This window comes from Cherax quadricarinatus, chromosome 89, assembly GCF_038502225.1.
Source record: "Cherax quadricarinatus isolate ZL_2023a chromosome 89, ASM3850222v1, whole genome shotgun sequence".
Classification (NCBI taxonomy): domain Eukaryota; kingdom Metazoa; phylum Arthropoda; class Malacostraca; order Decapoda; family Parastacidae; genus Cherax; species Cherax quadricarinatus.
Window position 1 is genome coordinate 518,204 of NC_091380.1, and position 64,558 is coordinate 582,761.

At 42.4% G+C, this 64,558-nt stretch overlaps 1 protein-coding gene across 2 annotated transcripts; it reads left to right on the plus strand.

Annotated features, from left to right (window-relative positions):
* Positions 1-26,841: 26,841 nt before the first annotated feature.
* AlkB (alpha-ketoglutarate-dependent dioxygenase AlkB) lies at positions 26,842-60,447 on the plus strand. Of its 2 annotated transcripts, none has more exons than XM_070104041.1 (7): positions 26,842-26,977; positions 37,080-37,538; positions 44,039-44,153; positions 45,052-45,205; positions 50,169-50,241; positions 51,489-51,682; positions 54,919-60,447. In XM_070104041.1, the coding sequence occupies exons 2-7, from the start codon at positions 37,422-37,424 to the stop codon at positions 55,400-55,402; spliced, it is 1,137 nt and encodes a 378-aa protein (XP_069960142.1). In that variant the 5' UTR covers positions 26,842-26,977; positions 37,080-37,421; the 3' UTR covers positions 55,403-60,447. The 2 variants fall into 2 exon arrangements, with proteins under 2 accessions (XP_069960142.1, XP_069960141.1); XM_070104040.1 differs by lacking the exon at positions 26,842-26,977 and adding an exon at positions 34,364-35,282.
* The last annotated feature ends 4,111 nt before the right edge of the window (positions 60,448-64,558 follow it).

Sequence of the window (64,558 nt, forward strand, 5' to 3'; positions counted from 1 at the left end):
TTGAAAATAGGTATCACATTTGCCATTTTCCACTTATCTGGCACCATGCCAGTTTGTAGTGATATGTTGAAAAGATTAGCCAAAGGTGTGCTAAGCTCCTCTTTACATTCCTTTAGAACCCTTGCATACAGTTCATCAGGGCCTGGGGATTTGTTAGGTTTTAATTTATCTATTTGCCTAAGGACCATGTCACTTGTGACCCTAATAGTGCACAGTTTATTATCGTCCTGTTCTACATAATTTATCATTACTGGAATATCACTGGTATCCTCCTGTGTAAAAACTGAGAGGAAGTATGTGTTAAAAATTCTACACATTTCCTTATCACTGTCAGTGAGCTGACCCGAGGAACTTTTGAGTGGGCCTATCTTGTCCCTGATCTTACTTCTGTATACCTGAAAGAATCCTTTTGGGTTAGTCTTCGATTCTCTTGCAACTTTAACCTCATAATCTCTTTTTGCTTTTCTAATTCCCTTTTTTATTTCTCTCTTTAACTGAATATATCGATTTCTTAATTGCCCCTCTCCTCTTTTGATTTGCCTATATATGCCTCTCTTTTGACCAATCAGATATTTTAATCTATTGTTCATCCATTTAGGATCATTTTTGTTTGATCTGATTTCCCTATTTGGAACATAATTTGACTGAGCAGCTAGAACTATGCCCTGGAAAGCATCATATCGGCAACCATCACCACCTACCTGACCCTTAGTCAGGTCATTCCAGTTCAGCCCACCTAAGTAATTTTTCAGTCCTATGAAATCAGCCAAGCGAAAGTCAGGGACGGAGACTTGATTGCCATTATTAGGGGAATTCCATAATATGTTAAAACTGAGTGATTTGTGATCACTCTCCCCAAGCTCATCATTAACCTCAAGATTATTAATTAGTGTTTCCCTACTGGCAAGAACCAAGTCAAGGAGGTTATTTCCCCTAGTTGGCTCTGTCACAAACTGTTTTAAAAAACAATCCTGGATCGAATCAAGAAAGTCACCCGACTCTAAATTTCCTGTCAAATTGCTCCAGTCAATCTGTCTATAGTTGAAATCTCCCATTAGCACAACATTTTCGTATGTAGATGCCTTACGAATTTCGTCCCATAGAAGTTTACTGCACTCCCTATCAAGATTTGGGGCCCTGTAAATCACACCCAAAATTAGTTTTTCTCGGCCCTCGAGAAGCTGTAACCAAACAGATTCAGTGGCTGACGCTTCTAATTTAATATCTTGTCTAACACAACAATTTAAATTGTCTCTGACATACATCGCTACTCCACCACCTTTCCTGTTGACCCTGTCAGTGTGGAATAATTTATAGCCTTGTATGTGACATTCAGAGGGCATCTCTCTATCTTTCAGATTGAGCCAGGTCTCTGTTATAGCAATAATATCTATGTTTCCTGCACTTGCAATTAATCTTAGCTCATCTATCTTATTTCTAACACTCCTGCTATTAGTATAGTAAACCTTAAGGGAGCTAGTCCCTTGCTGCCCTCTGCTGTCCCCCTTTGTTTGCTGACCTGTTCTATTGTCTTTATTTATAACTTCATGCTGAATGCCTTTTATACATTTACTGTTTCCAACCCTAGTGTTGCAACCTGCTTGTTTCCCACACACACCCATACCTCTATCTTCCATCAGTTTAAAATCATAGGCATTTCACCAATGGCCTTCTCAATCGAGTCTGCAAGTGCTACCACCCCTGCCCCAGAGAGATGTACCCCATCCCTTGCATACATATCATGTTTGCCATAAAAGTTGTTCCAGTTGTCAATGAATGGGATTGCAAGTTCCTTGCAGTATCTGTCTAGCCAGCAATTTACACCAATTGCCCTAGACAACCATTCATTTCCTACTCCCCTTCTAGGCAAGATGCTACATATGATTGGGATCCCTCCCTTAGACTTAATGAAATCTATAGCTGACCTGTACTTATCTAGGTTAGGTTAGGTCAGGTTAGGTTAGGTTAGGTCAGGTTAGGTTAGGTTAGGTCAGGTTAGGTTGGGTTAGGTTAGGTCAGGTTAGGTTAGGTTAGGTTAGGTTAGGTTAGGTTAGGTTAGGTCAGGTTAGGTTAGGTTAGGTTAGGTCAGGTTAGGTCAGGTTAGGTTAGGTTAGGTCAGGTTAGGTTAGGTTAGGTCAGGTTAGGTTAGGTTAGGTTAGGTTAGGTTAGGTTAGGTCAGGTTAGGTCAGGTTAGGTTAGGTTAGGTCAGGTTAGGTTAGGTTAGGTCAGGTTAGGTTAGGTTAGGTTAGGTTAGGTTAGGTTAGGTTAGGTCAGGTTAGGTTAGGTTAGGTCAGGTTAGGTTAGGTTAGGTCAGGTTAGGTTAGGTTAGGTTAGGTTAGGTCAGGTTAGGTTAGGTTAGGTCAGGTTAGGTTAGGTTAGGTCAGGTTAGGTTAGGTTAGGTTAGGTTAGGTTAATTTAGGTTAGGTCAGGTGAGGTTGTTAGGTTAGGTTAGGTCAGGTCAAGCCAGGTGAGGTGAGGTTAGGTTATTTTAGGTCAGGTTAGGTTAGGTTAGGCTAGATTAGGTTAGGTTAGGTTAGGTCAGGTTAGGTTAGGTTAGGTCAGGTTAGGTTAGGTTAGGTCAGGTTAGGTTAGGTTAGGTTAGGTCAGGTTAGGTCAGGTTAGGTTAGGTTAGGTCAGGTTAGGTCAGGTTAGGTTAGGTCAGGTTAGGTTATGTTAGGTTAGGTTAGGTCAGGTTAGGTTAGGTTAGGTCAGGTTAGGTTAGGTCAGGTTAGGTTAGGTTAGGTTAGGTCAGGTTAGGTTAGGTTAAGTCAGGTTTGGTTAGGTTAGGTTAGGTTAGGTTAGGTTAGGTTAGGTCAGGTTAGGTTAGGTTAAGTCAGGTTAGGTTAGGTTAGGTTAGGTTAGGTTAGGTTAGGTTAGGTTAGGTCAGGTTAGGTTAGGTTAGGTCAGGTTAGGTCAGGTTAGGTCAGGTCGGGTTAGGTCAGGTTAGGTCAGGTTAGGTCAGGTTAGGTCAGGCTAAGTCAGGTTAGGTCAGGTTAGGTCAGGTCGGGTTAGGTCAGGTTAGGTCAGGTTAGGTCAGGGTAAGTCAGGTTAGGTCAGGTTAGGTCAGGTTAGGTCAGGGTAAGTCAGGTTAGGTCAGGTTAGGTCAGGTCAGGTTAGGTCAGGTCGGGTTAAGTCAGGTTAGGTCAGGGTAAGTCAGGTTAGGTCAGGTTAGGTCAGGTTAGGTTAGGTTAGGTTAGGTCAGGTTAGGTCAGGTTAGGTCAGGGTAAGTCAGGTTAGGTCAGGTTAGGTCAGGTTAGGTCAGGGTGTCAGGTTAGGTCAGGTTAGGTTAGGTCAGGTTAGGTCAGGTTAGGTTAGGTCAGGTTAGGTCAGGTTAGCCTACGTCAGGTCAGGTTAGGTTTGGTTAGGTCAGGTTAGGTTAGGTTAGGTTAGGTTAGGTCAGGTCAGGTCAGGTCAGGTCAGGTTAGGTTAGGATAGGTTAGGTTAGGATGTTAGGTTAGGTTAGGATAGGTTAGGATAGGATAGGTTAGGTTAGGATAGGTTAGGTTAGGTTAGGTTATGTCAGGTTAGGTTAGGTGATGTTAGGTTAGATTATGTCAGGTTAGGTTAGGTTAGGTTAGGTTAGGTTCGGTTAGGTTAAGTCAGGTTAGGTTAAGTTAGGTTATGTCAGGTTAGGTGAGGTTAGGTTAGGTTAGGTTAGGTTAGGTTAGGTTAGGTTAGGTTATTTTAGGTTAGGTTAAGTAAGGTTAGGTTAGGTCAGGTTAGGTTAGGTTAGGTCAGGCTTGTCAGGTTAGGTTAGGTTAGGTCAGGTTTGTCAGGTTAGGTTAGGTTAGATTAGGTTAGTTAAGGTTTGTCAGGTTAGGTTTGTTAGATTAGGTTAGGTTAGGTAAGGTTTGTTAGGTTAGGTTAGGTAAGGTTTGTCATGTTAGCTTAGGTAAGGTTTGTTACGTTAGGTTTGGTTAGGTTAGGTAAGGTTTGTTAGGTTATGTTAGGTTAGGTAAGGTTTGTCATGTTAGCTTAGGTTAGGTTTGATCAGGTTAGATTAGGTTAGGTAAAGTTTGTTAGGAAACAGATCGTGTTTCCTGACGCGGATGTTAGTTACATGAGGACCCACAGCTGGAGCTTTTAAATATAGACAATAATAAGGATACGTGTCTCAGTGAATCCACACACTGATAGCTCATCCTAGACCCTAATTTAGGAAACATTTTTGACCGGTGGTAAACAGGGTACATGCAGCCTTAATGATCCCTCATGCAGTAGATAGGCTTTAAACCTCCTTTACCAACCCACGAAATGGAAGACATATGTGAAACAGTTGTGCAGGTGTGGTAGCTACTACACCTGCTGTCTCTGTATCAGACTGAAAAAGCCTGTGTAGGCCACACGTACATGATACAACTTATACAGGCCATAGCTGACATCAAACATGATACAACTTATACAGGCCATAGCTGACGTCAAACATGATACAACTTATACAGGCCATAGCTGACGTCAAACATGATACAACTTATACAGCCCATAGCTGACGTCAAACATGATACAACTTATACAGACCATAGCTGACATCAAACATGATACAACTTATACAGGCCATAGCTGACATCACACATGATACAACTTATACAGGCCATAGCTGACATCAAACATGATACAACTTATACAGGCCATAGCTGACATCAAACATGATACAACTTATACAGACCATAGCTGACATCAAACATGATACAACTTACACAGACCATAGCTGACATCAAACATGATACAACTTATACAGACCATAGCTGACATCAAACATGATACAACTTATACAAACCATAGCTGACATCAAACATGATACAACTTATACAGACCATAGCTGACATCAAACATGATACAACTTATACAAACCATAGCTGACATCAGTGACATACTATATAGAAAGTCCCTGGTTATGCAGAGCATTTCCCGCAAGTTATGTTAATTGCGTCCCCCCAGGATGCAACCCATACCCGTTGACTAGGTATCTACTTACAATTAAGTGAACATAGACAACAGGTGTCTTAAGGAAAGTCCCAATGTTTTTAACCATACCGGGGATCGAACCAAGGACACTGAATGTGTGAGCTAAGTGCGTTACCAACCCAACTACGGGACACGAAAAGGAAACTTAAAAAAAATGATAAAGCAGTTGGAATAAACGAGAAATGGCGATGAATAAGGAGGGAAAGAATGAAGGAAGACGAGGAACGAGGTGAAATGGTAGGAAGGAACTGATAACAAATAAATCGAGCGCACATTTCTGCCAGCGACCGACATCATCACCGGTGTACCTTGAGGCGGGGGGAGAAAAACCGCGGTAAACTTTTTCGAAACATCTTCTACCTAACTACTAGTTAGTGAATAAGTTCACTTTGGTGCAGGTACATAGCAAGTTACATAAATTATGATGGTATAAAGCTTGGTAATAAATATTTATCGTGTACTCGTACTCAACGAATATATCATTCTTCAGGTAACTCAAGCGTTACTTAACGGAATATGTCATTCTTTAGGTAACTGAAGCGTCACTTAACGGAATATGTCATTCTTTAGGTAACTCAAGCGTCACTTAACGGAATATGTCATTCTTTAGGTAACTCAAGCGTCACTTAACGGAATATGTCATTCTTTAGGTAACTCAAGCGTCACTTACACCTCATATGTTACAAGTAATCACGGTCCCAGCACTGCAACTTTTCCATTTTCTACTGTTTACTTACGTCCTTTTCTAAACCATAAATTATCATACAGATCGTGGTCAGGATCGAGTCCTGGCCAGCCGAAGTTCTGTTAATGATTCAAAAATCATTAGTTTCGTGATTCCATACATAATAGCATCGTAGGATGGCCAAAATTATCGTTTACTACATAGAATTACGGAGTACCAGACCATACCACGGGCGGGGCTTGAACCAGCGGCTAGAGTCGTAAAACTGGCAGTGGCTAACTCGACGGTCTGGAGTTTTACGACCCTAACCGCGGGTTCAAGCCCCGCCCGTGGTATCTTAGCAAACATCTTCATAGATTTTGTTATGCTGGAATATTTTATATAATGTTGTAAATCAACCTTAGTAATCACCTCAGACTTTTTTGCATAAATAAAACTCTGATTTACTGTACGGTGTCACATGGCTCGGTTGGTAGCGCACTCAGCTCACACAATGAGGTCTGTGGTTCGATCCCCGGTACGGGTAGAAACGTTAATTAAGCGGGTTTTCTTAAGGCACCTGCTGTCCATGTTCACCTAGCAGTAACTACGTAGGCACCTGACTGGTAGTAGGTAGGAATCCTTAACCTGGCCTTGTAAAACCCTGTGTGTGAGAGAGATGTAGGTAACAGTTCTCAGCTTGTCAATAAAGTTAGGAATCCTTAACCTGTAAATAGCTTGTCAATAAAGTTAGGAATCCTTAACCTGTAAATAGCTTGTTAATAAAGTTAGGAATCCTTAACCTAACCTTGTCAAACCCTGTTTAAGAGAGAGAGAGAGAGAGATGTAGGTAACAGTTCTCAGCTTGTCAATAAAGTTAGGAATCCTTAACCTGTAAATAGCTTGTCAATAAAGTTAGGAATCCTTAACCTGTAAATAGCTTGTCAATAAAGTTAGGAATCCTTAACCTGTAAATAGCTTTTCAATAAAGTTAGGGATCCTTAACCTGTAAATAGCTTGTCAATAAAGTTAGGGATCCTTAACCTAACCTTGTCAAACCCTGTTTAAGAGAGAGAGAGAGAGAGAGAGAGAGAGATGTAGGTAACAGTTCTCAGCTTGTCAATAAAGTTAGGAATCCTTAACCTGTAAATAGCATGTCAATAAACCTAGGGATCCTTAACCTAACCTTGTCAAACCTTGTTTAAGAGAGAGAGAGAGAGAGTGAGAGAGATGTAGGTAACAGTTTTCAGCTTGTCAATAAAGTTAGGAATCCTTAACCTGTAAATAGCTTGTCAATAAAGTTAGGAATCCTTAACCTGTAAATAGCATGTCAATAAACCTAGGGATCCTTAACCTAACCTTGTCAAACCTTGTTTAAGAGAGAGAGAAAGAGAGAGAGAGAGAGAGAGAGAGAGAGAGAGAGAGAGAGAGAGAGAGAGAGAGAGAGCAATAACATTAAAGATAAGACACTGAGGTTGGCATAATGTTGCCAGGAAGGAGTGGACGACATAGTTCGCCTTCCGTATAAAATACTGTTTTACAGATCACGGAAGTAGCAGGTGGAGAAACATATATGATAAAGATAACTGAAGAGGAACGTAAATAACGGAGAGAAATAGTGAGGCGAATAGAAATTAAAAGGAATAACGATGGTGATTAGATTTATGTAAATGTGTGTATTAATAGCAGTTGCTAGTTGTCAAAGATACTTGTCGATAGGCACTTGGTCTGTTTTGTGTGTGTACTCGCCTGTGGTTGCAGGGGTTGATACATAGCTCCTGGCCCCGCCTCCTCGTTGGTCGTTACTAGGTCTATTCTCTCCCTGCTCTTACAACTTTATCTTATCTCTTCTTTTATGTGTGTACTCACCTTTATGTACTCAACTATATGTGGTTGCAGAGGTCGAGGCACAGCTCCTGGTCCCGCCTCCTCGTTGTGCGTTTCAGCATAAGTTATTAAGCTCCGGGAGGCGTCTCGAAGCTCATCCTTAAGGAATAATCTATTTTCCGAATACCTGTGATATACCTGTGGGAGGTTTCACGAGTCTTCCTGCTCCCCCAGCCAGGCTTCTCTGGTGTTGCCTGGTCAACCAGGCAACACCTGCCAGGTAGGCAACGCTCTCGCTTCACGCACTCAATGTCCGTGGTTCGATCCCCGGTACGGGTGGAAACATTGGGCGTTTCCTTACACCTGCTGTCTATGTTCACCTAGCAAGTACATAGGTGCCTGGGTGTTAGTCACCTTACATCTGCTGTTCACGTTCACCTAGCAAGTAAGTAGGTAACTGGGTGTTAGTCACCTTATATCTGCTGTCCATGTTACCTAGCAAGTAAGTAGGTAACTGGGTGTTAGTCACCTTATATCTGCTGTCCATGTTACCTAGCAAGTAAGTAGGTAACTGGGTGTTAGTCACCTTATATCTGCTGTCCATGTTACCTAGCAAGTAAGTAGGTAACTGGGTGTTAGTCACCTTATATCTGCTGTCCATATTACCTAGCAAGTAAGTAGGTAACTGGGTGTTAGTCACCTTATATCTGCTGTCCATGTTACCTAGCAAGTAAGTAGGTAACTGGGTGTTAGTCACCTTATATCTGCTGTCCATGTTACCTAGCAAGTAAGTAGGTAACTGGGTGTTAGTCACCTTATATCTGCTGTCCATGTTATCTAGCAAGTAAGTAGGTAACTGGGTGTTAGTCACCTTATATCTGCTGTCCATGTTACCTAGCAAGTAAGTAGGTAACTGGGTGTTAGTCACCTTATATCTGCTGTCCATGTTACCTAGCAAGTAAGTAGGTAACTGGGTGTTAGTCACCTTATATCTGCTGTCCATGTTACCTAGCAAGTAAGTAGGTAATTGGGTGTTAGTCACCTTATATCTGCTGTCCATGTTACCTAGCAAGTAAGTAGGTAACTGGGTGTTAGTCAACTTACACCTGCTGTCACTGCTCACCTAGTAGTAAATCCCTAGGTGTTATTGGACTGGTGTGGGTGGCATCCTGGGGGACAAGACCGAAGAGCCAACAATAGAAATAAGACAACAGTCCTACGATGAGGCACTGGCAGTCTTCAAGCTGGCACTGGACAAGCACCTAAAGTCGGTTCCTGATCAGCCGGGCTGTGGCTCGTACGTTTGCGTGCACCCAGCAGTAACAGCCTGGTTGATCAGGCTCTGATCCACCAGGAGGCCTGGTCACAGACCGAGCCGCGGGGGCGTTGACCCCCGGAACTATCTCCAGGTAAACTCCAGGGTATCCTGAGTGGCTAACCCACCGGGGTTAAAAAAATCACAATACCCTACGGTGCAGCCCAGTGGTGAGAGTCACTCCCCTCACCACTGGGTCCAGGGTTCGAGACCCGGAAGAACTACAAAAAATTTTTATTCCTCTTGGCGGTCTGCTTGCCCACACATTCATCATTCTGGTTATCTAGGTAGAGGCAGTGATCTAGCTTCCTCTTATTCCAACAATACTTCTAATACAATAAGTGTCAGGGGCCCGAGACTGTTCAACTGCCTCCCAGCATACATAAGTGGGATTACCAATAGGCCCCTGGCTGTCTTCAAGCTGGCACTGGACAAGCACCTAAAGTCGGTTCCTGATCAGCCGGGCTGTGGCTCGTACGTTGGTTTGCGTGCAGCCAGCAGTAACAGCCTGGTTGATCAGGCTCTAATCCACCAGGAGGCCTGGTCACGGACCGAGCCGCGGGGGCGTTGACCCCCGGAACTATCTCCAGGTAAACTCCAGGGTATCCTGAGTGGCTAACCCACCGGGGTTAAAAAAATCACAATACCCTACGGTGCAGCCCAGTGGTGAGAGTCACGCCCCTCACCACTGGGGTCCAGGGTTCGAGACCCGGAAGAACTACAAAAAAAAATTTATTCCTCTTGGCGGTCTGCTTGCCCACACATTCATCATTCTGGTTATCTAGGTAGAGGCAGTGATCTAGCTTCCTCTTATTCCAACAATACTTCTAATACAATAAGTGTCAGGGGCCCGAGACTGTTCAACTGCCTCCCAGCATACATAAGGGGGATTACCAATAGGCCCCTGGCTGTCTTCAAGCTGGCACTTGAAAAGCACCTAAAGTCGGTACCTGACCAGCCGGACTGTGGCTCGTACGTTGGTTTGCGTGCAGCCAACAGTAACAGCCTGGTTGATCAGGCTCTGATCCACCAGGAGGCCTGGTCACAGACCGGGCCGCGGGGGCGTTGATCCCCGGAACTCTCTCCAGGTAAACTCCAGGTAATATCTGCTGGTAGCAGGCTGAAGAGCCGCTGCTAACCACGAATGTTGATACAGTGTTCACTTAAGGGTGTCAACGCGGCCTTTGCTTTTTCTCTTATTTTATATCACATGTCATCTCGTATGCCTCACTCCAGTACGTTGTTACAACAGTGTTTTTGTGGCCGCACTGAGACTACACTCCCGCTGGTGCTCTGCTCCACTGAGATTAAAGATTATGGCCTAGTGCCAAAAGCTATCACTTCACACGGTGAGGAGTCCGGGTTCGATTCCCGGCGAAGGGGTGGAAACATCGGACGTGTTTCCTTACACCGGTTGTCTATTTTCGCCCATCAGTAAAATAGGTACCTGGGTGTTAGTGGACTGGTGTGGGTCGCATCCTGGGTGTTAGTGGACTGGTGTGGGTGGCATCCTGGGTGTTAGTGGACTGGTGTGGGTCGCATCCTGGGTGTTAGTGGACTGGTGTGGGTCACATCCTGGGTGTTAGTGGACTGGTGTGGGTCACATCCTGGGTGTTAGTGGACTGGTGTGGGTCACATCCTGGGTGTTAGTGGACTGGTGTGGGTCACATCCTGGGTGTTAGTGGACTGGTGTGGGTCACATCCTGGGTGTTAGTGGACTGGTGTGGGTCACATCCTGGGTGTTAGTGGACTGGTGTGGGTGGCATCCTGGGTGTTAGTGGACTGGTGTGGGTCGCATCCTGGGTGTTAGTGGACTGGTGTGGGTCACATCCTGGGTGTTAGTGGACTGGTGTGGGTCGCATCCTGGGTGTTAGTGGACTGGTGTGGGTCACATCCTGGGTGTTAGTGGACTGGTGTGGGTCACATCCTGGGTGTTAGTGGACTGGTGATGGTCACATCATGGGTGTTATCTGGGTGTTAGTGGACTGGTGTGCGTCACATCCTGGGTGTTAGTGGACTGGTGTGGGTCACATCCTGGGTGTTAGTGGACTGGTGTGGGTCACATCCTGGGTGTTAGTGGACTGGTGTGGGTCACATCCTGGGTGTTAGTGGACTGGTGTGGGTCACATCCTGGGTGTTAGTGGACTGGTGTGGGTCACATCCTGGGTGTTAGTGGACTGGTGTGGGTCACATCCTGGGTCTTAGTGGACTGGTGTGGGTCACATCCTGGGTGTTAGTGGACTGGTGTGGGTCACATCCTGGGTGTTAGTGGACTGGTGTGGGTCACATCCTGGGTGTTAGTGGACTGGTGTGGGTCACATCCTGGGTGTTAGTGGACTGGTGTGAGTCACATCCTGGGTGTTAGTGGACTGGTTTGGGTCGCATCCTGGGTGTTAGTGGACTGGTGTGGGTCGCATCCTGGGTGTTAGTGGACTGGTGTGGGTCACATCCTGGGTGTTCCTGGGTGTTAGTGGACTGGTGTGGGTCGCATCCTGGGTGTTAGTGGACTGGTGAGGGTCGCATCCTGGGTGTTAGTGGACTGGTGTGGGTCGCATCCTGGGTGTTAGTGGACTGGTGTGGGTCACATCCTGGGTGTTATCCTGGGTGTTAGTGGACTGGTGTGGGTCACATCCTGGGTGTTATCTTGGGTGTTAGTGGACTGGTGTGGGTCACATCCTGGGTGTTAGTGGACTGGTGTGGGTCACATCCTGGGTGTTAGTGGACTGGTGTGGGTCACATCCTGGGTGTTAGTGGACTGGTTTGGGTCGCATCCTGGGTGTTAGTGGACTGGTGTGGGTCGCATCCTGGGTGTTAGTGGACTGGTGTGGGTCACATCCTGGGTGTTAGTGGACTGGTGTGGGTCACATCCTGGGTGTTAGTGGACTTTTGTGGGTCGCATCCTGGGTGTTAGTGGACTGGTGTGGGTCACATCCTGAGTGTTAGTGGACTGGTGTGGGTCACATCCTGGGTGTTAGTGGACTGGTGTGGGTCACATCATGGGTGTTAGTGGACTGGGGTGGGTCACATCCAGGGTATTAGTGGACTGGTGTGGGTCACATCCTGGGTGTTAGTGGACTGGTGTGGGTCACATCCTGGGTGTTAGTGGACTGGTGTGGGTCACATCCTGGGTGTTAGTGGACTGGTGTGGGTCACATCCTGGGTGCTAGTGGACTGGTGTGGGTCACATCCTGGGTGTTAGTGGACTGATGTGGGTCACATCCTGGGTGTTAGTGGACTGGTGTGGGTCACATCCTGGGTGTTAGTGGACTGGTGTGGGTCACATCCTGGGTGTTCCTGGGTGTTAGTGGACTGGTGTGGGTCGCATCCTGGGTGTTAGTGGACTGGTGAGGGTCGCATCCTGGGTGTTAGTGGACTGGTGTGGGTCGCATCCTGGGTGTTAGTGGACTGGTGTGGGTCACATCCTTTGTGTTATTCTGGGTGTTAGTGGACTGGTGTGGGTCACATCCTGGGTGTTATCTTGGGTGTTAGTGGACTGGTGTGGGTCACATCCTGGGGGTTAGTGGACTGATGTGGGTCACATCCTGGGTGTTAGTGGACTGGTGTGGGTCACATCCTGGGTGTTAGTGGACTGGTGTGGGTCACATCCTGGGTGTTAGTGGACTGGTGTGGGTCACATCCAGGGTGTTAGTGGACTGGTGTGGGTCACATCCAGGGTGTTAGTGGACTGGTGTGGGTCACATCCTGGGTGTTATCTTGGGTGTTAGTGGACTGGTGTGGGTCACATCCTGGGGGTTAGTGGACTGATGTGGGTCACATCCTGGGTGTTAGTGGACTGGTGTGGGTCACATCCTGGGTGTTAGTGGACTGGTGTGGGTCACATCCAGGGTGTTAGTGGACTGGTGTGGGTCGCATCCTGGGTGTTAGTGGACTGGTGTGGGTCACATCCAGGGTGTTAGTGGACTGGTGTGGGTCACATCCTGGGTGTTAGTGGACTGGTGTGGGTCACATCCTGGGACAAACCTGACATAATTTACGGGAAATACTCAACATAACAAGTGACTTTCTATATAGTAGTATGTCACTGATGTCAGCTATGGTCTGTATACCTTGTACATGTACTTGTTATAAATAAAGGTATTATTATTATTATTATTATTAGTTATTAAGTAGTCAATGATCATTAAGACAACAGGACACCGCTAAACCACCAGTCAGAGATACTGGAATTCGTAATAAAACAGTTGGGTACCGTTTCCGTCAGTGTTTAAGGTTATATGTTTTCTGATATAAGAATGAGTGTTGTGGAAGGGACTAGGAAGGCATAATGAATAATAAGAGAGGTGGGGATGCATAGGGGAAAGAATAGTTTATGAGACAGAGAAGGGATGATGATAATGCTATACGACATAACGAAATGTGACGATATTGTATTACTGGAGAGAGAGAGAGAGAGAGAGAGAGGGTGGGACACATACAATAATAATAATAAATGGAATATACTGAGAATGGTGGAATATTGAAAGCAATAGCGACCTTGAGTAACGACCACCATCCCTCTTTATGAAATAGATGCCAGCGAACGAGGGGCAAGAGAAAACAGAGGGAGAGAGAAGCAGGAGAGATGCTGGAGGAATGAAACAAGAGAAAACAGAGGGAGAGAGAAGCAGGAGAGATGCTGGAGGAATGAAACAAGATAAAACAGAGGGAGAGAGAAGCAGGAGAGATGCTGAAGGGATAAGGCATTAGGACAAAATGAATAATAAACAGGAGGTAGGGAAGAGACGAAGCAGGGAAGAAGGACAAGGAGATTATGAATAGAGGAAATGGGAAAGATGATGAGATGAAAATCAAGGAGACAATGAATAGAGGAAATAGGAAAGAAGGAAAATCAAAGCGATAATAGACAGGAAAAACGGTGAAGAGTAGAAAATCAAAGAGAGGATAAACAGAGGAAACAAGAAGGATAGAGAGGGAAGAAAAACAAGATAAGAAATGAGAGAGAGAGAGAGAGAGAGAGAGAGAGAGAGAGAGAGAGAGAGAGAGAGAACGTAGGTACGAGGGACAAAGAAACAATTAAGAGCGGAGATAAGAGAGATAGAGCGTGAAGGAAAGAGGAACAAGTAAACTCTGGATAAAGAGGAGACAAAGCGTGCACAGGGAGTGATGAAGGTTCCGTCCTTAGAGAGAGAGAGAGAGAGAGAGAGAGAGAGAGAGAGAGAGAGAGAGAGAGAGAGAGAGAACGAAAGACTGATAATATATATATATATATATACTATATATATATATAGAGAGAGAGAGAGAGAGAGAGAGAGAGAGAGAGAGAGAGAGAGAGAGAGAGAGAGAGAGAGAGAGAGAATTACTCTGAAAACATCCCATAACAATTACATTTGTAAAAGTAATCCCTGTTGTATTTATTTCAACTATAACAATGTTTTCTTTTTTGTTTTTTTGGTGGTTAAAGCAATTGTTTAAGTTAGGTTGGTGCCTCTCTCTCTCTCTCTCTCTCTCTATTTCCCTGCTTCATTGGTAATTGCTTCTGGTTTTGCATCGTTTAAGACCTTTTTTTTTTTTGTACCTCCATTTCCCTTTCGTTCAATTATTAATTTTGTTTAATATGTTGGCTAATTGGTTATTTCAGATCCGCCTATTTCTCTATTCCCTTTATTCCTGTTTTATCAGCACTTGCTGCCTCCTTCCTTGCGTTATCTCTCTCTCTCTCTGCCGAGTAACAATATTTTATGTCTGACGTTTATTTATGTATATTTATATATTATATATGTATATTTATAGATTTATATATTTATGTATATTTATGTATATTTATTTATGTATAAAAACCCAGCTGATCAATTAATGGTATATGATAACTTGATAAATAAGACATCTGGCTACTTTTATTATGAATAACTATGACTAACTAAAGTATAATAAACACCTGTTAATAATCAATAATAACCAGTATGGAGGCACAAACTCAGAATAATAACTGATCTGTATATTTCGAACCACTTTTGGGATCTGCTGAAGAGGACCCCAGAAGGGGGTCGAAATATACACATCAATTAACATCCCGAGCTTCTGTCTCGATGTGGGTTAGTAAGTTTGTTCAGGTATACACAAATACACTTACATTATCATACATAGCAGTATATGTGTAGTGAACCTATACATATGTATTGAGAATACATAACTGCGATAAAGATACCTAGGTGCTGGACACCAGACCCATCTATCAGCCACTCCTGATCGACTTTCAAACTAGCAAGGCTAGTGTAACCACCTTGAGGAAGCTCCTGAGTCTTACTGGCTTATAAAGGTCCCTTTTCTGTTAATTTTACTGACCAAAATTTAACATTGGTTTCCATTTGATAAATTAGGATTAGTTTTGCTGGAAATGGAGTTTCATACTAGTGTTAATTAATTAATAATATTAATAATATTTCTACAATTACACGATATAACTTATACAGACCATAGCTGACAACAATGACATGCTATACAGAAATGGTTGTGCAGAGCATTTCCCGCAACTTAGGTTAATTTTGTCCCCAGGATTGCTGCACTCTAACAGCACCTTTCAAGGCAGGTGAAATTGCTGACCTAGAAAATGTACAGAGAACCTTCACGGCGCGCATAACGGAGATAAAACACCTCAATTACTGGGAGCGCTTGAGGTTCCTAAACCTGTATTCCCTGGAACGCAGGAGGGAGAGATACATGATTATATACACCTGGAAAATCCTAGAGGGACTAGTACCGAACTTGCACACGAAAATCACTCACTACGAAAGCAAAAGACTTGGCAGACGATGCACCATCCCCCCAATGAAAAGCAGGGGTGTCACTAGCACGTTAAGAGACCATACAATAAGTGTCAGGGGCCCGAGACTGTTCAACTGCCTCCCAGCATACATAAGGGGGATTACCAACAGACCCCTGGCAGTCTTCAAGCTGGCACTGGACAAGCACCTAAAGTCGGTTCCTGACCAGTCGGGCTGTGGCTCGTACGTTGGTTTGCGTGCAGCCAGCAGCAACAGCCTGGTTGATCAGGTTCTGATCCACCAGGAGGCCTGGTCACAGACCGGGCCGCGGGGGCGTTGACCCCCGGAACTCTCTGCAGGTAAACTCCAGGTAAACACACCAGTCGGCTAACACCCGGGTACCTATTTACTGTTAGGTGAACAGGAACAGCAGGTATCTTAAGGAGGGTTAACACGAAAGTCGGTGCCAATAACTTTTTCCATTGGGGTCCCGCAATGCGACCCACACCAGTTACACGTTACCTATGAACAGGACAACAGGTAAGGAAACGCGTGATAAATTAAGCGAGAGCTTCTTATGAGTACCTGTACCTAAATATATTTACCTGCTTACTTAGGTAGTGTGGTGGGTGAGTAGTGGCAGCGAGCATGACTGCATCAAGGATCAGTAGGGTGGTCCATGGCCTGGTAGGCAACGCTCTAGCCTCACACTGTCCGTGGTTACTAGGCGTGTTTCCTTACACCTACTGTCCCTGTTCACCTAGCAGTAAATAGATACGTGGGTGTCAGTGGACCGATGTGGGTGGCATCCTGGGGGACAAGATTTAAGGACCACAGTGGATGTAAGACAGACAGTCCCTCGATGACACACTTTCTTGGGTTATCCTGGGTGCCTAACCCTCGTTATCCTTGGTCAGTCAATGGTCAAGCTTTAAGTACATGTTATTATACAGCACTTAATGAGTGGAACAAACTACCCAAACTTGTCAAAGCCTGCCACAGCATGAGCCAGTTCAAGAAGAGAGCCAAGAGGTATCTAATGAATGTGACTACAGAAAGAGAAGAGTGATTTCTTGTATATCCAATATACATGTAATCTGATCCTTACATATTAATGAACATAGCTGAATTTACCTTATCTATAGTATATGTTCTCTTACTGTAACTACTTCCCATACAGTTAAATTACTAACCTGCTTTAACTGAAAGGTTTAAACAGTTATAAGGACCCCAATGGAAATAAGTCACTGACTTTTTTTTGGGGTTATCCTGGTGGGTAATCTACACATATAATGTTATGTATGATAATCTATGTAACTGTATTTATGTGTATCTGTACCTGAATGACCCCTCAAGGAAGGTTCCTTGATGTTGGTGAGGGGCTCTTGATTTAGGGAATTGGATCTGTGCTCCAGTTCCCCGAATTAAGCCTGAATGCCTTCCACATCCCCCCCCCCCAGGCGCTGTATAATCCTCCGGGTTTAGCGCTTTCCCCTTGATTATAATAATAAATGTACCTGAATGAAAACTTACTTAAAATCCCAGACAAAATCTTATCTCTCTTAAGGTTTACAGAACCGTTATACATGACCTAGCCAAAATGAATATTGGTGGTAGGCTACTCTGCTGGGTAATAGGATACCTGTCAGAGTATCCTCTCTCCTTTACCAAGGCTACCAAATGTCCCTAAGTACACCGCAGGGAGGAGTTCTCAGTCCCATGGTATTTAATATTCTGATTAATGCTCTCCTAAATGCTCTACCTGCCTCACCTACACATAGCTATAAGCTATGCTGATGATATCATGATGCATACAACAGGGCATAAGAAGATGAATACCATTCTTAATGAAGTTCAAGCAATTTGTAATCGACTAGGCCTCATAACATCTTCCTCTATAACAAAGATATTAACAAGCAAACGACATCCCCCACCCATCTATTTGCAGGGTGAAAACGTTGTTAGGTAAGACACATATGCAACAGTTAGGTATCTTTATTATGAAACGTTTCGCCTACACAGTAGGCTTCTTCAGTCAAGTACAGAAAAGTTGATAGAAGCAGAAGATACTTGAAGACGATGTAATCAGTCCATCACCCTTAAAGTTTTGAGGTGGTCAGTCCCTCAGTCTGGAGAAGAGCATTGTTCCGTTGTCTGAAACAATATGAAGCCTACTGTGTAGGCGAAACGTTTCATAATAAAGATACCTAACTGTTGCATATGTGTCTTACCTAACAACCTGTCGGTATTTTATACCATTTTTAATGTCCAATCTGTCAGACACTGCAACACAAGGGTATCTTGGTACAGACCTGCAATCAACTTCGACAACTTCCACTAGTGAGAGGGGCTGGATTTGAGAGGGACCTCTCAACATCTGAGTTCTTACCTCTCCTACGTCTCACCTCTTGTCGCTATAAATAGCTCCATCGTGTCACTTCTTCTCCATATTGTTTCATACTATGGAACAATGCTCTTCTCCAGACTGAGGGACTGACCACCTCAAAACTTTAAGGGTGATGGACTGATTACATCGTCTTCAAGTATCTTCTGCTTCTATCAACTTTCTGTACTTGACTGAAGAAGCCTACTGTGTAGGCGAAACGTTTCATAATAAAGATACCTAACTGTTGCATATGTGTCTTACCTAACAACCTGTCGGTATTTTATACCATTTTTAATGTCCAGGGTGAAAACATTAGCTACGTTAAAACTTACAGATATCTTGGTGTAGATGTACCCTTTAACAAATCCACTATACCACAACTAAATAAATGCAAAGATAGGCTAAATGCTCTCAAAGTTGTTGTTGGCTACAACCCCAACTATGGTGCTAATGTTGCTGGCTACAACCCCAACTATGGTGCTAATGTTGCTGGCTACAACCCCAACTATGGTGCTAATGTTGCTGGCTACAACCCCAACTAAGGTGCTAATGTTGCTGGCTACAACCCCAACTATGGTGCTAATGTTGCTGGCTACAACCCCAACTATGGTGCTAATGTTGCTGGCTACAACCCCAACTATGGTGCTAATGTTGCTGGCTACAACCCCAACTATGGTGCTAATGTTGCTGGCTACAACCCCAACTATGGTAATAATGTGAGAATCGTGTGAATGATTTACATAGCCTATGTTAAGTCCTTAATTGATTATGCTGATCCCATGTTGATATTAGCTAGAGAAAGTTCTCTCCGACCCTTGGAATTAATGCAAAATGAAGCTCTCAGAATTATTCTTCGTTGTCCCAAATCTACAAAGGTTCTTAATATGAGGAAGGAGCTAGGTATTTCTAGTATCAATGGTAGGATTGTTGACATTAACACTGTACTCGGTATTAGAATGTTAAGAAATGAACCAGACACTGTCACAATGAATCTTACTAAATGTCTAGAAAGCATCTTATCTCCCTGATACACCCTGTCTACTAACTACACGAATACCACCTGGTGGTTCACACACTCACTGACTCATTTGACCATAAACAGAAATATTAATCTCAATCTTAAAATAATGAATCCTGTGATACTCCAATACTGAAACTATGTACTGTGCCAAAACAAAAGCATTCACATTGCTAAACTCACAAACTAGTATTTAGTCACTTAGCCATAATACCAACTTACCTCATAATTTGTAATATTTTACAATTAAGAATAAAACTAAGTCTGCCCGAAATGCCTAGCCATGCTAGGTGTTCTAGTGGTACACTCTGTAATGCCTAGCCATGCTAGGTGTTCTAGTGGTACACTTTGTAATGCCTAGCCATGCTAGGTGTTCTAGTGGTACACTCTGTAATGCCTAGCCATGCTAGGTGTTCTAGTGGTACACTTTGTAATGCCTAGCCATGCTAGGTGTTCTAGTGGTACACTCTGTAATGCCTAGCCATGCTAGGTGTTCTAGTGGTACACTTTGTAATGCCTAGCCATGCTAGGTGTTCTAGTGGTACACTCTGTAATGCCTAGCCATGCTAGGTGTTCTAGTGGTACACTTTGTAATTTATACCAAGGTTTATACCATACCTGAATAAACTAACAAGTTGTCTGAAAATCTGCTAAACGAGCAAGTGATATAATATATAAATTTAGGGAGCTAACTACTGATTAATAGGTTAGTTTTTGGTGAAAAAAAACGCTTACCATGTGTATATAAATATATAAATCTCACCAACAGAAATAATATATATCTTTTTTTTTTATTAGGGGTCCACCTCTGGTGTAAACTGTGGGACCCACAACCTCGGAGAAGTGGAACATAAGAACATAAGAATGGAGGAACACTGCAGAAGGCCTACTGGCCCATATGAGGCAGGTCCTTATCAAAACGACTACTACCTAAAGCTTCCCTGGAAATAACTCCCGTACCCAATGACACCAATCAAACCCAGCCCCTCCCACTCATATATTTGTCCAGTCTCTTCTTAAAGCTACCCAAGGTCCTAGCCTCTATCACCCCACTGGGAAGACTGTTCCACGCATCTACAACTCTGTTTGAAAACCAGTGCTTACCTATGTCTTTTCTAAATCTAAATTTATCATAAGTGGATAAAAAGGTTTTCAAGAAAGAATATTTGGATTTCTTCCTGAAGCTGTTTGAATATTCCACTTGCTACATCTTTTCATTCTTTTTTACCAATAGTTATATTTATCTCATAATTTGTAATATTTTAAATTTAAGAAGTAACCTTAGTCTGCCCGAAATGCCTAGCCATGCTAGGTGTTCTAGTGGTACACTCTGTAATGCCATTTTAATGTTCAATGCCTAGCCATGCTAGGTGTTCTAGTGGTACACTGTAATGCCTAGCCATGCTAGGTGTTCTAGTGGTACACTCTGTAATGCCTAGCCATGCTAGGTCTGACTTTTTTGGGTTATCCTAGGTTCTCTACACATATGCTGCTATGTATGATAATTCTATGTAACTGTATTTGTGTATACCTGAATAAACTTACTTACTTACTTACTTAGTGGTACACTCTGTAATGCCTAGCCATGCTAGGTGTTCTAGTGGTACACTCTGTAATGCCTAGCCATGCTAGGTGTTCTAGTGGTACACTCTGTAATGCCTAGCCATGCTAGGTGTTCTAGTGGTACACTCTATAATGCCTAGCCATGCTAGGTGTTCTAGTGGTACAATCTGTAATGCCTAGCCATGCTAGGTGTTCTAGTGGTACACTCTGTAATGCCTAGCCATGCTAGGTGTTCTAGTGGTACACTCTGTAATACCTAGCCATGCTAGGTGTTCTAGTGGTACACTCTGTAATGCCTAGCCATGCTAGGTGTTCTAGTGGTACACTCTGTCATGCCTAGCCATGCTAGGTGTTCTAGTGGTACACTCTGTAATATCTAGCCATGCTAGGTGTTCTAGTGGTACACTCTGTAATCATTATTTTACTACATGTAAACCACACAATAACCAAATTCTGTAAACTCAGCATTGTAATCCTTATATTATTATTATAATCAAGGGGGAAGCGCTAAACCCAGAGGATTATACAGCGCCTGGGGGGGGGGATGTGGAAGGCATTCAGGCTTAATTCGGGGAACTGGAGCACAGATCCAATTCCCTAAATCAAGAGCCCTTCACCAACATAAAGGAACCTTCCTTGAGGGGTGTTGTAATCCTTATAGAGAATAAACTTGGAATTGAATTGAATTGAATTTTATAATAGTTATACTGTTGGAATAAAAGTCGTTTTCTTTGTATACTTTCATGGGTAAACTTTAATAAAATCAAATAACGCTCATATTGAAACTGAAAGCTATTAAAACTTTGGGGCCCGGTCCCTGGACCCACTATGTACCTCTGTAATCTGTAAATACCTTTGTAAGTTGTCATGACTGTGACCATATCTACCTGGTGTTCATTACCTCTGTAACTTGCTCAGCTATCAAAACTTTGGGGCCCAGTCCCTGGACCCACTATGTACCTCTGTAATCTTTTGACAGGATGGGTATGGGGTACATAATAAACATATTAAACTAACTCTGTAAAGATTACAATGGGTGGTTTATATATAAACCAACAATTACACAGAAGACAACTAGCAAGCCTAGATATTTCGACCAGACTAATAATAATTCTTACTCTATAAGATAAGAAGATTTCGTTCGGATTTTTAACCCCGGAGGGTTAGCCACCCAGGATAACCCAAGAAAGTCAGTGCGTCATCGAGGACTGTCTAACTTATTTCCATTGGGGTCCTTAATCTTGTCCCCCAGGATGCGACCCACACCAGTCGACTAACACCCAGGTACCTATTTGCTGCTAGGTGAACAGGACAACAGGTGTAAGGAAACGTGTCGAATGTTTCCACCCGCCGGGAATCGAACCCGGGCCCTCCGTGTGTGAAGCGGGAGCTTTAGCCACCAGGCCACCGGGCCACCCAATACCTAGCCATGATAGGTGTTCTAGTGGTACACTCGGTATTATTATTTTACTACATGTAAACCACACAATAACCAAATTCTGTAAACTCAGCATTGTAATCCTTATATTATTATTATAATCAAGGGGGAAGCGCTAAACCCGGAGGATTATACAGCGCCTGGGGGGGGGATGTGGAAGGCATTCAGGCTTAATTCGGGGAACTGGAGCACAGATCCATTTCCCTAAATCAAGAGCCCTTCACCAACATAAAGGAACCTTCCTTGAGGGGTGTTGTAATCCTTATAGAAAATAAACTTTGAATTGAATTGAATTGAATTTTATAATAGTTATACTGTTGGAATAAAAGTCGTTTTCTTTGTATACTTTCATGGGTAAACTTTAATAAAATCAAATAGCGCTCATATTGAAACTGAAAGCTATTAAAACTTTGGGGCCCGGTCCCTGGACCCACTATGTACCTCTGTAATCTGTAAATACCTTTGTAAGTTGTCATGACTGTGACCATATCTACCTGGTGTTCATTACCTCTGTAACTTACTCAGCTATCAAAACTTTGGGGCCCAGTCCCTGGACCCACTATGTACCTCTGTAATCTTTTGACAGGATGGGTATGGGGTACATAATAAACATATTAAACTAACTCTGTAAAGATTACAATGGGTGGTTTATATATAAACCAACAATTACACAGAAGATAACTAGCAAGCCTAGACATTTCGACCAGACTAATAATAATTCTTACTCTATATTACAAATTACATTAGATAAGTTACATAGATAAGTTTATGAAGCAGGTAAGTTTATTTAAGAACAGGTACATATGAATATAATTACACAAATGATCAAACACAATAACATGTGTAAATTACCCCCAGGATAACCCAAAAAAGTCAGACAGTGACTTATTCCCATTAAGGTCCCTGTGATACACAAGTTTTGGATGAGTAAAACTGTCTTATTATGTGGTTATAATTATAATCCTAATTTTTAAATGGGTGGAGGGGTAAGCCAGCGGAAGGCCTTTGTCAGTTAACCTAAAGCTCCAGCTGTGGGTCATCATATAACTAAGACCTGAGGCAGGAAACACCTGACAAACCTTACCTACCTAGTTTAACCCAAAAAAGTCTCAGACTTATTACCATCGGAGTCCCCGTATTATCTATCTATTATCTACCTAAGGATTATAATGGAAATAAAGTCGTTTGGATTTTGTTTTGGGTTATCTTGGGTAATTTACACATGTTACTTATGTATGATAATTTGTATAACTGTATTTATGTATACCTGTACCTAAATAAACTTACTTGTCTGGTTGGCAACGCTCTCGCCTCAGTGTCCGTGGTTCGATCCCCGGCACGGGTTGAAAATTTTTATCCATGTTTCCTTACTGTTGTGCATATTCACCTAGTAGGTACCTGAGTGTTAGTGGACTGGTGTGGGTGGCATCCTGGGGGGACAAGAATAAAGGACAACAATTGAAATAAGAGACGGTCCTTGATGACGGACTGACTTCCCCGGTGGCTAACTCTCGGGGTTAAAAATCCCAACAAAATCTTATCTTACCTCTCAAACTTTTCCACTTTTCTCTTCACTGAACTCAAGAAGCCATTGGCTGGCGAAACGTGTCCAGAATATTCTCAAAACGTCGCACCAAGTCATAAAAACATCCAACACCGTCCACATGTCCGCGCCGCCCACTTATTTACCCAAAAATCTTGATAAATCCCATTAATAATGACATCAATTATACATGATAGTGAGGACAAGACATTTAACTACACACCAGGTTAATATAGCACCATAACTACGCCATTAAATACATTATTTTCTTACTTTTTAGAAAGTGAGAAAATGTCGTCCCTCGTCCGGCCTCTCCGTCTCTCCCGCCAAAATTGTAACTTAAACGACCTAAAACTTTTTGATTCGATCTCAAAAATATTTCTTATTTTGGGATAAATTTATATAATTGTGGGGCTTATATAAGCCAAATTTTGGCGAATATGCAGCAGTTTTATTAAGATTGATGGACTGAACTCATCAATCCCTATGGAAATCAAAGACCACAATGGAAATCAAGGACCACAATGGGCACAAACCACTCTTGATTTTTTTGGGTCATCCTGGAGGGTAATTTACACTATGTATGATAATAGTACTTGTATCTGTACATAAATTAAGTTGCTTACTTGCTGACTTACCTGGATACTTACTTGCTTGCCTAGTTTAAGTTTAGTTTAATATGTTTATTATGCACCCCATACCCATCCTGTGGGCGGTAGTCAAAAGATTACAGAGGTACATAATGGGTCCAGGGACTGGACTCCAAAGTTTTGATAGCTGAGCAAGTTACAGAGGTAATGAATTCACAATTTACAAAGGTAATGAACTCACAATTTACAAAGGTAATGAACTCACAAGTTACAAAGGTAATGAATACTGTAAGAATGGTTACTTACGTTTATACATGGCTGCAATCATGAACAAATTTTAGAGTAATGAGCAATTCACACTTCCACACCCGGTCACAACTGTAGTGAGTTATTGGTGCAAATGTTGATTGTTGAGTCTCTCTCTCTCTCTCACACACACACACACATACAAATTCATACACACACACACATAATCACACACACACACACACACACACACACACACACACACACACACACACACACACACACACACACACACACACACACACACACACACACACATACACAAACTCATACACACACACGCACACACACTCATACACACACACACACACACTCATACACACACACTCATACTCACACACACACACACACTGAAACCAGTGGGACTCCAAGAAATCAGAACAGGGGGGCACACCAGCAAGTGCTGGATGAGGTACATATAACCAAGGAGGAGGTGAAGAAGCTGCTATGCGAACTTGACACCTCAAAGGCGGTGGGACCAGACAACATCTCTCCATGGGTCCTTAAAGAGGGAGCAGAGATATTGTGTGAGCCATTAACAAAGATCTTCAACACATCATTTGAAACTGGGCAACTCCCTGAGGTATGGAAAATGGCAAATGTAGTCCCAATTTTTAAAAAGGGAGACAGACATGAGGCACTAAACTACAGACCTGTATCACTAACGTGTATAGTATGCAAGGTCATGGAGAAGATCATCAGGAGGAGAGTGGTGGGGCACCTGGAAAGAAACAAGTGTATAATTGACAACCAGCACGGTTTCAGGGAAGGAAAATCCTGTGTCACAAACCTACTAGAGTTTTATGACAAGGTGACAGAAGTAAGACAAGAGAGAGAGGGGTGGATCGACTGCGTATTTTTGGACTGCAAGAAGGCCTTCGACACAGTTCCTCACAAGAGGTTACTGCAAAAGCTAGAGGACCAGGCACACATAACAGGAAAGGCACTGCAATGGATCAGAGAATATCTGACAGGGAGGCAACAACGAGTCATGGTACGCGACGAGGTGTCAGAGTGGGCGCCTGTGACAAGCGGGGTTCCACAGGGGTCAGTCCTAGGACCTGTGCTGTTCTTGGTGTACGTGAACGACATAACGGAAGGGATAGACTCAGAAGTGTCCTTGTTTGCAGACGATGTAAAGTTAATGAGAAGAATCGAATTGGACGAGGATCAGGCAGGACTACAAAGAGACCTGGACAGGCTACAAGCCTGGTCCAGCAACTGGCTCCTTGAATTTAACCCTGCCAAATGCAAAGTCATGAAGATTGGGGAAGGGCAAAGAAGACCGCAGACACAATATAGTTTAGATGGCCAAAGACTGCAAACCTTACTCAAGGAAAAAGATCTGGGGGGTGAGTATAACACCGAGCATATCTCCTGAGGCGCACATCAATCAGATAACTGCTGCAGCATACGGGCGCCTGGCAAACCTACGGATAGCGTTCCGATACCTCAGTAAGGATTCGTTTAAGACTCTGTATACCATTTACGTCAGGCCCATACTGGAGTATGCAGCACCAGTTTGGAATCCACACCTAGTCAAGCACGTCAAGAAATTAGAGAAAGTGCAAAGGTTTGCAACAAGACTAATCCCAGAGCTACGGGGATTGTCCTATGAAGAAAGGTTGAGGGAAATCGGCCTGACGACACTGGAGGCCAGGAGGGTCAGGGGAGACATGATAACGACATATAAAATACTGCGCGGAATAGACGAGGTGGACAAAGATGGGATGTTCCAGAGATGGGACACAGACACAAGAGGTCACAATTGGAAGTTGAAGACTCAGATGAATCAAAGGGATGTTAGGAAGTATTTCTTCAGTCATAGAGTAGTCAGGCCGTGGAATAGCCTAGAAAGTGATGTGGTGGAGGCAGGAACCATACATAGTTTTAAGGCGAGGTATGATAGAGCTCATGGAGCAGGGAGAGAGAGGACCTAGTAGCAATCAGCGAAGAGGCGGGGCCAGGAGCTGTGAATCGACCCCTGCAACCACAAATAGGTGAGTACAAATAGGTGAGTACACACACTCACACACTCATACACATACACACAAACACACACACAAACATGCTTGCCTAATATCTTACATGCATTCTAACTTACTTAGTTACTAACTTGCTTACTTACTTATTAAAAAATGAAAAAGGAGCAATTATGTGTTCACATATTATATTAGAAATAAATTTCCCTCTCAAAATTTTGGGTAGAGGGAGAAAATGAGTACAAAATCTGGGTTAGTGACCGGCTCAAACTTAAACAAGAAGGATTAACCTCCATAAGTGATAATAAATACAGGTTCTCTACACATATGCTGCTATGTATAATAATCTATGTAACTGTATACCTGTATACCTATGTATACCTGTATAAACTTACTAACTTATTGTATTTATCATCATTGTTATGGAGGTTAATGCTTGTTAAGTTTGAGCCGGTCACTAACCCAGACTTTGTACTCAATTTCTCCCTTTACCCATAATTTTGAGAGGGAAATTTATTTCTAATATAATATATGAACACAAAATTGCTCCTTTTACACTTATATGTCAAAATCCAGCGGATATTTTACTCCAGGAGAGCTGAAAATTATGTCAAGTTCAGCTCTGCAGGAAGTTGCCCTTAAACAAAACAAAGCTCAGGTGAGCTGAGCCACAATTAATAATAATAATAATAATCTTTATTTACTACCAGTAAATAATTCAACTTATACAGACCATAGCTGACATCAATGACATATTACTATATAGAAAGTCACTTGTTATGCTGAGCATTTCCCGTTAATTAGGTCAGTTTTGTCCCAGGATGTGACCCACACCAGTCCACTAACACCCAGGATGTGACCCACACCAGTCCACTAACACCCAGGATGTGACCCACACCAGTCCACTAACACCCAGGATGTGACCCACACCAGTCCACTAACACCCAGGATGTGACCCACACCAGTCCACTAACACCCAGGATGTGACCCACACCAGTCCACTAACACCCAGGATGTGACCCACACCAGTCCACTAACACCCAGGATGTGACCCACACCAGTCCACTAACACCCAGGATGTGACCCACACCAGTCCACTAACACCCAGGATGTGACCCACACCAGTCCACTAACACCCAGGATGTGACCCACACCAGTCCACTAACACCCAGGATGTGACCCACACCAGTCCACTAACACCCAGGATGTGACCCACACCAGTCCACTAACACCCAGGATGTGACCCACACCAGTCCACTAACACCCAGGATGTGACCCACACCAGTCCACTAACACCCAGGATGTGACCCACACCAGTCCACTAACACCCAGGATGTGACCCACACCAGTCCTCTAACACCCAGGATGTGACCCACACCAGTCCACTAACACCTAGGATGTGACCCACACCAGTCCACTAACACCCAGGATGTGACCCACACCAGTCCACCAACACCCAGGATGTGACCCACACCAGTCCACTAACACCCAGGATGTGACCCACACCAGTCCACTAACACCCAGGATGTGACCCACACCAGTCCTCTAACACCCAGGATGTGACCCACACCAGTCCACTAACACCCAGGATGCGACCCACACCAGTCCACTAACACCCAGGATGTGACCCACACCAGTCCACTAACACCCAGGATGTGACCCACACCAGTCCACTAACACCCAGGATGTGACCCACACCAGTCCACTAACACCCAGGATGTGACCCACACCAGTCCACTAACACCCAGGATGTGACCCACACCAGTCCTCTAACACCCAGGATGTGACCCACACCAGTCCACTAACACCCAGGATGTGACCCACACCAGTCCACTAACACCCAGGATGTGACCCACACCAGTCCACCAACACCCAGGATGTGACCCACACCAGTCCACTAACACCCAGGATGTGACCCACACCAGTCCACTAACACCCATGATGTGACCCACACCAGTCCACCAACACCCAGGATGTGACCCACACCAGTCCACTAACACCCAGGATGTGACCCACACCAGTCCACTAACACCCAGGATGTGACCTACACCAGTCCACTAACACCCAGGATGTGACCCACACCAGTCCACTAACACCCAGGATGTGACCCACACAAGTCCACTAACACCCAGGATGTGACCCACACCAGTCCACTAACACCCAGGATGTGACCCACACCAGTCCACTAACACCCAGGATGTGACCCACACCAGTCCACTAACACCCAGGATGTGACCCACACCAGTCCACTAACACCCAGGATGTGACCCACCAGTCCACTAACACCCAGGATGTGACCCACACCAGTCCACTAACACCCAGGATGTGACCCACACCAGTCCACTAACACCCAGGATGTGACCCACACCAGTCCACTAACACCCAGGATGTGACCCACACCAGTCCACTAACACCCAGGATGTGACCCACACCAGTCCACTAACACCCAGGATGTGACCCACACCAGTCCACTAACACCCAGGATGAGACCCACACCAGTCCACTAACACCCAGGATGTGACCCACACCAGTCTACTAACACCCAGGATGTGACCCACACCAGTCCACTAACACCCAGTATGTGACCCACACCAGTCCACTAACACCCAGGATGTGACCCACACCAGTCCACTAACACCCAGGATGTGACCCACACCAGTCCACTAACACCCAGGATGTGACCCACACCAGTCCACTAACACCCAGGATGAGACCCACACCAGTCCACTAACACCCAGGATGTGACCCACACCAGTCCACTAACACCCAGGATGTGACCCACACCAGTCCACTAACACCCAGGATGTGACCCACACCAGTCCACTAACACCCAGGATGTGACCCACACCAGTCCACTAACACCCAGGATGTGACCCACACCAGTCCACTAACACCCATGATGTGACCCACACCAGTCCACTAACACCCAGGATGAGACCCACACCAGTCCACTAACACCCAGGATGTGACCCACACCAGTCCACTAACACCCAGGATGTGACCCACACCAGTCCACTAACACCCAGGATGTGACCCACACCAGTCCACTAACACCCAGGATGTGACCCACACCAGTCCACTAACACCCAGGATGTGACCCACACCAGTCCACTAACACCCAGGATGTGACCCACACCAGTCCACTAACACCCAGGATGTGACCCACAATAGTCCACTAATGCCCAGGATGTGACCCACACCAGTCCACTAACACCCAGGATGTGACCCACACCAGTCCACTAACACCCAGGATGTGACCCACACCAGTCCACTAACACCCAGGATGTGACCCACACCAGTCCACTAACACCCAGGATGTGACCCACACCAGTCCACTAACACCCAGGATGTGACTTGCACCAGTTTACCTGGAGTTTACCTGGAGAGAGTTCCGGGGGTCAACGCCCCTGCGGCTCGGTCTGTGACCAGGCCTCCTGGTGGATCAGAGCCTGATCAACCAGGCTGTTGCTGCTGGCTGCACGCAAACCAACGTACGAGCCACAGCCCGGCTGATCAGGAACTGACTTTAGGTGCTTGTCCAGTGCCAGCTTGAAGACTGCCAGGGGTCTGTTGGTAATCCCCCTTATGTGTGCTGGGAGGCAGTTGAACAGTCTTGGGCCCCTGACACTAACACCCAGGATGTGACCCACACCAGTCCACTAACACCCAGGATGTGACTCTCACCAGTCCACTAACACCCAGGATGTGACCCACACCATTCCACTAATACCCAGGATGTGACCCTTGACTGGTCCGAACCCTTGACTGGTCCGAACCCTTGACTGGTCCGAACCCTGGACTGGTTTCAAACGGTTTCGTTGTGCACCACCTAGCAGGTTATTAATAGAATATTCAAGAGGTTGCTAGTAGAATTGCAGTAAATAAACCATTCAAATCATTATGAAGCTGTGTGTAGTCTGTGGTCAGTCAAACAAACGGGCTTCCACATGCATAAATTGTCATTTCTGTGGAAATTGGTGTCACGCCCCTTGTGCAGATATCCAAGAACTAGCTACAAGCAGTATTAAAACAGGGAAGTGTTTTTGGGTATGCCCAAATGAGATAAATCTGTGGACTAAAATCACAAGGGTATTAAAAGAGGTCAACATCAAAGCTGCTTTCATAGAAAACCTGGAAGCTTTCTACAACAGATGGGAACATAAAAAGTCCGGGCTGAATGGTACTGCCCTTGATACTGGCCATGTAGTCAGAAACTGTAAGGCTGGAGATGATGTCCTGGTAGTCAGTAAATGGGGGGCTGATAGTGCTGTCCTGGGAGACAGTAATGGGGAAGCTGGAGGTGCTGTCCTGGGAGACAGTAATGGTGAAGCTGGAGGTGCTGTCCTGGGAGACAGTAATGGTGAAGCTGGAGATGCTGTCCTGGGAGACAGTAATGGGGAAGCTGGAGATGCTGTCCTGGGAGACAGTAATGGTGAAGCTGGAGATTTTGTCCAGGTAGTCGGGAACTATATGCAGGAAGGAATACATATGAATGACCGCATAGGGGACAGGAGCCATAGTAGGGAAACAAGTGTAGTCAAAGATAAGATAAAACCAATATTGCAAACTAGAAATACCGCAGGAAATAGCAAACAAGAGGACTCCACTAGCAATAGTGAGGATATATTACCAAAAACAAATGGTGGGAGCTCCATTGTTGGTGCTAGGGAGGATAGAAGTAAGACAGGGAAACATGCACCAACAGGGAATACAGTCACAGAAACCCAAGGCAAACGGAAACCAAGCCTGTGCACATACTATGCACTCGGTATCTGCTGGCATGGGAAATCTGGAAAAACAGATGGGACGTGCAACTATGACCACCCTAGGAAATGCCATGCCCATATGACAACAGGAAAATGCAAACTCCCTTCCTGTAAGCTTTTTCACCCTGAACTGTGTACCTCTTCAGTACAGGAAAGACTGTGCTATAACTTAAATTGCCAGGCATACCATCTAAAGGGGACAAAAAGATACAAAACATCCAGGCCATGGGAAAACCTGGGTAGCCACAGCCACTCAAGAGGGAGAGGTTTTTTAGTGCCAGGAAGGAAAAAAAACTGGCAGGAAATGGCAGAAATCGTACACCAAATCCAGTCATTCCTGGAGTGGAACCACAGTCGATGGCCTCCACTCCAAACCAACAGATACAGATACTAATGCCGGAAAAAAAATCCCCCCCCAGTACCAACAATACCACCAGTCCGATAACATTCTTCTTTGCAAATATACAGGGTCTAAAGCCAGCAACAAACAACAAAATACCTTTCATCCGTGGACTGCTTGCAGAGGCAAAGGCAATGTTCGCGGCTTTCACTGAGACCCACATAAAGGATCACTTAGACAACGAAATATGGATCCCAGGTTACAACCTATACAGATGTGACAGAGTGAACAGGCAAAAGGGGGGGGTTGGCCTGTACATTGCAGAGTCACTTGTTTGCACAGAACTGCTAAATGCCTCAAATGATGTAGTGGAAGTTTTAGCAGTAAAGGTCGAGAACCAAAACCTAGTCATTGTGATAGTCTACAAGCCTCCGGATGCAACATCCCAGCAATTCCAGGAACAGCTGTTAAAAATTGACCACTGTCTGGAAAACCTTCCAGCTCCTGCACCCAACATCTTGCTCCTGGGGGATTTCAACTTAAGGCACCTAAAATGGAGGAATATAGCAAATAATATTGTTGCAGTAATAACACCAGGAGGCAGCTCTGATGAAAACTCACACTCACGCGAGCTTTTAAATCTCTGCACAAAATTCAATTTAAACCAGCAAATAATAGAGCCTACTAGACTGGAGAATACACTAGACCTCATCTTCACTAACAATGATGATCTGATAAGAAATATCACCATATCAAAAACAATATACTCAGATCACAACATAATTGAGGTTCAGTCATGTATGCGCGGAGCCCCAGACCGACATAATGAGATTAGTCACGAGGGAGCATTCACCAAATTCAACTTCAATAACAAAAACATAAAGTGGGACCAAGTAAACCAAGTCCTAACCGATATAAGCTGGGAAGATATACTAAGCAACACAGACCCCAACTTATGCCTAGAACAGATTAACTCGGTAGCACTCGATGTATGCACAAGGCTTATTCCTCTAAGAAAAAGGAGGAGTAGATGTAAAACAGAAAGAGACAGGCGCTCCCTTTACAGGCGACGGAAAAGAATAACAGAGCGGCTAAAAGAGGTCAATATATCTGAAATGCGTAGGGAGACACTGGTCAGAGAAATAGCAAGCATCGAACTTAAGCTAAAAGAATCCTTTAGGAGTCAGGAATCGCGGGAAGAACTAAAAGCCATAAATGAAATCGAAAGAAACCCAAAGTATTTCTTCTCCTATGCCAAATCAAAATCGAGAACAACGTCCAGTATAGGGCCCCTACTTAAACAAGATGGGTCCTACACAGATGACAACAAGGAAATGAGTGAGCTACTCAAGTCCCAATATGACTCAGTTTTTAGCAAGCCGCTAACCAGACTGAGAGTCGAAGATCAAAATGAATTTTTTATGAGAGAGCCACAAAATTTGATTAACACAAGCCTATCCGATGTTATCCTGACGCCAAATGACTTCGAACAGGCGATAAATGACATGCCCATGCACTCTGCCCCAGGGCCAGACTCATGGAACTCTGTGTTCATCAAGAACTGCAAGAAACCCCTATCACGAGCCTTTTCCATCCTATGGAGAGGGAGCATGGACACGGGGGTCGTCCCACAGTTACTAAAAACAACAGACATAGCCCCACTCCACAAAGGGGGCAGTAAAGCAACAGCAAAGAACTACAGACCAATAGCACTAACATCCCATATCATAAAAATCTTTGAAAGGGTCCTAAGAAGCAAGATCACCACGCATCTAGAAACCCATCAGTTACACAACCCAGGGCAACATGGGTTTAGAACAGGTCGCTCCTGTCTGTCTCAACTATTGGACCACTACGACAAGGTCCTAAATGCACTAGAAGACAAAAAGAATGCAGATGTAATATATACAGACTTTGCAAAAGCCTTCGACAAGTGTGACCATGGCGTAATAGCGCACAAAATGCGTGCTAAAGGAATAACAGGAAAAGTCGGTCGATGGATCTATAATTTCCTCACTAACAGAACACAGAGAGTAGTCGTCAACAGAGTAAAGTCCGAGGCAGCTACGGTGAAAAGCTCTGTTCCACAAGGCACAGTACTCGCTCCCATCTTGTTCCTCATCCTTATATCCGACATAGACAAGGATGTCAGCCACAGCACCGTGTCTTCCTTTGCAGATGACACCCGAATCTGCATGACAGTGTCTTCCATTGCAGACACTGCAAAGCTCCAGGCAGACATCAACCAAATCTTTCAGTGGGCTGCAGAAAACAATATGAAGTTCAACGATGAGAAATTTCAATTACTCAGATATGGTAAACATGAGGAAATTAAATCTTCATCAGAGTACAAAACAAATTCTGGCCACAAAATAGAGCGAAACACCAACGTCAAAGACCTGGGAGTGATCATGTCGGAGGATCTCACCTTCAAGGACCATAACATTGTATCAATCGCATCTGCTAGAAAAATGACAGGATGGATAATGAGAACCTTCAAAACTAGGGAGGCCAAGCCCATGATGACACTCTTCAGGTCACTTGTTCTATCTAGGCTGGAATATTGCTGCACACTAACAGCACCTTTCAAGGCAGGTGAAATTGCCGACCTAGAAAATGTACAGAGAACTTTCACGGCGCGCATAACGGAGATAAAACACCTCAATTATTGGGAGCGCTTGAGGTTCCTAAACCTGTATTCCCTGGAACGCAGGAGGGAGAGATACATGATTATATACACCTGGAAAATCCTAGAGGGACTAGTACCGAACTTGCACACGAAAATCACCCACTACGAAAGCAAAAGACTTGGCAGACGATGCACCATCCCCCCAATGAAAAGCAGGGGTGTCACTAGCACGTTAAGAGACCATACAATAAGTGTCAGGGGCCCGAGACTGTTCAACTGCCTCCCAGCACACATAAGGGGGATTACCAACAGACCCCTGGCAGTCTTCAAGCTGGCACTGGACAAGCACCTAAAGTCAGTTCCGGATCAGCCGGGCTGTGGCTCGTATGTTGGTTTGCGTGCAGCCAGCAGCAACAGCCTGGTTGATCAGGCTCTGATCCACCAGGAGGCCTGGTCTCAGACCGGGCCGCGGGGGCGTTGACCCCCGGAACTCTCTCCAGGTAAACTCCAGGTAAACACCAGTCCACTAACACCCAGGATGTGACTCGCACCAGTCCACTAACACCCAGGATGTGACTCGCACCAGTCCACTAACACCCAGGATGTGACTCGCACCAGTCCACTAACACCCAGGATGTGACTTGCACCAGTCAACTAACACCCAGGATGTGACTCACACCAGTCCACTAACACCCAGGATGTGACTCGCACCAGTCCACTAACACCCAGGATGTGACTCACACCAGTCAACTAACACCCAGGATGTGACTCACACCAGTCCACTAACACCCAGGATGTGACCCACACCAGTCCACTAACACCCAGGATGTCCTCAAGGAATGTCTCTTGATGTTGGTGAGGGGCTCTTGATCTAGGGAACTAGATCTGTGCTCCAGTTCCCTGAATCAAGCCTCTATAACCCTACGGATTTAGCACTTCCCCTTAATAATAATAATTGTCCCAGGATGCCACCCACACCAGTCCACTAACACCCAGGATGCCACTCACACCAGTCCACTAACACCCAGGATGCCACCCACACCAGTCCACTAACACCCAGGATGCCACCCACACCAGTCCACTAACACCCAGGTAACTATTTTACTGATGGATGAATAGGGACAACTGGTGTAAGGAAACACGTCCGATGTGTCTACCCTCGCTGGGAATCGAACCCGGACACTCACCGTGTGAAGCAAGAGCATTAACTACCAGTCCACGGGGCCTGGTAAGTTTATTTAGGTACAGGTACACATATGTATACTTATCATACATAGTAACATATGTGTAAATTACTCTCCACAATAACCCAAAAATGTCAGTCACTTATTGCCTCTATACTGTATTTCCATTGTATGTATTACCTTGTATTTCCATTATATTACCTTGTATTTCCATTATATTACCTTGTATTTCCATTATATTAACTTGTATTTCCATTATATTACCTTGTATTTCCATTATATTACCTTGTATTTCCATTATATTACTTTGTATTTCCATTATATTATTTTGCATTTCCATTATATTACCTTGTATTTCCATTATATTACCTTGTATTTCCATTATATTACCTTGTACAGTGGACCCCCGGTTAACGATATTTTTTCACTCCAGAAGTATGTTCAGGTGCCAGTACTGACCGAATTTGTTCCCATAAGGAATATTGTGAAGTAGATTAGTCCATTTCAGACCCCCAAACATACACGTACAAACGCACTTACATAAATACACTTACATAATTGGTCGCATTCGGAGGTGATCGTTATGCGGGGGTCCACTGTATTTCCATTATATTACTTTGCATTTCCATTATATTACCTTGTATTTCCATTATATTACTTTGTATTTCCATTATATTATTTTGCATTTCCATTATATTACCTTGTATTTCCATTATATTACCTTGTATTTCCATTATATTACCTTGTACAGTGGACCCCCGGTTAACGATATTTTTTCACTCCAGAAGTATGTTCAGGTGCCAGTACTGACCGAATTTGTTCCCATAAGGAATATTGTGAAGTAGATTAGTCCATTTCAGACCCCCAAACATACACGTACAAACGCACTTACATAAATACACTTACATAATTGGTCGCATTCGGAGGTGATCGTTATGCGGGGGTCCACTGTATTTCCATTATATTACTTTGCATTTCCATTATATTACCTTGTATTTCCATTATATTACTTTGTATTTCCATTATATTATTTTGCATTTCCATTATATTATCCTGTATTTCTATTCCGTAAGACACCTGTTGTCCACGTTCACCTAGCAGTAAAATAGGTACCTAGATGTTAGTCGACTGGTGTAGGTCGCATCCTGGGGAGAAAATTGACCTAATTTGCCTGAAATGCTCTGCATAACCACGGACTTTCTATATAGTAGTATGTTACTAATATCTTTATTTTACTACAAGTACATGTACAAGGTATACAGACCACAGCTAACATCAATGACATACTACTATATAGAAAGTCTCTTATGTCCAGCATTTCCCGCAAATTAGGTCATTGTCCCAGGATGCGACCCACACCAGTCGACTAACACCCAGGTACCTATTTTACTGATGGGGAACACAGACAACAGGTGTAAAAAAACACACCCAGTGTTTCTATCCTGGCTGGGAATCGAACCCGGACACTCACCGTGTGTAGCAAGAGCATTAACCACCAGAGCTATGGTCTGTATAACTTGTACATATACAGTGGACCCCCGCTTAACGATCACCTCCAAATGCGACCAATTATGTAAGTGTATTTATGTAAGTGCGTTTGTACGTGTATGTTTGGGGGTCTGAAATGGACTAACGTACTTCACAATATTCCTTATGGGAAAAAATTCGGTCAGTACTGGCACCTGAACATGCTTCTGGAATGAAAAAATATCGTTAACCGGGGGTCCACTGTATATACTTGTAAACAAAAATACAGTAGAACCCGGTCACCCTACCTCAGTCGGAAACCGTTGATGTGTAAACAAAGGAGAAAAAACATCAAATTTGTTGCATTCTTTCAGGTTTGTTTTAAGAAGAATGTTTCTTATGGACGTCTTCACTATAACATACCTGCTACAACAATGGTAGCTTTTCCAGCTCACAACTGAAATTGCCTGGATTAAACCCTGGGCAAGGCAAGATGCATGCATCAGTCTCCTAACAGCTGCTGCTCCTGCTCATCAAACAGTAAATAGATACCCAGGAGTTAGTCAATTATTGTGCACTGCATCCTGGGGGATGACCTAGAGAGATCTCCAATGAAAATCAGCCATTCTGGTGGCTTTCTTGGGTTATCCTAGCTTAACCCTTCCAGGTTACTAATCCGAATAGTCTGTCATTGGCAATTTAAAATTCTTGTCAACATGCAAATGAGTGAAGATGACACTGAAGACAAATTTAAATTGGAATTTAAATATTATAAAAGAAAGCAGCCGCCACCTGATCTCTCTCATGTTCTTCAGATTGAAGACTCCACCAAGGTAAGAACTGCCTACCACATTACTGTCTTAGACACAAAAAACTCATTGTAATTGTGATCAGGCGTAGACCTGTGAATGGTTCATTACCTCTGTAACTTGTTCAGCTATCAATACTTTGGGGCCCAGTCCCTGGACCCATTATGTACCTCTGTAATCTCATTGACTACCGCCCACACAAGTTTTTTAATTCTGTTTCTTATTCTGTAGTGCAGTTTTATTAATACCTATGTATTACTGTATATATCTTTTACATTGTAGAGTTTTCTAAACTTCTTTTTTTTTTTTAACATATCGGCCACTTCCCACCAAGGCAGGTGACTCAAAAAAGAAGAAACACTTTCATCATCACTCATTCCATCACTGTCTTGCCAGTATACCATTAGAGATATGTTTGTATCATCTTTTCAATTATTAGATTATAATAAAGTTGGTAGAATTACCGACAATATGTAAAGTAAAAGGACACAAGTGCAACTAATGTGACATTTATTGTGGCAACGTTTCGCTCTCCAGGAGCTTTATCAAGCTAATGGCTTGATAAAGCTCCTGGAGAGCGAAACGTTGCCACAATAAATGTCACATTAGTTGCACTTGTGTCCTTTTACTTTACATATTAGATTATAGCTTACAATACAGAAGTACTATACTGATAACTTTTCCTTGTTTAAACCTGGCCTCCAGTTCATCCATTACAACCAGATCTAAACATTATCGAAACTTAATCATTGTTCTCTCAGATAGGGAAGATTGTGTTAACATAAATTAACCTCTATATAGATTGAACATTCTTGCAGAAGTATATTTCATGGGAGTAGGAAAGGCTAGTCTTCAAGCATTCATTGCACTGTTAAAAATTGACCACTGTCTGGAAAATCTTCCAGCTCCTGCACCCAACATCTTGCTCCTGGGGGATTTCAACTTAAGGCACCTAAAATGGAGGAATATAGCAAATAATATTGTTGCAGTAATAACACCAGGAGGCAGCTCTGATGAAAACTCACACTCACACGAGCTTTTAAATCTCTGCACAAAATTCAATTTAAACCAGCAAATAATAGAGCCTACTAGACTGGAGAATACACTAGACCTCATATTCACTAACAATGATGATCTGATAAGAAATGTCACCATATCAAAAACAATATACTCAGATCACAACATAATTGAGGTTCAGACATGTATGCGAGGAGCCCCAGACCGACAAAATGAGACTAGTCACGAGGGAGCATTCACCAAATTCAACTTCAATAACAAAAACATAAAGTGGGACCAAGTAAACCAAGTCCTAACCGATATAAGCTGGGAAGATATACTAAGCAACACAGACCCAAACTTATGCCTAGAACAGATTAACTCGGTGGCACTCGATGTATGCACAAGGCTTATTCCTCTAAGAAAAAGGAGGAGTAGATGTAAAATAGAAAGAGACAGGCGCTACCTTTACAGGCGACGGAAAAGAATAACAGAGCGGCTAAAAGAGGTCAATATATCTGAAATGCGCAGGGAGACACTGGTCAGAGAAATAGCAAGCATCGAACTTAAGCTAAAAGAATCCTTTAGGAGTCAGGAATCGCGGGAAGAACTAAAAGCTATAAATGAAATCGAAAGAAACCCAAAGTATTTCTTCTCCTATGCCAAATCAAAATCGAGAACAACGCCCAGTATTGGGCCCCTACTTAAACAAGATGGGTCCTACACAGATGACAGCAAGGAAATGAGTGAGCTACTCAAGTCCCAATATGACTCAGTTTTTAGCAAGCCGCTAACCAGACTGAGAGTCGAAGATCAAAATGAATTTTTTATGAGAGAGCCACAAAATTTGATTAACACAAGCCTATCCGATGTTATCCTGACGCCAAATGACTTCGAACAGGCGATAAATGACATGCCCATGCACTCTGCCCCAGGGCCAGACTCATGGAACTGTGTTCATCAAGAACTGCAAGAAGCCCCTATCACGAGCCTTTTCCATCCTATGGAGAGGGAGCATGGACACGGGGGTCGTCCCTTAGTTACTAAAAACAACAGACATAGCCCCACTCCACAAAGGGGGCAGTAAAGCAACAGCAAAGAACTACAGACCAATAGCACTAACATCCCATATCATAAAAATCTTTGAAAGGGTCCTAAGAAGCAAGATCACCACCCATCTAGAAACCCATCAGTTACACAACCCAGGGCAACATGGGTTTAGAACAGGTCGCTCCTGTCTGTCTCAACTACTGGATCACTACGACAAGGTCCTAAATGCACTAGAAGACAAAAAGAATGCAGATGTAATATATACAGACTTTGCAAAAGCCTTCGACAAGTGTGACCATGGCGTAATAGCCCACAAAATGCGCGCTAAAGGAATAACAGGAAAAGTCGGTCGATGGATCTATAATTTCCTCACTAACAGAACACAGAGAGTAGTCGTCAACAGAGTAAAGTCCGAGGCAGCTACGGTGAAAAGCTCTGTTCCACAAGGCACAGTACTAGCTCCCATCTTGTTCCTCATCCTCATATCCGACATAGACAAGGATGTCAGCCACAGCACCGTGTCTTCCTTTGCAGATGACACCCGAATCTGCATGACAGTGTCTTCCATTGCAGACACTGCAAGGCTCCAGGCGGACATCAACCAAATCTTTCAGTGGGCTGCAGAAAACAATATGAAGTTCAACGATGAGAAATTTCAATTACTCAGATATGGTAAACATGAGGAAATTAAATCTTCATCAGAGTACAAAACAAATTCTGGCCACGAAATAGAGCGAAACACCAACGTCAAAGACCTGGGAGTGATTATGTCGGAGGATCTCACCTTCAAGGACCATAACATTGTATCAATCGCATCTGCTAGAAAAATGACAGGATGGATAATGAGAACCTTCAAAACTAGGGAGGCCAAGCCCATGATGACACTCTTCAGGTCACTTGTTCTATCTAGGCTGGAATATTGCTGCACTCTAACAGCACCTTTCAAGGCAGGTGAAATTGCCGACCTAGAAAATGTACAGAGAACTTTCACGGCGCGCATAACGGAGATAAAACACCTCAATTACTGGGAGCGCTTGAGGTTCCTAAACCTGTATTCCCTGGAACGCAGGTGGGAGAGATACATGATTATATACACCTGGAAAATCCTAGAGGGACTAGTACCGAACTTGCACACGAAAATCACTCACTACGAAAGCAAAAGACTTGGCAGACGATGCACCATCCCCCCAATGAAAAGCAGGGGTGTCACTAGCACGTTAAGAGACCATACAATAAGTGTCAGGGGCCCGAGACTGTTCAACTGCCTCCCAGCACACATAAGGGGGATTACCAACAGACCCCTGGCAGTCTTCAAGCTGGCACTGGACAAGCACCTAAAGTCAGTTCCTGATCAGCCGGGCTGTGGCTCGTACGTTGGTTTGCGTGCAGCCAGCAGCAACAGCCTGGTTGATCAGGCGCTGATCCACCAGGAGGCCTGGTCACAGACCGGGCCGCGGGGGCGTTGACCCCCGAAACTCTCTCCAGGTAAACTCTCCAGGTATAGTTAACATTGTTTTAGTGAAAATTCAATCATCATCTTCATCTGTTTCAAGATTAAAAACAATAATGATGGTGGCTGAATTTTCAGGGAAGCGCTGATAAATATGCAGTGCAATAAATACTTTAAGAAGACAGGTTAGTATAGTAACGTTTGTCAGGAAACAGGACAAGTGTTTCCTGACACAGTGATCAGTCATGTGACCCACAGCTGGAGCTTTTGGTAATCTGACCAGAGACTTAGTCTTTCCTACTTCCCGTGAAGTTAACCTATGTACACTCATGCACCACATAACGACAATTCAGTCAACAATGGACTGCATACACACCAGATAAGATAAGATTTCGTTCGGATTTTTAACCCCGGAGGGTTAGCCACCCAGGATAACCCAAGAAAGTCAGTGCGTCATCGAGGACTGTCCAACTTATTTCCATTGGGGTCCTTAATCTTGTCCCCCAGGATGCGACCCACACCAGTCGACTAACACCCAGGTACCTATTTGCTGCTAGGTGAACAGGACAACAGGTGTAAGGAAACGTGTCGAAATGTTTCCACCCACCGGGAATCGAACCCGGGCCCTCCGTGTGTGAAGCGGGAGCTTTAGCCACCAGGCCACCGGGCCACCAGTGGCGCCTATTATGCTGCCAACTGTATAAAAGTATAGCACATACAGTTGTGTACAGTACATTATACTTGATAATGATAATAAACAACTATGTTACTGCTTTATGTATTTACTATACTGTACTTTTTATTGTTATTTTAACATGTACTCTTTCTACTTACAAAAAAAAAAGCTTAGTGTAAAACAAAGTGCTGTAAAGCGAAATGCTGTAAAGCAAAATGCTGTAAAGCAAAATGCTGTAAGCAAAATGCTGTAAGCAAAATGCTGTAAAGCAAAATGCAGTAAAGCAAAATGCAGTAAAGCAAAATGCTGTAAAGCAAAATGCTGTAAAGCAAAATGCTGTAAGCAAAATGCTGTAAAGCAAAATGCTGTAAAGCAAAATGCTGTAAAGCAAAATGCTGTAAAGCAAAATGCTGTAAAGCAAAATGCTGTAAAGCAAAATGCTGTAAAGCAAAATGCTGTAAGCAAAATGCTGTAAAGCAAAATGCTGTAAAGCGAAATGCTGTAAAGCAAAATGCTGTAAAGCAAAATGCTGTAAAGCAAAATGCTGTAAAGCAAAATGCTGTAAAGCGAAATGCTGTAAAGCAAAATGCTGTAAAGCAAAATGCTGTAAAGCAAAATGCTGTAAAGCAAAATGCTGTAAAGCAAAATGCTGTAAAGCAAAATGCAGTAAAGCAAAATGCTGTAAGCAAAATGCTGTAAAGCAAAATGCTGTAAAGCAAAATGCTGTAAAATGCTGTAAAGCAAAATGCTGTAAAGCAAAATGCTGTAAAAAATGCTGTAAAGCAAAATGCTGTAAAGCAAAATGCTGTAAAGCAAAATGCTGTAAAGCAAAATGCTGTAAAGCAAAATGCTGTAAAGCAAAATGCTGTAAAAAATGCTGTAAAGCAACATGCTGTAAAGCAAAATGCTGTAAAGCAAAATGCTGTAAAGCAAAATGCTGTAAAGCAAAATGCTGTAAAGCAAAATGCTGTAAAGCAAAATGCTGTAAAGCAAAATGCTGTAAAGCAAAATGCTGTAAAGCAAAATGCTGTAAAGCAAAATGCTGTAAAGCAAAATGCTGTAAAGCAAAATGCTGTAAAGCAAAATGCTGTAAAGCAAAATGCTGTAAAGCAAAATGCTGTAAAGCAAAATGCTGTAAAGCAAAATGCTGTAAAGCAAAATGCTGTAAAGCAAAATGCTGTAAAGCAAAATGCTGTAAAGCAAAATGCTGTAAAGCAAAATGCTGTAAAGCAAAATGCTGTAAAGCAAAATGCTGTAAAGCAAAATGCTGTAAAGCAAAATGCTGTAAAGCAAAATGCTGTAAAGCAAAATGCTGTAAAGCAAAATGCTGTAAAGCAAAATGCTGTAAAGCAAAATGCTGTAAAGCAAAATGCTGTAAAGCAAAATGCTGTAAAGCAAAATGCTGTAAAGCAAAATGCTGTAAGCAAAATGCTGTAAAGCAAAATGCTGTAAAGCAAAATGCTGTAAAGCAAAATGCTGTAAAGCAAAATGCTGTAAAGCAAAATGCTGTAAGCAAAATGCTGTAAAGCAAAATGCTGTAAAGCAAAATGCTGTAAAGCAAAATGCTGTAAAGCAAAATGCTGTAAAGCAAAATGCTGTAAAGCGGGGCTCCCCTGTACTGCCCAAGCTTGCTGTTCAAATTGGAGGATGGATTGTGTGATTATCAGATTATTATTATTATTATTATAATCAAGGGGGAAGCGCTAAACCCGGAGGATTATACAGCGCCTGGGGGGGGGGGATGTGGAAGGCATTCATGCTTAATTCGGGGAACTGGAGCACAGATCCAATTCCCTAAATCAAGAGCCCCTCACCAACATCAAGGAACCTTCCTTGAGGGGATGATAATCAGAGCATAGTGGTTTTAATTTTGTTGTTCAGAGAGCTCGTCACAAGTGTTCACTGCACTTACATCAACAACCACTCAACTATACATTCAGAACCTCAAACCACCACACAATTCCTCACTTAACAAACTACACCGCACACAAGTGGAAAATTTCCAATGGTTGTTTTTGTTGAAATTCTTGAAAATTCACAATCTAACACACCTGGTGTTTCCTTAAGGCACCTGTTGTCCCTGTTTGCCTAGCAGTAAGTAGGTACCTGGGTGTTAGTCACCTTACACCTGTTGTCCCTGTTCACCTAGCAGTAAGTACCTGACTGTTAGTCTACTGATGTGGGTCGCATCCTGGGGACAAGACTAAGTGTGGGAAATGCTCAGCATAACAAGGGGCTTTCTATATACATGCATGTAATATGTCATTAATATCAGCTATGGTCTGTATAAGTTGTATCACATGCTTGTAGAAATATAGATATTTTTACTATTAATGTGATTTACTTTTATAGGAATGTGAACGGCTCTCTCCCTGTGCCATAACTAAAAAAGATGAGGAAGATGCAAGAAAAGTTGGCCTTAAATTGATTTATTTGTGGAAAATCTACTCTGTGAAAACTCATCCAGGTAATATATAAGCAAAAATTTCCTTAAATACCCTGGGTTAAATACCCTGGGTTAATGGATAATTAATGCATATTTTTCATTGTATAGAACATAAAATGCTATTTTTTTAATAAAAAATGTTCCTATTACATTCATCATAAAAATTCTTATGTACAGCACACAACGTAACTCTTGATGCTAAGTTCTTGTGTTTACCGAACAATACTGTGTATGAAATAATGAATATTATTTACTGTAGTTTAAAAGTGTTAAAATTACTGATTGTCAAATAACCATTGTCTTGTTCTTAAGTGGTCTGTATACAGACCATAGCTGACATCAGTGACATACTACTATATAGAAAGTTCCTTGTTATGTTGAGTATTTCAGGCAAATTAGGTCAATTTTATCCACAGGATGCGACCCACACCAGTCGACTAACACCCAGGTAATTATTTTATTGAAAGGTGAACATGGACAGCAGGTGTCTTAAGGAAACACGTCCTAATGTTTCCACCAGTACCGGGGATCGAACCATAGACCTCAGTGTGTGTACTGAGTGAGTTGCCAGTCGAGCTAAACTGAAACTTAAGATAATTACACAGCAGGAAGGCAATAAGTCCATTACTTGCATTCATTTACTTACTCTTTAATACTAGTATATTTAGTTACAGTAATTATATGTTTATATACTTATTCACTGACAATAGTTATTTATTTAGCATATCATGTTCGACATATTATCAACCTACGATGAGTTCGTTGGAACGTTCTCCCATCGTAAGTCAAGGACCACCTGTAATTGCTCTTGCACTATCACAAAGTCAAAATGTCATAAGCCAAACCATCGTAAGTTGAGGAGTGCCTGTATTTTAAAATTTATTAAATTACTCTATTAAACGACGTGTCCAATTTACAGGCTTGTTTGTGATCCGTAACCCTTTCACAAGCCAGGGTCAGCTGCAGTGGATCAAGAGATGTTTGAGAGAGTTTCCCTGTGCCACTAACAAAACAAACCTAATATCACACGGCATCACTCTGTCAGACAGCACCTGGTGGCAGCTGACACGCACGTAAGCAATTGATCAACCCCCTTTCAAATTGTGTAGTAATCTACTTACTACTGATCAAGTACTAAAACACTCAAATAATGCTATCAGACAGCAAATCTACCTCAACACCAAACAAGCCTGATCCAAACAACTCTGAGAGTAGAAAACCTCTTGGAATCTATCAAAGGTATAAGATACAGGAAGGCCACTCATATTCATCACCTTCATTTCAGTGTTCTGTGTTTTCATTGGCTTTTAACTGAGATTTGTTCATTATGTTCGGTGCTCTTAGCATTTTTCCACCGCTTTTGCACAGTTGCGTAAAAGAAGGGGGACCGGCGCCATATTTTAAGGTAAGCACCGAATGTATTGTGTATTTATTTTACTTTTTTATCTGTTTTTTTTTTATGCCTAGCTGTATTAAGCACTTAATATATGAGTGTTAATACCTCATCAGGCATTTTAGAAGCATTCAATAATGAACAAACCTTTCCCCTTGCTGGAAATTTTTGCTTATTGCATGGGGTTGGACAACTAAGAACCATACAAATGGGGCCTCCTGTATATCAAAGGATCTTTAAGCACAAGGAGTAGTAGAGGTTTGATCTTCCATCCATCAATCAAAATGCAGTTTCTAACATGTCAGGCTGCTGGCTAGTGCCATAACAAGTACTTTATCATTCCAATTTTTAAATTGATTAAAGGTTTTAAGATATAACTTGTGGACGTCCTTAATACACAAATGTACTTAAAGAGTTGATTTTAAATTTGTTAATCATTTATTACACAAGTGTCTAAAAATTCTGTTTGAAACTTCAGATAATTAAAGCAGTAATACGTAAATTAGAACAAGAGGTTCATTATAAATAATTGGTGAATACACTCACACGTCACCCACTAAGCTACTCCTATCTCAGCCCAGTAGGTGGTTTTGTGCCTTATATAAAAACCACAGACCTACATCCCAGCAGCTGCCTCGGTGCCCTACCTCTCTCAAGGGCAGGTACTTTACACACCCACCACCTCAGGCTCAACACATCATGAGGAGCCAGTCTATCAGCATCCTGTCGGCCAACATTAGAGGTTTCATTACCGATGTTGGAGAACTCACACACAGTTTTGTGAATATTCGACATCCCAACATGATAGCTGTTGTTGAAACATTTTTGGACAGAGACTCCAAAAAATTTTGCAAGAATTGCTGGCTACATGGATGACAAGAGACAGGCAAAGACAAGAGGAGGTGTTGCTGTGTGTTTCTCTAAAAGTATACATGCCCAGCACATTGATGTTGCCATGCCTACTCATCTTGAAATGATGTTCTTCAGACTATGCATAAACACCAGTACCTCTGTACTAGCATATGCAATGTACAGACCTCAGTGGCAACATGCAGACCCCATCAACTTCCTAATGGAAAATGTGAACTCCCCTCTGCTCCAACACAATTGTTAACATATCATAATTGTTGGTGACCTCAACCAACATCTTATACAGAGGAATTTTGATGACCTTCTTGAAGTGTTTGACATGAGAAACTTTGTTGAATTCCCTACTCACATCTCTGGCTCCTCCCTTGACCCAGTAGTGCGTGATCTAGCAGAAGGTACAGTCACTTGTCAACCCCTCGGTTATGTTGGATTGTGTGACCACAAGGCTGTTTTTACGACACTCAAGATCCCAACAGAATGAGGTGAGGAGTCCACACGCACAACCTGGCTATGGGAAAGAGGTAATTGGCCAGCCCTTTGCTCTGAGCTTGCTACCACCGATTGGAATGCTCTTCTCCAAGGGGATGTTGACAACCAAGTGAATGCCTTCACTGGACACATCCTTAATCTACAACAAGAACACATTCCTCACCAGCAATATGTAACGAAGCCTACAGATCAGCCTTGGTTTGACTTTTGTTGTAGAGAGGCTGCTACTGCTAAGTACAAGGCATGGCAAAGGTATGAGGCATCCTACTACCTATAACAGGAACTTTCACAGGCAAGCCTGTAGGCATATGGGTGACATTCAAAAGTGGGCTATCTCTAAATGGGAGGTGGACACAAAAAGAAAGCTGGCATCAGGCAGAGTGGGCTCCAAAACCTGGTGGTCCCTGGTCAAGGACAGATAAGGTTATCTGCCTGATGAACTTATTCCACCTCTAAATCGACAAGATGGGACCACCTCTTTGTCAAACACTTTGTTACCAAAATGCAAGTTCCTGATCCAGCAAGGGACCCTCCTTGACTAGCTGCAAGAACTGTGTCAAAACTGTCAGTGGTGACAATAAGGCAGGAGGAGGTGCATTTCCTTCTTAAATCACTTGGCCAAGAAAAGGCTGTGGGCCCAGACAAGTTGAGCCCAAGATTGCTGAGATGTACAGACCAGCTAGCAGCACCTCTAACTCGCATCTTTCAGCACTGCCTAGTACAGTGTAAATGGCTTTCTCTGTGGAAAGAGGCAAATATAGTCCCTGTTCACAAAAAGAAGAGCAGAGCAGAAATCAGCAACTATAGACCAGTGTCACTCCTGTCTATCACTGGCAGGATCCTTGAGACAATAATCTCAAGACAAATGAGTTTTTTGACTACCACTCACTACTTTGTGACCATCAATATGGCTTCAAGAAAGGTTACTCTGCTACTGATCTGTTGTTAAACCTCTCCACTGAGTGGCACCAGTCACTGGATAAATCTAAAGTCAGCTGTGTGGTAGCACTGGATGTTGCTGGTGCTTTCGACCGAGTGTGGCACCAGGGCCTCTTGGGAAAACTTCAAGTACTGGGAATTGCAGGCTCTATGCTATGTCTCCTCAGTGATTACCTTCATGGTGGATCTTTAAGGGTAGTTCTCAATGGAACAGAATCAGCAAGACATCCTATTATGGTAAGTGTTCCACAAGGAAGTGTGCTTGGACCATTGTTATGGAATGTCTACTTCAGTAACCCTTATTTCATCCCAGAATCCCACGCATATGCAGACGACTGTACTCTGATATTTACTTATCCAGGAGAAGAAATACCAGCTGCTCTAAGCTACATCAATCACAAGCTAAGAGCTTTATCAGCTTGGGGAAACCAATGGCAAGTAACATTTGCACTTGAGAAAACACAAATGGTGATGATCTCTAGGCACCATGATGGTAATGCCGGAGCAGTAGTAAGGATGAATGGGAGAGTGTTGGTACCTGGGGAAGAAGTTGATATCCTTGGGGTGAAATCTGACTCCAAACTGATCATGAATAACCAGGAAGCTTACAGCACTTTGAGATATCTCACATCTGCTTGACAGTAGGGATTGCAAGATTCTGTATGAAGCACAAGTATGCTCACACCTTGAATATGCTCAACTTTCTTGGTTTGCCTGCCCCCCCTTCTCATCTGAGACTGCTTGACAGAGTAGAGAATAGAGCAAGACATCTCATCTCTCACCTGGACCCATCCTGGATAGATCTGTCATTTCAGCAGAGCCTTATGTACAAGGTCAATACTGTCAAAGCACCACACTTGGATCCACTTCAAGGACAGCGTGAAGCCAGCTCCTATACCACAAGACAAGCAGAAAGCAGCAACACCACTCTGGCTGTACCCTTCTCCAGAACATCACTTCATCTGAGATCATTTATCCCCAGGATGACTCACGTCTGGAACACATTCGTACAGCATTATGATGTCAACAAGATAAAGTCAGTTGATCAAATGAAAACGCTGGCCCACAGACAGTCCACAGCTGGCCCACAGATGGCTCCAACTTCATCCTGTTCCCTACTTGTATGTCTCATGACAATAAAAATGCTTTCAAATGAGCTGATGTAGGTAACAGCTCTTAGCTTGTCAGCAAAATTAGGGATCTTTAACCTAACCTTGTCAAACCCTGTAAAAACAAAAAATGAATTTATTAAGGAAATCTACAAATAATTCTGCAGAGTCATTTTTACTGGGTCATCCCGCCTCAGTGGGAGATGGCCGACGTGTTAAAAAATACATGTACATGTACATACAATGGTTCTGTAGATACAAGTGTTGTAGGCATCGAGCTGATGAAAGCCTATATAAATTTATACAAAAATATCACAAATAAAGCCAGTAGATCTGACTTATTATTAAAGAAACGTTTGTATTTATCTTTTAAATATTAATGAGAGTTTGATTTATGTAAATATTTTAACATTTTTATCCTGAGTTAGAGCCTTTGATTTTTATTATTATTAATGAAGACTTAGACACATGTAGCATCTGGGTACGTATTTTTACTGTACATGTTTCACCATCCAGTGGCTTTATCAATCCAAATTCATGGACATAATGGAAAGACAGTAGAACCATATACAAAAGACGAAGCAATCAGTCCCTCAGCCTTGGAGTTAGTGAAGACCGAGGACTGATTACCTCATCTTTTGTATAGGTCAGCTATCACTAATCCGGCATCATTGGGACCTGTAGTGTGCCGGATTAGTAAGTTTGCCGGATTACAGAGTGGTTAGGTTAGGATACACTTAATTAACCTATCAATAGAGACTCTTTCTGCTACATCTTCCTCCACTGAGTAAGCATAATGATGAAATTTGAAATTATGCTAGCTGAAATTAGTGCCAGATTAATGATGGAACTGGATAACTGATTGCCAGATTAGTGATGGCTGACCTGTATAGAGTTCTACAGTCTTCACACCCCTCAAGGAAGGTTCCTTGATGTTGGTGAGGGGCTCTTGATTTAGGGAATTGGATCTGTGCTCCAGTTCCCTGAATTAAGCCTGAATGCCTTCCACATCCCCCCCCCCCAGGCGCTGTATAATCCTCCGGGTTTAGCGCTTCCCCCTTAATTATAATAATAATAATACAGTCTTCACATTATGTCCTTGAATTTGTATTGATAAAGTCACTGGATGGTGAAATGTCTACAATAAAAATACCCAAATGTTGTACATGTGTCTAATTCTTCATCTTGTCAGCATTGTATACCATACATTTACAAATATATTATTATTGTTTACAGACTTGCTGGTAAAGAGTTAAGGAAGAAGCTGCGCTGGGTGACACTTGGCTACCACCACAACTGGGACACCAAGGTTAGGTAGCCAGCAAGCTATTTTTTGTGGGTGCAATTGTTTCAAGACCACTGTTCGATATTTTATATATAATGGTTATGAATTAAGAGAAGGGTGGATGAGGGGCTTGAACCATAGTCCACAAGTTGACAGTCTGGCTCTCTACCATCTCAGACTGTCGATTTGTGGACCACAGCTCAAGTTCCTCGTCCACCCTTCTGTTTATTAATTGACAGTTGCTTATGACAACTTAGAGTCCATAATGGTTATAATTACAATGGAACCTTGGTACTCAAACTTAATTTGTTCCAGAAGGCTGTTCGAGTACTGAATGAATTTTTCCCATAATAATTAATAATAATTTTTCATCTCTGTTGTGGCTGACCAATTTTCTTTTTGGTTGACTGTTTTCACTAATCTTCTTGGGCCCCATGGTGACTTATTTATACAAATAATATAAAAAAAAACACGAAATAGTTTACAGTGAAGTTCAGCGGAGTTTGCACTGAGTGACAGCTGTAGGGAGATTGACGCACATTGTTTGGTCGAGTGCCGAGCAAACGGTAGACCACTGAGCAGTTATTTTACCAAGCAAAGCATTCAAATACCAAATTGTTTGAGCTAGGAGCTGTTCAAGTACTGAGATACTACTGCATAACCTTAATTTTAAAAGGGCTAAACAAGTAAGCCGGTGGAAGACCTCAGTCAGATGACCAAAAGCACTAGCTGTGAGTCATCATACAACTAAGACCTGTGTCAGGACACACTTGTCATGTTTCCTGACAAACCTTCCCTAACCTTAATGACCCTCGTGTCGTAAATAAGCCTGAAATCCAATTAACCAACTGACTTGCATGTTGAGACTGCTGATGAATGGGTGGAAGAGCTGATGGACAGATAAATGAATAGATGGATATTATTCTAGTCACGCGGAATTGAAAAATGCTCGTGTATCACCTGGGGATTATTATTATAATCAAAGGGGAAGCGCTAAACCCGTAGGATTATACAGCGCCTGGGGGGGGGATGTGGAAGGCATTCAGGCTTAATTCGGGGAACTGGAGCACAGTTCCAATTCCCTAAATCAAGAGCCCCTCACCAACATCAAGGAACCTTCCATGAGGGGTATCACCTGGGGAATGGGAGGTATTAAATTTGATCCAAGGAAGAAGAGGATTTTTAATTAAGTCGTGGTACTGTGACTATTCTTCAATCTTTGTAAAATTAGATTAAATACTGTAATAGTATTTTGTATTCTTGTGTTGTAGGAATACAGTGAGGATGCACGAGGGGATGTGCCTGCTAGCCTGGTGAAGCTGTGTGCAGTTGTTGCCAAAGTTTTGGGTTTTTATGAATTCCAGAGTGAAGCAGCCATCATTAACTACTACCACCAGGACTCAACACTCGCACCACACACAGATCATTCAGAACCATACACTCAGGCTCCGCTCTTCTCATTCAGGTCAGACTTGTATATTTGTCAAGAATCTTTTCATGAACATTGTTCTTCTTTCTTTCAACACACTGGCCGTATCCCACCGAGGCGGGGTGGCCCAAAAGGAAAAACGAAAGTTTCTCCTTTTACATTTAGTAATATATACAGGAGAAGGGGTTACGAGCCCCTTGCTCCCGGCATTTTAGTCGCCTCTTGTTGCGGCCCCTGCCAAACTAGCGGTTAAATAGTTAACCTGCCGGCCGGCAGTACCACTGGGTGCGTCATCAAACCCAATGTGGGGGCTGCTGAGCCGGCCTTAGAGCAGTAAGAGCCTGAGTGCCTCACGGTACACACCTAAGCAGTAGGTACCTGACCACCGAAGGGTACACGTCTACTGGCTTTAGTAACAGTATGTACCAGAGCGCCTCGCTGTACACACCTAAGCAGTAGGTACCTGACCACCGAAGGGTACACGTCTACTGGCTTTAGTAACAGTATGTACCAGAGCGCCTCGCTGTACACACCTAAGCAGTAGGTACCTGACCACCGAAGGGTACACGTCTACTGGCTTTAGTAACAGTATGTACCAGAGCGCCTCGCTGTACACACCTAAGCAGTAGGTACCTGACCACCGAAGGGTACACGTCTACTGGCTTTAGAAATATTATGTACCTGAGCGCCTCGCTGTACACACCTAAGCAGTAGGTACCTGACCACCGAAGGGTACACGTCTACTGGCTTCAACATTAAGTACCTGAACTCCTCAGGGTACACGTCTATGCAGTAGGTACCTGACCACCGAATCGTACCTATCTACTGGTGTTAGAAGAACCGCTCACCGCAGCTCACCGAGTCTGTTGGCCTCAGTTACTTGACGGCCGCATTCAGTGAGCTTGCAGCATGGTGTTCGGCTAGCGGTGTGTCAACCGCCTTTGGAGAGGATTTACTGGACTACCGGTGATGTCTGTGGACTCACCGTCTACGTTGATCAACTGTGGGCCGGAGTCGTCAGATGCTGTTTAGTGGGACATTACATGAAGAAAAGGTTGGAGTGTTACACTGAACTGGGCCAGGACCGTAGTGTGACACTGAGGGACGTACGATGGAGTGGAACACTGAGATATGCACAGGACCGTAGTGGAACACTGAGATGAAAAGGGTGTCGTGGGACACTGAAGATGGCCTGGTTGTAGTGTACACTGAACAGTGTCGTGTGACTGACTTCGTGTCGTGAGAGGCAGTTGATTGTAATTTATTATTATAAAAATGTTATTTATAATTTATTGTTTTAGCATAGAGATATATATATATAGTGACAGTAGTGTCAAGAGTTGTACCCTGTGTAGGGTCACGAATAATTATTTACTATTTTAGTTAGATGCTAATTATAATTTATTATAGTAACGTGTACATATTATTATTATATCATAGTTCAAATACCTCTAGACCAAAGATAGTTGATTTTTATATATTAAAGATTAATTTATATTAATGTGTGTATTTATGTATCCCGAACTCTTTATTACAAAAGAAGTAAATCTTAATACCATCGTCTTTTAAAAATTACTTTTTTGTAATACCTCTTACAACACGCATGGCTTATGGAGGGAGAATTCTGTTCCACTTCCCCATGGAGGTAAGAGGAAATAAACAAGAACAAGAACTAGAAAGAAAATAGAAGAAAACCCAAAGGGGTGTGTATATATATGCTTGTACATGTATGTGTAGTGTGACCTAAGTGTAAGTAGAAGTAGCAAGACGTACCTGAAATCTTGCATGTGTATGAGACAGAAAAAAAAAGACACCAGCAATCCTACCATCGTGTAAAACAATTACAGGCTTCAGTTTTACACTCACTTGGCAGGACGGTAGTACCTCCCTGGGTGGTTGCTGTCTACCAACCTACTACCTAGGATGAACATTGTTATCTACAGATATTTTGCAGGCACACCTCTGGCAAGACAGTGATGGAGTGAGTGATGATGAAAGTGTTTCTTCTTTTTCGGGTTGCCCTGCCTCCGTGGGAAATGACCAATGTGTTAATAAAAAACAAATATTATCGAGCCTTGAGCATGGGTATATTTGCTCACAATAATGGGCAAGGTCTGAAAATGTGTCCATTTGAACCCATTCCTGGAGCTTGTCACCAGCAAGACAAAATTTAAGGTGTGAAATATGTGGGATTTACTGGAGTTAAATACAGTACGGACTTTCTTGGCTTTGTGCAAATTTGCTATTATGCAATATCCCATGTTCATATTTTCCAACATATGATATATGTACTGCACAAATAACAAAAAAGGCACAATACCGTGACTGGAACGATACACAAATAACCCGCACATAAAGGAGAGAAGCTTACGATCCAAGTCGGACCGAAACGTCATCGTAAGCTTCTCTCTTTTATGTGCGGGTTATTTGTGTACATACTGCACATTTATTATATGTGATCTGTACAGTTCACAAAATATATTGAAGATTCTTACTATTCAGAATTAAGTGTTGATGACTTGCTTTACTTTATTAACACTAAAGTGACTTCATTAAATCTACTACAATCAAAAACTAATATGTATACTTGTAAGGTGTCACATATATACAGCCTCTCCTCACTTAGCGACGTACTCGTTTACCGATGACTCAGACTTACGACGGGCTCTCTGACCAGTATGCTGACCTAAATAATGTATATTGGAGCTGATTTCTTCTATTCTATTTATTACAATATGCAGTAAACTACTACATAAACATTTAAAAACATACAAGAAATATAATAAATGGTGCAAAGGTGACATTAAAACAATATCAAAGATGGTTGACACAAACTCACTACCATTATAGTATGCTCCTCACTTCGCGATGAATTCATTTACCAACGTGGTCTTACGAACGGAACTCCGTCGTTAAGTGAGGAGAGGCTGTAATTCTCTGTAAGTAATTTTATCTGGTTTTAAAACTTACTAAACTGTAAAAAGTGAGAAAACACTCAGAGAGAAAACTGATATGGGTAAAACTAGATGAGCACATTTCTGCTTCACTCAGAGACCCTCTTCAGTAAATCTGACAAACACCAACATATATATATACAGAACTTTCATTTAACTATTGTTTCATTTTATGCTGTCAGTGGTTTATCATTTTCAGTTGATCATTGGTTATAACGTCTTTATCTAAGCACTAAGAAGCACTGTGTTGGAACTTAAAGCAGTGTAATACAACTTTAGCCTTTTTATAGGACTTAACACTTGTTTCTTTTTCAACAGCTTCGCACAGAGTGCAGTGTTCCTCATTGGAGGTTCTACGAAGGCAGCACAGCCAACACCTATATATCTCCACAGTGGTGATGTATTGGTGATGACGGGAGAGTCACGCCAGGCCTACCATGCTGTTCCCAGAGTAGTTCTTGTTGACGATGAACCATGGAATAATATTCACTCTGATGAGGATGATAGAAAAAATGTAACAGATAATCATGAAAGAAATTGTCTTCACAATTGTTTGCTCTTTAATGATTCTTCAAAAGAAATGGTTTCAAAAGAAGAGCCTCACTATGAAGAATGTAAAGTAAAGGAAAGTGTTAAGAGTATATTTAAGTCTGAAGAAGGAGGTGTTGCTGATAGCAAAAGTCAAAGATATGATATAATGGATGATGATATCAAAGACATATTAAATTATGCCAAAAACTGTCGAATTAATATGAATGTTAGACAGGTACTCCCACCTTTCACTGACAGCCTGCCCAGATAGCCTCCTTCAAGGGGCACCTTGATACTGGAGTGACTTTCTTGTTTACAGTGCCTTCTGTTTCTCAGACATATATTTAGTGCTTCACAATTTTTTTTTTTTTTTAGCACATCGACCGTTTCCCACCAAGGCAGGGTGGCCCGAAAAAGAAAAACTTTCATCATCATTCACTCCATCACAGTCTTGCCAGAGGTGTTCTTATACTACAATTATAAAACTGCAACATTAATACCCCTCCTTCAGAGTGCCGGCACTGTACTTCCCATCTCCAGGACTCAAGTCCGGCCTGCCACTTCCTTGAATCCCTTCATAAATGTTACCCTGCTCACACTCCAACAGCAAGTCAAGTCCTAAACATCACTTGTCTCCGTTCACTCCTATCAAATATACTCACACATGCTTGCTGGAAGTCCAAGCCTTTAGCACACAAAACCTCCTTTACCCCCTCCCTCCAACTTTTCTTAGGCCAACCCCTACCCTGCCTTCCCTCCACTACAGATTTATACACTCTCGAAGTCATTCTATTTTGTTCCATCCCCTCAATAACCCTTCCTCAGCCCTCTGGATAATAGTTTTGGTAATCTCCCGCCTCCTCCTAATTTCCAAACTATGAATTCTTTGCATTATATTCACACCACATATTGCCCTCAGACACGACATCACTGCCTCCAGCTTTCTCCTCGTTGCAACATTCACCACCCATGCTTCGCACCCATATTAGTGTTGGTATAACTATACTCTTATACATTCCCCTCTTTGCTTCCACAGACAAAGCTCTTTGTCTCCACAGACTCCTAAGTGCACCACTCACCCTTTTCCCCCTCACAATAATAATATTAATACCTTGTGGGTTTAATGCTTAGCTCTGATTGTAATAATAATAAAAGCTCCATGGTAAAGTGTAATAAGAATTCTTCCTCCATAAGCCATGAGTGTTGTAAGAGGTGGCTAAAATACTGGGAGCAAGGGGCTAGTAACTTCTGTATAAAATTACTAAATGTAAAAAGAAAAAACTTTCTGAAAGTATTTCTTCTTTTTTCAGGTTGTCTTGCCTAGGTGGGAAACGGCCGTTGTGCTAAAATCAAAGAACAGATAGAAATCCGATAGATTTGCATTTTCTCATAATTGTTGTGTGGCATATGTCCAGTTTTAATGTTTTTTTTTTTTTTTTTTTTCAACAAGTCGGCCGTCTCCCACCGAGGCAGGGTGACCCAAAAAAGAAAGAAAATCCCCAAAAAGAAAATACTTTCATCATCATTCAACACTTTCACCACACTCGCACATTATCACTGTTTTTGCAGAGGTGCTCAGAATACAACAGTCTAGAAGCATAAACATATAAAGATACACAACATATCCCTCCAAACTGCCAATATCCCAAACCCCTCCTTTAAAGTGCAGGCATTGTACTTCCCATTTCCAGGACTCAAGTCCGACTATATGAAAATAACCGGTTTCCCTGAATCCCTTCACTAAATATTACCCTGCTCACACTCCAACAGATCGTCAGGTCCCAAGTACCATTCGTCTCCATTCACTCCTATCTAACACGCTCACGCACGCTTGCTGGAAGTCCAAGCCCCTTACCCACAAAACCTCCTTTACCCCCTCTCTCCAACCCTTTCGAGGACGACCCCTACCCCGCCTTCCTTCCCCTATAGATTTATATGCTTTCCATGTCATTCTACTGTGATCCATTCTCTCTAAATGACCAAACCACCTCAACAACCCCTCTTCTGCCCTCTGACTAATACTTTTATTAACTCCACACCTTCTCCTAATTTCCACACTCCGAATTTTCTGCATAATATTTACACCACACATTGCCCTTAAACAGGACATCTCCGCTGCCTCCAACCGTCTCCTCGCTGCTGCATTTACCACCCAAGCTTCACACCCATATAAGAGTGTTGGTACTACTATACTTTCATACATTCCCTTCTTTGCCTCCATAGATAACGTTTTTTGACTCCACATATACCTCAACGCACCACTCACCTTTTTTCCCTCATCAATTCTATGATTAACCTCATCCTTCATAAATCCATCCGCCGACACGTCAACTCCCAAGTATCTGAAAACATTCACTTCTTCCATACTCCTCCTCCCCAATTTGATATCCAATTTTTCTTTATCTAAATCATTTGACACCCTCATCACCTTACTCTTTTCTATGTTCACTTTCAACTTTCTACCTTTACACACATTCCCAAACTCATCCACTAACCTTTGCAATTTTTCTTTAGAATCTCCCATAAGCACAGTATCATCAGCAAAAAGTAACTGTGTCAATTCCCATTTTGAATTTGATTCCCCATAATTTAATCCCACCCCTCTCCCAAACACCCTAGCATTTACTTCCTTTACAACCCCATCTATAAATATATTAAACAACCATGGTGACATTACACATCCCTGTCTAAGACCTACTTTTACCGGGAAGTAGTCTCCCTCTCTTCTACACACCCTAACCTGAGCCTCACTATCCTCATAAAAACTCTTTACAGCATTTAATAACTTACCACCTATTCCATATACTTGCAACATCTGCCACATTGCTCCTCTATCCACTCTATCATATGCCTTTTCTAAATCCATAAATGCAATAAAAACTTCCCTATCTTTATCTAAATACTGTTCACATATATGCTTCAATGTAAACACCTGATCTACACATCCCCTACCCACTCTAAAACCTCCTTGCTCATCCGCAATCCTACATTCTGTCTTACCTCTAATTCTTTCAATTATAACCCTACCGTACACTTTTCCTGGTATACTCAGTAAGCTTATTCCTCTATAATTTTTACAGTCTCTTTTGTCCCCTTTCCCTTTATATAAAGGGACTATACATGCTCTCTGCCAATCCCTAGGTACCTTCCCCTCTTTCATACATTTATTAAACAAAAGTACCAACCACTCCAACACTATATCCCCCCCTGCTTTTAACATTTCTGTCATGATCCCATCAGTTCCAGCTGCTTTACCCCCTTTCATTTTACGTAATGCCTCACGTACCTCCCCCACACTTACATTCTGCTCTTCTTCACTCCTAAAAGATGGTATACCTCCCTGACCAGTGCATGAAATTACTGCCTCTGTTTCTTCCTTAACATTTAAAAGTTCCTCAAAATATTCTCGCCATCTACCCAATACCTCCATCTCCCCATCTACTAACTCCCCTACTCTGTTTTTAACTGACAAATCCATATTTTCCCTAGGCTTTCTTAACTTGTTTAACTCACTCCAAAATTTTTTCTTATTTTCATTAAAATTTCTTGACAGTGCCTCTCCCACTCTATCATCTGCTCTCCTTTTGCACTCTCTCACCACTCTCTTTACCTTTCTTTTACTCTCCATATACTCTGCTCTTCTTATAACACTTCTGCTTTGTAAAAACCTCTCATAAGCTACCTTTTTCTCTTTTATCACACCCTTTACTTCATCATTCCACCAATCACTCCTCTTTCCTCCTGCCCCCACCCTCCTATAACCACAAACTTCTGCCCCACATTCTAATACTGCATTTTTAAAACTATTCCAACCCTCTTCAACCCCCCCACTACTCATCTTTGCACTAGCCCACCTTTCTGCCAATAGTCGCTTATATCTCACCCGAACTTCCTCCTCCCTTAGTTTATACACTTTCACTTCCCTCTTACTTGTTGTTGCCACCTTCCTCTTTTCCCATCTACCTCTTACTCTAACTGTAGCTACAACTAAATAATGATCCGATATATCAGTTGCCCCTCTATAAACATGTACATCCTGGAGCCTACCCATCAACCTTTTATCCACCAATACATAATCTAATAAACTACTTTCATTACGTGCTACATCATACCTTGTATATTTATTTATCCTCTTTTTCATAAAATATGTATTACTTATTACCAAATTTCTTTCTACACATAGCTCAATTAAAGGCTCCCCATTTACATTTACCCCTGGCACCCCAAATTTACCTACTACTCCCTCCATAACATTTTTACCCACTTTAGCATTAAAATCCCCAACCACCATTACTCTCACACTTGATTCAAAACTCCCCACGCATTCACTCAACATTTCCCAAAATCTCTCTCTCTCCTCTACACTTCTCTCTTCTCCAGGTGCATACACGCTTATTATAACCCACTTTTCACATCCAATCTTTATTTTACTCCACATAATCCTTGAATTAATACATTTATAGTCCCTCTTTTCCTGCCATAGCTTATCCTTCAACATTATTGCTACTCCTTCTTTAGCTCTAACTCTATTTGAAACCCCTGACCTAATCCCATTTATTCCTCTCCACTGAAACTCTCCCACCCCCTTCAGCTTTGTTTCACTTAAAGCCAGGACATCCAGCTTCTTCTCATTCATAACATCCACAATCATCTCTTTCTTATCATCTGCACAACATCCACGCACATTCAGACTTCCCACTTTGACAATTTTCTTCTTCTTATTCTTTTTAGTAATCTTTACAGGAAAAGGGGTTACTAGCCCATTGTTCCCGGCATTTTAGTTGACTTTTACAACACGCATGGCTTACGGAGGAAAGATTCTTATTCCACTTCCCCATGGATATAAAAGGAAAATTAATAAGACCAAGAACTATTAAGATAAAATCAAAGAAAACTCAGATGAGTGTGTATAAATAAATGTGTACATGTATGTGTAGTGTGACCTAAGTGTAAGTAGAAGTAGCAAGACATGCCTGTAATCTTGCATATTTATGAGACAGACAAAAGACATCAGCAATCCTACCATCATGTAAAACAATCACAGGCTTCGTTTTACACTCACTTGGCAGGACGGTAGTACCTCCCTGGGTGGTTGCTGTCTACCAACCTACTACCAGTATAATACTGACCATCTGTTACTTGCACTGTTATTAACAAATGCTGTTTTGTTATCCATGAGAATGTCTTGAGATAATGACTGAAGTTTGGGTAATCTTTCTGATATCCTTTGGTCTTACAAGAATACATAACTGGTAGTACGAAGACGATAAAAGTCCAGGTGGGTAAAATTCTGTATAAATAAAAAGATTTCTTTGCCGTAAGTGTCTCTTTATCATCATTTGTCAGCTTGAAGCCATAGTTCCACAAATTTGTTTGTAAGTTGAGTGTTGAATGGAACTTGTGTGTTGCAGATGTGTATTGTACTATACTGTTTATTACCAAGTTACTAATTATTTTTCATATACACTGAGTAGCCATTTTATTTGGTACAGCCTTCTAGTACTGGGTAGGGGCTTCCCTTTGCCCCCAGAACAGCCTGATTTTTTCAAGGCATGGATTCAAGAAGGTGTTGCAAACATTCCTTAGATATCCTGGTCTATGTTAATATGATAGCATCATGTAGTTGCTGCAGATTTGTTGGCTGCATATTCATGCTGCAAATCTGTTCCACCACATCCCAAAGGTTTATGCTAAACATTCTCATCCTCCCATCTGTATGATACAGCAGAAATCACAATTCATCAGACCAGGTGATGTTTTTACCAATCTTCAAGTATCTAGTGTTGATGAGCCTATGTCCACTCTAGCCTCAGCATCCTGTTCTTAACTTACAGGAGTGGAACCCAGTGTGGTCTTCTGCTGCTGTAGTCCATCCACATGTGTGTTCAGAGATGTTCTTGTACTTACCACTGTTTAAACTTGTGGATATTGGAACCAGTCTGGCCATTCTCCTCTGATCTCTCTCATTATCAAGGCATTTTTCCACATAGAACTGCCACTTACTGGATGTTTTGTGTTTTTCACAACATTCTCTGTATAATACTTTAGAGATTGCTATGCATGAAAATCCCTGATCAGCAGTTTCTGAAATAAACAACTTGTCTGGCACCAACATCATTCCACAGTCAGTCACTTAGATCACATTTCTTCTCCATTCTGATGTTTGGCTGAACAACAAGTGAACTTCTTGACCGTGTCTACATGCTTTTAGGCATTGTGTTGCTGCCATGTGATTGGCTGATTAGGTTTTTTGCATTAACAAGCCAGTGTACACGTGTACCTAAAAAAAACGTGGCCACTGAGTGTGTGTAATTGAATGTGACTTTGTGTGTGTAGTACAGTAGATATACTGTAATATGATGATACCTTTACAGTGCCTACATAAAAAAAATTAATTTAGAGGGGTATCTTGATACTAGTGAATGGTTCTTGATCCAAGGAATTTACCATATTTCGCAGCTTATAAGACTTTGTTTTAGTTTCAATGACTCAGCATCGGATGTAACTGGGAGAGCTACAACCCACCCCACACCCCAAACTTATAGCTCCCATCACTGACCTTCAGTTTATAAGATGCAGGATGGGTTATGGAGACATTTTATGGAAAAAATATGTCTAATAAACTGTGAAATATGGTAAGCTACATTTCCCTTCCTTTGATCAAACCTAATTACTCCCCATTCTCCAAGTGCTATATAATAAATCTTAGTTTTGCACTTCTCAATGGATATAATAATAATGATAATATCAAACTACACACAGGTCATTTACCAGATCTTCATTAGCTCCACATAGATGTCAGGTAACATTTATACACAGAGCTATTTTTAATTTCAGACTATGATTTTCTATGATATTTTTGCTTTCACTCTGAAAATTAAGTTAACCAATTTCTGTGATATAAATTTTAGTGTTTGATTATCAGAGTTAACTCTGTCCTGTCCTTCAGACTTGAGTCCTGGAAATGGGAAGTACAATGTCTGCACTTTAAAGGAGGGGTTTGGGATATTGGCACTTTGGAGGGATTTCTGAACTGTTGTACCTGAGTGCCTCTGCAAAGACAGTGATTATGTTTGAGTGAGGTGAAAGTGTTGAATGATGATGAAAGTATTTTCTTTTTGGGGAGTTTCTTTCTTTTTGGGTCACCCTGCCTCGGTGGGAGACAACCAACGTGCTAAAAAAAAAAATAATAATATGTAGAGTTGAGTCAGGCTCTACACAATATGCCAATAAAATCTCATCTTGCAATGGTATTATATACCATTCTTGTACTACTACTACCACCACCTCTTCCTGCCTATATATAGCCATCCTGCTCCACTTCTGGTTAGTGTGACTTTGTAAATGGTCCAAGTCGGACCAAAACGTCGTCATAAGCTTCTCTTTTTCATGTGCGGGTTATTTGTGTATTGTTCCAGTCACGGTATTGTGCCTTTTTTTGTTATTTATATTGAACTTCATAATATTCAGAAATACACTATGTTAACCAACACTTGAGCACTGTGAGTTTACCACTTAGTTCTGATTAAAATACTAATAATAATAATAATAATAATAATAATAATAATAAAGCAGCTGGAACTGATGGGATCATGACAGAAATGTTAAAAGCAGGGGGGGATATAGTGTTGGAGTGGTTGGTACTTTTGTTTAATAAATGTATGAAAGAGGGGAAGGTACCTAGGGATTGGCGGAGAGCATGTATAGTCCCTTTATATAAAGGGAAAGGGGACAAAAGAGACTAAAAATTATAGAGGAATAAGCTTACTGAGTATACCAGGAAAAGTGTACGGTAGGGTTATAATTGAAAGAATTAGAGGTAAGACAGAATGTAGAATTGCGGATGAGCAAGGAGGTTTCAGAGTGGGTAGGGGATGTGTAGATCAAGTGTTTACATTGAAGCATATATGTGAACAGTATTTAGATAAAGGTAGGGAAGTTTTTATTGCATTTATGGATTTAGAAAAGGCATATGATAGAGTGGATAGGGGAGCAATGTGGCAGATGTTGCAAGTATATGGAATAGGTGGTAAGTTATTAAATGCTGTAAAGAGTTTTTATGAGGATAGTGAGGCTCAGGTTAGGGTGTGTAGAAGAGAGGGAGAATACTTCCCGGTAAAAGTAGGTCTTAGACAGGGATGTGTAATGTCACCATGGTTGTTTAATATATTTATAGATGGGGTTGTAAAGGAAGTAAATGCTAGGGTGTTCGGGAGAGGGGTGGGATTAAATTTTGGGGAATCAAATTCAAAATGGGAATTGACACAGTTACTTTTTGCTGATGATACTGTGCTTATGGGAGATTCTAAAGAAAAATTGCAAAGGTTAGTGGATGAGTTTGGGAATGTGTGTAAAGGTAGAAAGTTGAAATTGAACATAGAAAAGAGTAAGGTGATGAGGGTGTCAAATGATTTAGATAAAGAAAAATTGGATATCAAATTGGGGAGGAGGAGTATGGAAGAAGTGAATGTTTTCAGATACTTGGGAGTTGACGTGTCGGCGGATGGATTTATGAAGGATGAGGTTAATCATAGAATTAATGAGGGAAAAAAGGTGAGTGGTGCGTTGAGGTATATGTGGAGTCAAAAAACTTTATCTATGGAGGCAAAGAAGGGAATGTATGAAAGTATAGTAGTACCAACACTCTTATATGGGTGTGAAGCTTGGGTGGTAAATGCAGCAGCGAGGAGACGGTTGGAGGCAGTGGAGATGTCCTGTTTAAGGGCAATGTGTGGTGTAATAATAACCAACACCTACACTCTTCAGTACTTAATGTCTTTTTGTACATCACTTAGTGAATATTGTCTGAATGAAGTTCTGTTACTGCACTGGCAGTACTGTGTGGCCCTTAAGGGTTTAGCACTTCATTTTGATTATAATAATAATCATAATATTGCTGCAGTGGAAGTCTGTTGTGACAACAGAGTTAAGAGTTTAATTAGATGGTACTTGGAGATCCAGATCTGTATATCTCTCATCAGTTTGGATATACATATGACAGCACTGTATGACCCTTATGGGTTGAGCACTTGTTATGATTACAATAATAATAATCCATGAATACGAAGGATATATATATACATCAAACACAATGTTCGACAACACTAAAGGAAAGGACAAAGCTCGTCTCCTAGCGGTGAAGGCACCACATTCAGATTTCATTGTAACTGTTCCCAATTCCTCCCTGGGCACTCGACTTGACCCACAGGCCATTCAGTATGGTGTTGCTCTTTGCCTAACCGCCCCCATACTCACTGAACATAGGTGTATTTGCAGCAGGGTGTTGGCTGATCAGTTTGGACTTATGGTCTCGTGTGTCATACAACAGAAGGGAAGTATGCTAGACATGAGGAGGTCAGCCTTTGACTACACCTGTGTCGCCATGTTGGTGGATACCTACTTGCCATACTCTGAAGCTACAGGGGGT

Excerpts from the sequence above, each read along its gene's own strand:
- AlkB (XM_070104041.1), top strand. The coding sequence starts at position 37,422 with ATGCAAATGAGTGAAGATGACACTGAAGACAAATTTAAATTGGAATTT. Across the intron at positions 50,242-51,488 it reads ACCACAACTGGGACACCAAG|GAATACAGTGAGGATGCACG; the intron begins GTTAGGTAGCCA and ends CTTGTGTTGTAG. Across the intron at positions 51,683-54,918 it reads GCTCCGCTCTTCTCATTCAG|CTTCGCACAGAGTGCAGTGT; the intron begins GTCAGACTTGTA and ends CTTTTTCAACAG.